Below are 70,382 nucleotides of genomic sequence, written 5' to 3' on the forward strand. Positions count from 1 at the left end.
TTGTCCCGGGAATCGAAACCACTATTCTGGCGTTGCAAGTGCCATGTTCTACTGAGCTACAGAGGACAACGAGACAGATTTCACACCAGACAGATACAGATAGCTTTTGTTGGATCCTGTTTGTTTTCCTGCTCCCCTCAAAGGCAGTGTCATCACACTAGGCAGCGGTCACTGAGCCTCCATCTGTCCCAGGGAGCATAGAGCCAGGACCCCACTGAGTCACACACACCAAACAGAAACATGGTAAACAAAAAGATTTATTGGCCTCTTTCACAGACACCTGGTTTGGATGTCTCCTTGCTACAGATTTGGTTGATTACCTTTGTTACAAAAACCCAAACTAAAACCCTGTCTTGGTGACAATATGGTGAGGTGTTTTGAACAGAAATGAACCATGCAACAGAGTGCCCCAACATCTGAAGAAAGCAAACAACTTTGACAGTAGCTTTTCAATTGTTTTGGTATGAAAACAATCAATCCTTAAATACATTTCTAAACGGGTTGAACAAGACACATTGAAGTGGTTTTCCTTAAGACAAAATCAGAATTGATTATTTAAAACAAATAAGAGATACAAACTACACACATTTATTTCAATAAATATATAAAAATATAGCTTTATATCAATATGATAAGACCTTAAGGACTTCTAAACCCTGTGAGAATACTAGATCTTGACATAGCAAAATCAAATCATGCTGACAGTGGAGGATGATGACCAAGGGGATCAGTGTTTGGGACAATCATTTGAATCATACACAAACATTCAATTCAGTATTACCACAAGCAAAGCTTTGTGGCACACAGGAAACAGCCTTCAATTCAATAGTGATGACTCTAGTTGCAGAGTTCCCTCCAACTTTGACTCTAATCATAGCATATCAAATTGAGGGTTCCAATTATTGTGGATTGCTTATAGCAGCTCTTTGACTGAACTACTAGTGAATAGGCAGTAGATGAGCCTACATTCTGTAAGGGCTCTCCACACACATCTCAAAAAACAGACATTGCATTATCATTCAAGTACTGAACTGTCCACCATACATTACTGAAGTCATAGAGATGCAGCTACTGTACTATACAGTCATAAACGGACAAGTGGCTAGTAGTTATGTATAGTGCTCACGTTCTATTGAGAAACAACATGTAATGTCATTCAGTTTATTAACACACAAGTTATACATTATTGCCCGTGAGACAAAGTAAGGCAAAAACAATTAAGACAATAGAACATTTGTGTTTATCAACTATTGGAATGAGTGCCATTACAGCAGAACAAAACTGTAGCCTACAATTTGCATAATTTAGCTTTTTCTTAAATGATGCACTGCAACCATTCTGTACAACTACCCTACAGACATCTATGTGTACATGGCCTAAATATTGGTTTGTTGTGAAAACATGACAAAAGACGGTTCATCAAGGGTTCTTTGGGAAGGGTGATGGTTCTATGTGGAACCATAATGACTCATAGAACCCTTTGAGCCCTTCAATGGTTCTTTACAGTTCACAAAAGCCTTCATTGTTCTTTTAGTGATAATAAACATTTAGGGCCAGCGGCTCATCTGAATATTTTGGGGCCTGGTGGTCATTGTAGTTTATCTAATCTGTTGTGTTATGCCATTACATGTTATATATGACTATGGCCAGAAACAGTGTCCTGTGAAAGACTCCTGTGTGGCCTTGTGTCAACAGAACCTGTTGTCTAACTCAGTTGTTCTCAGTTCTTTCCTCAGGCACCCCAGCCGTTCCAGAGCTAGTACACCTGATTCAACTGGTCAATTAACACAATAATAACACCTATGGAATTTTAACAATACGGCTAACCAGAATAAAAAACCCTGTATGGTTCTTCAAATAGATCTACAAAGAACGGTTTAGATTGAGAAAGGTTCTTTATAGAACCATTCTACATAAAGGTTATATGAAGAACCATTAAAAGGGTTGTAACCATAGCGGAACCTTTTTCTTTGGTGCTATATAACATGTTTTAATGGTTATTTATAGAACCTTACGAAATTATTCTTTATAGCACCATACAGGTTCCATTTAGAATTTTAAAAAGTTATATATAGCACCACAAAACAGGATCTGCTATGGTAACAAGCCAAATGCCCCTTATTTGGCACTATGTAGAGCCATTTATGACATCAGAAGTCAATCAGATGTCGATGTTTAAGGTCTACCGAGGGTCTAGGTAGGCTATAGGCATACAGACATTGCACGTAGGCTATTGTAATTATAATCAAGTAGTGTTGCGCATGTCGAATGCAAGGGGTTTCCCACTTTAAACATTTAGAGTGGCCCGTCACACAGGGAATATATGAAACTGTCTGGGTGCGTTCATTTGGAAAAACTTGGCTGACACTATTTTGCTGCTTTTTCTTGAATTAAAAAAGCACACAAATGAGGCTTATTCTCCACTCCTACAGTATTAGCTACATATCTCGCATTACCAGGCATATGCGTGCGTTATCGAGTGGGCGATGGCTCACGTTTCGTTGTCCATGGTGCTGAAACGGCTTTGCGGATAACGCTGAGCTACATAGAATTGTCCACTCATTCCAGAATTTCCCCCTCGCAATAAACCATGCGTAAATCACAAATTGGCTCACTTTTACTTGCCCCACTATATGACAGACTGAATGGACAGTTTAAACACATTGAAGGTGTAGAGACGCGGTAAGTCAGTACCACGTATCGGCATCATTCTGATGAACATTCAACAACCTTTGATAAACATTATTCTCAATGAATTGAATCAGTACGGGGACATTAGGAGTAGTTTCCTTAGCCCTATTGTACTGACACAGAACAGGCATTTGCTTATTGAGTTAGGGGCTACTTGGAATGCTTCATGAGCAACACCGAGTCACTGCACATGACATGTACAGATGCATCAACTATAATCACAAGGTTGTAACGTGAGGCCTCGCTCGTACAGTGAAGGCTACTACCTCCATATAAACGCATCAATACTACACCGGTAGCTCTGGGACGATACACTTCCTTTAGAGAAACTCAACGGCTTTATTTTGAGAGCCGACATCCTAATGCTATGCTCAGTGAAATATACAAGAGGACATCAGACGTACAGTAGTTATTCAATACACATGAAATGCAAAACAAAACACCCACAAATCTTTTCGGATTAGTCATTAAGATTGTGATGTGCTTGTAACTACTTGATTAGAGGCTATAGGCTAACATACAACAGTTGCCTAGACAACACTTGGTGTCCTTGGTCGCAGAGCGAAGTTGGAAGATGCACATCCACAACAACAAGCCAGTCTCATAGATTTCTGTATCTCGGGATTTCTGAAAGCATAAATGATGGGGTTTATCATAGAGTGACAAATGGCCGGGAGAGCGGTGACGTAGGTATAGATGGGGGGGTATCTGATGTCCGCCACCAGAGAGTACATGGCGAAGGGGATCCAGCACAATGCAAAGGTGCCAAGGATAATGGAGAGGGTGGAGACCCCTTTAGAGGTGGAGGAGGAGTGGGAGGTAGTCATGAACTGGTGCTGCACGGCGATTTGCTGCGCGTGACGAAAAGCAATCTTGCAAATCTGGAGGTAGAGTTGCAAAATGAGTGCGAATACAAACAGAAGAGTCACCGCCAGTGCTGCGGCGTGATTTTTATCAATGGGAGCGCAGATACTGCAAGTCGTCTCATCCTTAAGGCAGTTCCAACCCATGATCGGTAACGCGCCCAGAGTGATGCTAGTCACCCAAATGAGCACCAGTGTGACGATGGTAAAAATCACTGTTCTTTCCGTGTGGTAAGTCAGTGCGTTGTAGAGGGAGAGGTATCTATCCACAGTGATTGCCAGGATATTGAGAACGGAGGCCGAAAAGGCAGTGATGAGCAGTCCAGCTGATAGCAGCGTCGCGAATCCCGTATCAAATATGTAGGTGATGGTGAAATTCACTATCAAACCCAGCCCTGCCAGCAGGTCCGCAAAAGCCAGGCTCCCTATCAACACGAACATGGGCGCTTTCAGGGTGGGCGTGTAAATAATTAAGGCAATCACGATTGCATTTTCACAGGACATCAGGGTTCCTGTCACACACAATACTATATCCCAGGGATTCACGCTGACAGCCACCGGCTCCAGCTCAAATGTTGGAGGTGGCGTGGAATTCCCTCCTTCTTGAACAATCCATGTCGGGGAAGAGGTGTTTTGGAATTGGTTACTCATAGCTGCGGCAGAGAGTGAATCATCACTGAGAATGACAGAGAAGGGGAGGGGGCGCAGATAGACAATTTCAGAGTGATCACCGTGGGAAATGTATAGTGTAAAGACACTTGTGTTCAAGAGTGTATCTTACATATTTCCAAATAAAACATTTGTCTCATTAGACAGATGCACGCCAAATTGTGGAGTGAATGCATGGCCAAAATGCCGCCTTTTATGCATAAAGGATATTAGCGGAGTATCACCAATTAGTCAAATTATAACCGTTAAACTGTGCTGTTAGTGTACTTGTCATTTCCTCCGTTGACTCCCAATACATACAACAAAGAGTTAAATTCAAATGAGAGCCCCTCTGTCGGGACTACTGACATCAAGGATTGGCTGTTTGAGCAGGAATTTATAGAAAGGGTAAAAATGGAAATGAATGGCTTGTCTTTGATCTAATTTTAGATCCATGTCATTTCGATTAGTATTAGCATGCACAAACATTAGATATGGGTTGTTTCACTCAGGGCAAGTTTATATTATTAATCCACACATGTATTCTTACCCTCTCGCGTGATTATAAAGGACTTCTAAGGTCAAAAACCAAATGATGTCATTTCTGTGAGAAAAGGGTTCTCTCTTGTCTATCAGTTAAACACGGACATAATATATAGATATATAGGCTGATCACTAACCAGTGCATCCGTGCGTGTCACTATGCCTCAGTCAAGTGATGTTGAGATGGCTTGTTGAGGTCTGCCCATACGCATTCCTTGACAGCTGTTCACCGGGAAGATGGAGACATTGGGCGCGCGGGTGAAGACTATAACCGTTAACAGCCGGCACCGATGTATAATATAAACCCTCTGTTTTCTTTTACCGTTATTGTAACAAATCTTTTCTGATTCGATTTCTCACAGGAGGACGTTAAGACTTGGCTGACACACCGCTAATGATGTTGGCAATTCGCTGGCATTGACTCTTGCTTGTTACTATCCTATTGGTCCTGTGGATGATTCTCCAACTGACGTCAAGTGCTCCCACTCCATTCTTCATTCGATGTGTGATTCAGAGCTTGTGGAAGAGGGTGACACAGCACAGAACTTCAGAAGTAAATACTCAATGCTATTAGCTGTTTCGGGTTTATTTATTTGATGTACTTTTTTAAGCTAAGGCCTGGTATTTTTTTCCAACTACATTTTAATATATTCACACAAAGATCCTAAGAGTTAGCTTACATCTTGTTGACCTCCGTTGATGAGAATGGTTCCAGCATCTGATTCAGTTTCCAGCATCTGATCAGCATCTGATTCAGTTTATTTGAAGTTCAAAGCACATTCCTCCCTTGACAAAGTGATACCAGTATGAGTAGTGACCAGTGTTATCCTGGAACCTGCAGGTGGCAGTATATCACTTTAAAGAGAGGGGGGGACATCTGTTGGAAGTTTGACCATGACACTGGTGAGTAGAGTAGCTGGTTAAAAAATACTCAAACTAGCTGATATGCCTGTCAAAAACAAAAGGGAATTTTTACTAACCCTCCCTCCATATATCCCCATGATCACTGGAAGAAGTCTGATCAACTTCAGGAATCACCTTCTAGTACTAGTTACACTACATAGAGGAGGGTGTGTGAGCATGGTCTGCCAATAAGGAAGCAAGGGGTGTGGAAATAGTGGTGTTGTTCTCACCCTTTACTAAACACTTGACCCGGATGGAAGCAGCCCCAGCCCTAATCACTCCCCTCTCATGTTTCCTGTCACAATGCCTGGTACACAGCCACTTCCTTTGTTAAAAGGGAGGGTCTGGTTTAGAAGTTACATTTGAGGAACATTGGGTCATATTGGGACGTGGGTGACAAGAGTGAGGGTTAGAAAGACAACTCACCATCTCATTGAGCAGCTTGGAGGAGGCTGGTTTTTATCAGGTAAATTGGACAATTGCCAAATTATTATTATTATTATTATTAATCCGGTAAATTGTACAATTCATGACCTCCTTCGTTGCAGGTAAAGAGGTATGTGATTTGATTTCTATATGTAGGTCTTTGGCTATCAGGTTTAAAAGGTTCTGTGGATAACATTAGTATGGAATGGTGAATTAATGACCAATGAATAAACTCAGTTTTGAGCTCTTTACGATCGATCGACTAAGGGCCACTAATGTGGCATGAAGATGACATGTAACAAGTTAAGTAACTAGCAGTTTCAAAAGTACAATGATTCCTTTGCTACCTTTACTTTTCGTTACGTAATGCAGTAAATCAATAAATATAAAGATCAAATGTATTAGGTCATGTCTGCATGGTATTAGAAAGAATTTCAATTAGCATGCATCCTCTGAGTTTACTCTGGGGAAAGAAGCCAAGCATGCTTGGATAAACCACAGGCTTTTATTCTGAAGGGTTCACATTGACTCTGAAACAATTGGCACAGCAAAGCCGTCTTGGTACAGTTCAAGTACTGTCTGTTGTATTTAATTCACCTTCATAAGTCATACAGACCAGAAGTCCCACCAAGGTGATGAAGGCCTATGTGTAACAATGCTCTATTCAGATGTGACCACACAGGAGTCTGTCTATGGCAACATACGTTTTGAACTGTTGCAGTTAGCAGAAAAACTCAGGTTACATAAAGGGATGGGGGGGTATCTGATGTCCTCCACCAGAGAGTACATGGCGAAGGGGATCCAGCACAATGCAAAGGTGCCAAGGATAATGGAGAGGGTGGAGACCCCTTCAGAGGTGGAGGAGGAGTGGGAGGTAGTCATGAACTGGTGCTGCACGGCGATTTGCTGCGCGTGATGATAAGCAATCTTGCACACCTGGAGGTAGAGTTGCAATTCTTTTTTGTTTCTATCCCCATCATGTGCCAACGATGTTTCCCAGAAGCTGTGAAACATTGGTCAATAGCTCTGTCTCAACATTAGAAGAAGAGGATGGAGGCAATTTCTCTTTCTCAGCTCTGTCATCTTTCGTCTCAGTTGTTACTGTCAACATCTGCTACACCGTGCATTAGTCATTTTGTTTAGACTGTATGGCTTGATGCTTTTTGATAGTTAAAAATCCTGGAAATAACATAGACATGATATATCTTTCTGAAGCCTCTAAAGGGATGTTCCTGAGCGAGCAGCCGCCCCTGGCATGATCTTGTGAACACACCCATTGAGGTGAACAACATTGAGGTGATTGGAAGACATTTACTCAGTGTCTCAAGCCTTCATGCTTTTATTTACATAAAAGTTGATGAAGTTGAACACGTCCATGTGGAAAAGTCAATGTAGGAAAACAGCTGTGAAGGACTTGGTTGTAAAGTAGAAATGGATATACAGTATCTATGCTCCTCAATGGAAACCATCCAAGGCATGCCAGGAATATCAAGTCAGCTCTTGTCATGATGCAGCTGTTGAGGCAATGGAACTATTTTGATGTTCCAGCCTCTGAAACTATTCAATACCCTCCTTGTCCCTTAGAGGCAAATATGCTCCACACACCATCCAAAAACTATTTTGATGTCCATCCTCTGTTCTCCTCTCTCTGTCTTTTTACTTCTCCCTCTCTCTCTCTCTCTCGCGCTCTCTCTCCCTCCCCTTTCTCTCTCCCCTCTCCCCTTTCTCTCTCTCTCCCCTCTCCCTCCTATCTCTCCCCCTCTCCCTCCTATCTCCACCCTCTCTCCCTCCCTCTCTCAGCATCCAACGAACTCAGAGCAAGTAGCAGCCCACTCCCAATTGTCATGGCAACAGCATGTGAATGTATTGGGCTGTAGGAGCAGGCTGTAGGAGCAGGCTGTAGGAGCAGGCTGTAGGAGCAGGCTGTAGCGTAGATGTAGGAGTGCTGCATTGGAAGCCACAGCTCTATCTCCTGAGCCAGCTGTGAGGTAGGAGGGGGGGACACAGGGCTTTGGAGGGATTTATGGACACATTCATCAGGCTCTGTTTTACAGGAAGGTTGAGATGACATTGATGTCTCTTCATTCTGTCATGTACTCATTTTGACTTCATGTATGTAGACATGCAAACAGTGTTGTGTGGTTTATGTGAAAGATTTGCATTTGTATTGTTCCAATTAGCATCTATTTATTCAAGGAAGTCGAGGGTCTCTGTCGCTCTACGGTGTTTACACGTCTCTCTGGCGTTCCATCTCTGTCTCTCTCTCTCTATATATATATATCTGTCTCTCTCTCTTTCCATCTGTCTCATTCTAGCCATCTATCTGACAAGGTAGACCAAGGACATGATTATGTCAGAAAGCCCTCTATTTTTAAGCATTGTTGTTATTGTCTGTGTGTGTGTCTGTGTTTGTGCGTTGTGAAAGGGTGTGTGCCTGCATGCATATGTGGGTGCGTGCAAGCATGTGTGTGTATAAATGTGTGCATGCATGTGTGTGTGTGTGTGGTCTTTTTGCATGTGTGTGTGGGTGTGTATGTGTGTGGTATTTGTGTGTGTGTGTGTGTGGTCTTTGTGTGTGTATGTATAAAAAATCTGTTTTGTTAAAGGAAAGGGAATAGGAGTGATCATATGTTCATCCAGGGAACCATTCCCAAAGGCTATGGTGTTTGTTATGCCGATGAATGCAGAGAAAACTCTCCTTTGACTGTCAGTGGTGGAGGGTGCAGCAGATCTAAATGCCCTACTTGACCCATGCTAAAACACAGTCTTTGACGACATCATAACCAACACACCATTTAGAGGAAAGAAAGATTTAGAGATCTTCCTCTTTAAGGCAGAATACATTGCTCAGAGAGTTGTCCAGAGAGAAAGCAGGCGATAGAGCGGAAAGGAAGATGAAAAGAATAGATGAACTTCATAACAGCTACAGGTTTAGTCCAGCGATGAAAGAGGGAGGATTTCATGATCAGCTGTATGCAACAGTCTGTTACCTCTAATTATCCCAATAGTACATGCCCTCTCCAACAACGACAGAGGAGCATTTTCCCAAGAAACAGCATTGACCGTCTTCCTTGGCTAATTTAATTCCCACTCTGACTGTGCTGAGACTTAAGCAAGTCTTCCATCGTTGGATGTGTAGATCATTCATCATACTATCCCTGAAACAAACATTTTGCATTTATCATGTTCCTGTTCAATACAAGACTGCATGGTCCTCTTAATTAACCATTTTTTTGTCAATCTAACACAGTCAAAATGTTAATTTTTTTCCCTACACACAATCTTTCCATTTTATTAACAGCCATGGATTTTTTTTAGGTATGATTACTGGAATAGCTTTTCCAATCTGTCAGTTATTCTTCAATAGTTTGCTCATCCCATCCAGTGTAGATGGTGTCGAACCAGGCATCATGCAGTATAGATCTAATCTGGGGTTCAAATGATTGTTTTTGTGATCTGACTATGGATGACCAGGTAGCAGTTGCCATGGTTAACACCCACTCTTCATTTATCAAGCACAAGACCAAGAGATAGGCAGAGATATTTTCTGACTTCCTTCCTTCTCTCCAGCCACATCTCTCTCACCCTCTCCCACTCACACGCTCCTTTTCTCCTTATATACAGTATCCTCATACTCAAAGGACCATGGTTATAGTCAAAAGGGAAATGAATAAAAGACAGAATAGCATATATTGTTTTATTTCTGAAACCAAGATGAACACCCCACTGTGCTGTCACTCACGCAACTTGTTTCTTCGATCTTCTCATCCCCTTAGGTAACATCCAGATGAAGGAATTGTGAAACTCTGTTCTCTAAAGAGGACTCATCTCTGCTCAGCCAAACAGCCTGTGATCTACCTGGTGTCTCAGGCCTGTCTCTGATGTCATGGAGAACAGGGACCTGATGTGTACCAGTCAGGCCTGGAAGGGGCCCAAAGGGTCCACCTTCTCCCCCAACTGGGACAACACATCATACCATCCAAACATCATGATGTCCCCTTGTCCTGACGTGGTGAAGTCCCCATGCCAGCATGCTGCCAAGATATGCCACCCCCCAGAAGCCTCTGTGACCTCCCAGTTCCAGCAGGTTGGCCCCTATGCCTCCACTGGATTGTCTGCCATGGCTAACACTGCCAGTAGAAGGGGTGAAAGGGAGTGTTATATAGTCAACCCCATTCAAAATGAGGAGACAGTCCTGCCAGTACACAACCCTGAGTTTCGCGGACGCTCCTTCTCTGCAGCCACTGCCTCAAACTCAATTACTTCCAGAAGCAGATGTGACAGCTACGTCCACCTATACCCTGACAACCGCTCAGAGGACATTAGTAGAGGCGACAGCTCCCCGTTGAGCCCAGACGTCTCCCCTGATCACGGTGGTCCACGGTCGCGGTCCCACAGCATCATCCTGAGGAAGACGAAGAGGAGGCCGGCGCCGCCAACCCGTAGCGTGTCCCTGAGGAGAGACTCCGCCCACCAGCTCAGAGACAACAGGACCAAGAGCCTCTACATGGACAGAGACACAGCTACCCAAGACTCCTTCTTGCCTGACCTCATCCTCATCTCCACACCCAGGACAGAGGAGGAGCTGGGCCTGGAGCAGTCCCCTGCTCAGCCTGTACAGGCTCTGGTTGGGCCACCAGTCACCAACAATGGGCAGCTACGTGAAGTAAGATCTACTGGCCCCTGCTCTTCCATGTCAAGCTCAGGTCCTGCTATGGGTATTACTGGAAATGAGCACAAAAAAGCCCCCAGCTGGTCAGAATCGGTCAGACCCTCTCCACCCTTGCGACACCCTCCATCTCTAACTTGTAAACAGTCCCCCTTACAACCACCTGCCCCAGTCTCCCCCTCCAATGGCCAGTCCAGCTCTCAGTGTGAGACTTCCCCCACTCCTATCCTCACGTCTGTCATCACTGGACCCTCCCCCCTGGGCTGCAGGATGCGCCCCAAGTCCTCCACCTCACCCACCTCCCCCAGAGCCAGCAACAGCAGGCTGCGGCTGTCCCTGGAGTTGCCAGGGATTGTCCCTCTCCCAGACCCGACGTCGGTCAAATCTAAAGCCACGCGGCGTCACTCTGAGTCCTCTAGCACTACCAAACCCAGACAGAGGCTGAGCTCCAGCATGATGGTGATGCCTGTGGTGACCCAGGAGGATCTCAGCAATGTGCGTTTACGTTCCGTCAGCAGCTCAGATTCTGACAAAGGCCTGGAGGGCTCACCTGAAGTCATCAGGGAAGAGGAGCTGGAACAGGAGCTGGTGAGCTGCCCACTGGTCCACCACAGTCCTAAAGCTAAACCACCTGTTGCTACTAAGCCACCTGCACACAAATGGCCACCGATACATATGGCAAAGTCCTCCTCAGGCTCTACACAGTTCTCAGAGACCCTTACAGCCTCACCAAGAGAGAGCCAAGGGGACATGTTTATGGTGGAAAGAAGAGTGAAGCCTAAGAGGTCGCACCAGCCTCCTCATGTTGCCAGTGATGGGGTTATGGTTGAGAGGCAGCAAGCTGTAGACAGGCAACAGTATGATGTGACTGACTCACACCCACCACCCGCCTCCTGCCATTCAGAGACCAGGAACGTGAGAAGGACCTCTCCCACCAGCACCACATCTCTTCAAGCTGAACTAGATAGGAAGAAGAAGATGGTTCCCCCTCCAGTCGCAAAGAAACCTGATGTCCTCTTCATGCCCTCCATCAGCTCACTGGGACAGGAGAGCACCAGGAGCCATGTCTGGTCTGGGCTCAGTGGCGCTTACCAGGCTCCTGCCAGTGCATACCAGCCTCCTACCACTGGTTACCAGTCTCCTGCCAGTGCATACCAGCCTCCTACCACTGGTTACCAGGTTACTGCCAGTGCATACCAGCCTCCTACCACTGGTTACCAGGTTACTGCCAGTGCATACCAGCCTCCTACCACTGGTTACCAGTCTCCTGCCAGTGCATACCAGCCTCCTACCACTGGTTACCAGGCTCCTGCCAGTGCATACCAGCCTCCTACCACTGGTTACCAGGCTCCTGCCAGTGGTTATCAGTTTCCTGCCAGTGTTTACAGAGACAGAGACTTTACTGGACAAGATTGCAACCATAACAGGATAAGAGATGGTATTCTTCAATTTTATATGAAGAACTCACTCACACTGTTTTGAACACTATCGTCTGTAACATCTGTAACATTCTTTACTGTATGTTGTTATTATTGAATGAATATGTACGCATAATATGTAGATGGCACGAGTTAGCTCTTGAACTAAAGTATTTTCATCCCAAATGGAAATTATAGTGTTATATATTTTTCCAACAGGATTTTTCCTAGATGAAAACAGTGAAGAGAGGAGGGCAATGCCCCAGATGAGAACACTGTGCTTCGGGGAGCAGGAGGAGGAAGAGTTAGACCACAACTCCTCACAGCCAACTACTGAGGATCTATTCACCATCATACACAGGTAATGGGACTTACTTTCCCACAAAATAGAATAGTAAGCAACACGCAAAACAACTACCAGTGCTACATAGGTAAACTAGATATAAGGAGACGGGCCCTGTCACTTTCATGCACACTAAATTGGTTAAATAATTCCATCCAACAAATAAACAAGCATTAACACACGTTCCAAAAAAAGTATACTGTCAGAATTATTTCATCTTTTAGTTGTTTCTCAAAGGTTTTTTCTTCATAACAAGTGTATTATAACAAGTGTATTATATTGGTCTACTTTCTGGACTGTTTCTTTTAAAGGTCAAAGAAGAAACTCCTGGGTCGTAAAGAGACAGCTGACAGCATGGGGAGCAGGCAGGGTTATGGATCCCCCGTTAAAGGCACCCAGAGGGTTGTCCAGAAGTCAAGCTCCAAAAATGACAACTTCATGGCTTTTCTGCAGAGGAGGAGGAGCAATAAACCCAGCTCTGGGGAGAGACTGTCAGCCTCTGAACTACTGAAGAATACTAAACCATTGCCCGGCCAACCGTAGAGCATCAAACAACTCCAATGTTTATGTTTCTCAATGTGTAACAAACACTTTTCACTCAATATGGAGCATGCGAGTATCGTGGACAATCAGGGACAGATGGAAAAGGCTACTGTTTATATTGCTTTACGTGCTACAGCACACCGACAACTTGTTTCTGTGACGGCAATACAGTGTATAGAGGTCATGTCTAACTGGAAATATGACAGTGTTGGCCAGCTGTGTTTTGCTTATGAGCTGAGACAATCTATCATGTCAATACATCTTTCTTGCCTTGACTTGTGATGCCTACAACATTTGTTTTTGAGCTGCCAACATTTGTGCTTTTGGTCATGTATCGCTCAGAAATTAAACAGAGCTGCTTGTGTGTCTGTGACAGATCATTAGTATGCGTCTGCTCTAACCCACTGCTGCCCAAACCTTATTCACTCTGACAAAGTAACGGGGAAGCATGATTGCTGTTTTATTGACTGGTTGTTCGTCTTATGCAAGTTCCTCCAGTGTCATGATAGTTGAATTGATATAAATCCAAGATACTGTATGTTCAAAAAACTATGTTTTCCCCTGAAACAATTCCCTATCACAACTACATTGCATTCAAAATTGGTACCTTACTTACCTTACCCAGGTTTGTGAAAGATCAGTTCTTATACACTTAAGTGGGGGGTCGTTAAACATTTAAGCCAAACATGGGGACTCTGAGCAATAGGGGTGTTACTGAGAGTGTTGGAGATGGATAGAAGGGATTTATTATAATCCACAGGTAATCTGCCCTAGGTCTGTAATGCATCACTCCTTCTGATACTATGCCTGAGTGGATTACTAGTGTTCACTACTTCACTCTCACTACTAAGGTCCACTCTGAATTTCACTTTCAACGTGGTTTTCCAGTTCAGTGTTACGGAATGTCTCATAGGGGGAACATCACTGGATTTAAGAGACCTTAGTGTTGTACTAAAATGGTAAGGATGATGATGCACCTGCCAAATGCAAGTTTGTATAACAATATCGGCTAGCTGCTATCATTAAATTGTGGGATAGAAGGGCTACTTTCTTTATGGAATTAATGTTCAAATGCGTTTATCTTAAAAATCAATGAATGATATTTAAATGTATTGGGAAAGTAATAGTATTACTATTAGTAGTAGTAGTAGTATTAGCAGTAGCAACAGTAGTAGCATTGGTAATAGTAGTAGTAGTAGTAATCGTAGTATCAGTAGTAATAGCAGTAGTAGTATTAGTAGTATTAGCAGTAGTAGTATTAGTAGTAATAGCAGTAGCAGTATTAGTAATAATAGCAGTAGTAGTATTAGTAGTATTAGCAGTAGTAGTATTAGTGAAGGTATATATATATATATATATATATACACACACACATATACACACACACACATACACACACACATATATACACATACATACACACACATATACACATATATACACATACATATACACAAACACATATATACACACTCATATACACACACATATAAACACACATTTACACACACACACATATACACGCACATATATACACACACATATACACACACACACACACACATACACACGAGTATATACACACATACGTATACACACATATACACACACACACATATATACACACACATATATAAACACACACACCTATGCACACACACATATACACACACATATATACACACACACACACAAATATACACACACGCGTATATACACACACACACGTATGCACACACATATACACACACACATATACACACACATATACACACACACATATACTGTACACACACACACACACATACACTACCGTTCAAAAGTTTGGGGTCACTTAGAAATGTCCTTGTTTTTGAAAGAAAAGCACATTTTATGTCCATTAAAATAACATCAAATTGATCAGAAATACAGTGTAGACATTGTTAATGTTGTAAATGACTATTGTAACTGGAAACGGCAGATTTTTTATGGAATATCTACATAGGCGTACAGAGGCCCATTATCAGCAACCATCACTACTGTGTTCCAATTTTTTATTTTTTTTATTTCACCTTTATTTATTTATTTCACCAGGTAGGCCAGTTGAGAACAAGTTCTCATTTACAACTGCGACCTGGCCAAGATAAAGCAAAGCAGTGCGACACAAACAACAACACAGAGTTACACATGGAATAAACAAATGTACAGTCAATAACACAATAGAAAAAAGTCTATATACAGTGTGTGCAAATGGTGTGAGGAGGTAAGGCAATAAATAGGCCATAGTAGTGAAGTAAATGGCATGTTGTGTTAGCTAATCCAAGTTTATCATTTTAAAGGCAAATTGATAATTAGAAAACCCTTTTGAAATTATGTTAGCACAGCTGAAAACTGTTGTTGTGATTATTAAAGAAGCAATAAAACTCGCCTTGTTTAGACTAGTTGAGTATCAGGAGCATCAACATTTGTGGGTTCGATTACAGGCTCAAAATGGCAAGAAACAAAGAACTTTCTTCTGAAACTCGTCAGTCTATTCTTATTCTGAGAAATTAAGGCTATTCCATGCGATAAATTGCCAAGAAACTGATCTCATACAACGCTGTGTACTACTCCCTTCACAGAACAGAGCAAACTTTCTCTAACAGAATAGAAAGAGGAGTGGGAGGCCCCGGTGCACAACTGAGCAAGTTTGAGAAACAGACACCTCACAAGTCCTGAACTGGCAGCTTCATTAAATAGTTCCCGCAAAACCCCAGTCTCAACGTCAGCAGTGAAGAGGCGACTCCGGGATGCTGGCCTTCTAGGCAGAGTTGCAAAGAAAAAGCCATATCTCAGGCTGGCCAATAAAAAGAAAAGATGGGCAAAAGAACACAGACACTGGACAGAGGAACAGACACTGAACAGCGTCCCGGAGTCGCCTCTTCACTGTTGACGTTGAGATTGGTGATTTGCGGGATACATACTGTATGTACACACATATATATACACACACACACATATATACACACACATATATACACACACAAACACACACACACAAATACACACACACATATACACACATATATATACACGCATATACACACAAACATATACAGTACAAACAGACATATATACATACATATACACAAACACACATTTGGTTGGAGGGGCTGGAGCAGATATTACCGAGATGAATCTACTTTCTGTTCCTCCAATGTCTCTCCTAAAGAATTAGAACTTTGTTGAAAAGATAATTATAGGGTCATTTCATCCACAAATAATACGTGTGAATGTGTTGGATTTAATAACTTACAAAGGCTTTCAGTAGGATAGCTATGTAATAAGGGGTCATTTTCATTTTTATGTCAAATAAAATATGATATGTTTAATTATATGATTGAACGAGCAAGGTTTAAAATGTGAATTTAGTTTGTCTCTCTCTCTAATCACAATTCTTACATTAAACTTAAACAACATGTATGGTTCTATAGAGGATTAGACAGGTGATTGTTGTGTGACAGTGTTTTTAGGCAGGTGCCGATGGGGACAGACAGAGGGCTATTTTTATCTCCACTCCATGTCTGCCATGATTGGATTATCACCACACATGATGAATGATCATCCCATTGGAGAAAATAAACCCATACATACAGTATTTGTCATCATACCTTTATATTTCACAGCACATTGGGCCTTTTGGGGAATGGACAGCGTTTGAGGGATAGTGGATTGTGGGATCTGCTGGAGAAGGCATCTTGCAATGCTCCGGCAGCTTTACCAGCTTCACAGTTCACTGCATGAGTGGGCATCAACCTATCTGACAACCCCAGTCCTCACAGAAGCCAAGTTCCCCTCCCCTCCGCATGGAGCCTGGCTGCTGTGGTTCCTGCTGGCATCCCTAAGTGTGCCCTGTGCGGCTAGATCTACTTCTACTGTGTTTAAGGTAGGGGTGGTAGGACCGTGGAAATGTGACCCTCTGTTTGCTAAGGCACTGCCCCAGACGGCAGCGCAGCTAGCTGTGGACAGGATCAACAATGACCCCTCACTGTCCCTGGGCACCACCTTCGAGTACGTCATCATTGACGAGGACTGCCAGACATCCATGGCACTCAAGGGTTTCTTAGGTCACTACTCACGGGCTAATGCCTTCCTGGGCCCTGTCAACCCTGGCTACTGTGATGCAGCGTCTTTACTGGCCAACAACTGGAACAAGGCCCTGTTCTCTTGGACCTGTGTGAACTACGAGCTGGACGACCGAAGTAGGCACCTTACTTTCGCCCGCACGGTGCCCTCGCCCACCTGGGTGCTGCTCAGCCTGGTGAGACACTTCCGCTGGGCACACATAGGGATCATCTCCTCGGCTGAGGATGTGTGGGTGGACACAGGCAGCAAGGTCGCTGACGCTCTGCGGAGCTACGGCCTCCCTGTCACCACCGTGGTCTCCACAGACAAGGACCCTGCCAGCATACGACTGGCTCTGACTAGGGTCAAGAGGGCAGAAAACATCCGCAGTGAGTCCTGTTTATCATGCAGGTTTTTCTTTCTATACAACTACTATGTGTCTACCACTAACTGCTATTACTACAGTGCTGTCAGTACCAGAGCCAGTTTCATTAATTAGACAACTACTAACGTATCACAACTACTTCTACTACTACTACTGCTACTACTGCTACTGCTACTACTAGTAATACTACTGCTACTGCTGCTACTACTACTAGTATTACTACTGCTACTGCTACTGCAATTACTATTACTAGTATTACTACTGCTACTACTACTAATACTACTGCTACTACTACTACTACTGCTACTGCTACTACTACCAATACTACTGCACACACTACTACTAGTATTACTACTAATACTACTAGTAGTAGTATTACTACTGCTACTACTACTAATAGCACTGCTACTACTACTACTACTACTAGTATTACTACTGCTACTAGTATTACTACTGCTACTACTACTAATACTAACACTACTACTACTACTACTAATACTAATGCTACTACTAATACTACTACTAATACTACTACTACTGCTACTGCTATTTTTATAATGTAACCTTTATTTAACTAGGAAAGTCAAATTCTTATTTACAATGACGGCCTACACCGGCCAAACCCGGGCCAATTGTGCACCGTCCTATGGGACTCCCAATCACGGCCGGTTGTGATACAGCATGGAATCGAAGCAGGGTCTGTAGTGACGCCGCAAGCACTGAGATGCAGTGCCTTAGACCGCTGCGCCACTCAGGAGCCCGAGAGATACTATTAATACTACTGGTACTACTACTACTATTACTTCTACTGCTATTACTACTAATACAACTACACCGGCCGCCGCCGCCGCTACCGCTACTGCAACAGTGTAGGTTCCGTCCCTCTCTTCGCCCCAACCCGGGCTCGAACCAGGGACCCTTGCACACATCAACAACTGACACCCACGAAGCATCGTTACCCATCGCGCCACAAAAGCCGCGGCCCTTGCAACGCAAGGGAAAACCCTACTTCAAGTCTCAGAGCGAGTGACGTCACTGATTGAAATGCTATTAGCGCGCACCACCGCTAACTAACTAGCCATTTCACATCGGTTACACTACTACTGCTAATACTGCTACTACTACTGCTCTGCTGCTACTACTACTACTACTACTACTACTACTGCTGCTACTACTGCTACTGCTGCTACTGCTGCTACTGCTACTGCTGCTACTACTGCTACTGCTGCTACTGCTACTACTATTGCTGCTACTACTGCTAATACTGCTACTACTGCTGCTACTGCCACTGCTACTGCTGCTACTACTGCTACAACTGCTACTGCTACTGATGCTGCTGCTGCTGCTACTACTACTACTACTACTACTACTACTACTACTACTACTACTACTACTACTACTACTATTATTATGACTAGTGCTACTGGTACTACTACTACTACTACTACTAGGGAGTTTTTCCTAGCCACCGTGCTTCTTTCACCTGCATTGCTTGCTGTTTGGGGTTTTAGGCTGGGTTTCTGTACAGCACTTTGAGATATCAGCTGATGTACGAAGGGCTATATAAATAAATTTGATTTGATTTGATACTATTACTACTACTGCTATTACTATTACAACTACTACTACTACCACTACTGCTGCTACTACTACTACTACTATTACTGCTACTACTATTACTACTTTTACTATTACTACTATTACCACTACTGCTACTACTATTACTACTTTTACTATTACTATTACTGCTACTACTACTACTGCTATTACTACTATCAGTATTACTACTACTACTACTATTAATACTATTATTATTACTGCTACTACTACTACTGCTATTACTACTATCAGTATTACTACTACTACTACTATTAATACTATTACTATTACAACTACTACTACTATTACTACTATTACTACTATTACTACTATCAGTATTACTACTACTACTACTATTACTACTATTGCCATTACTGCTACTACTACTATTACCCCTACTACTATTACTACTACTATTACGATTACTACTATTACTACTATTACTATTACTACTACTACTATTACTACTATTACTACTACTACTATTACTACTATTGCTACTATTACTACTATTACTACAATTACCATTACTGCTACTATTAGTACTATTACTACTATTACTACTACTACTACTACTACTACTACTACTACTACTACTACTACTACTACTACTACTACTACTACTACTACTACTACTACTACTACTAACCTCATGTCTCATTGTCATTTGTGTTTACCATAATCAGTGGTGATCCTCTGCATGCACTCTGTGCTGATTGGAGGACACATCCAGAGGTTGCTGTTGGAGACTGCTCTGGACATGCACCTGACGGACGGTTCCCTGGTGTTCATCCCCTACGACACACTGCTCTACAGCCTGCCCTACAGGGATGTCCGCTACCCAGCCCTCATCAACAACGGCAAGCTGCGGAGAGCATACGATGCTGTCCTGAGCGTCACCATGGACTCAGAGGAGAACTCATTCTACAAGGCCTACCAGAAGACTGTGAATGTTGGGGGGGTTCCCAGACACATTAAGCTCCACCAGGTACAGTTGAATGAGCTGAGGACAACTGGGGCTTTCATGCATAGGCATAGTTTTGGGCTAAATCCTATCAGGCCATTATAGTGTCCATGGTTTTGGGCTAAATCCCATCAGGCCATTATAGTGTCCATGGTTTTGGGCTAAAATCCTATCAGGCCTTTATAGTGTCCATGGTTTTGGGCTAAATCCCATCAGGCCATTATAGTGTCCATGGTTTTGGGCTAAATCCTATCAGGCCATTATAGTCTCCATGGTTTTGGGCTAAATCCTATCAGGCCTTTATAGTGTCCATGGTTTTGGGCTAAATCCCATCAGGCCATTATAGTGTCCATGGTTTTGGGCTAAATCCTATCAGGCCATTATAGTCTGCATGGTTTTGGGCTAAATCCTATCAGGCCATTATAGTGTCCATGGTTTTGGGCTAAATCCCATCAGGCCATTATAGTGTCCATGGTTTTGGGCTAAATCCTATCAGGCCATTATAGTCTCCATGGTTTTGCGCTAAATCCTATCAGGCCATTATAGTGTCCATAGTTTTGGGCTAAATCCTATCAGGCCATTATAGTGTCCATGGTTTTGGGCTAAATCCTATCAGGCCATTATAGTGTCCATGGTTTTGGGCTAAATACTATCAGGCCATTATAGTGTCCATGGTTTTGGGCTAAATCCCATCAGGCCATTATAGTCTCCATGGTTGTGGGCTAAATCCCATCAGGCCATTATAGTGTCCATGGTTTTGGGCTAAATCCTATCAGGCCATTATAGTGTCCATAGTTTTGGGCTAAATCCTATCAGGCCATTATAGTGTCCATGGTTTTGGGCTAAATCCTATCAGGCCATTATAGTGTCCATGGTTTTGGGCTAAATCCTATCAGGCCATTATAGTGTCCATGGTTTTGGGCTAAATCCCATCAGGCCATTATAGTGTCCATGGTTTCGTATATTTGCATTTGTGTAACACGAATATCTCGTGGACAGACTACGTAAACATATCTGACTAAATATCGATATGTTCTTATTTCATTTTCTTCCAGATTTCTCCTCTGTTTGGTACCATCTACAGCTCGATCCTCTTCATGGCTAACGCTCTGCAGAATGTTCGTGATGCTGGGGAGTGGAGGTCTGGAGCCAACCTGGTGCGCCACTCCAGGAACATGGCTTTCTATGGTTTCAGCCAGCGTGTCCGCACCAATGGCTCCGGGGCCAGCTTGTTGAAGTATGTGGTGCTGGACACAGATGGGCAGTCCTGGCCTCTGCTGCCCACCCACTGTGTGGACCTGGAGGCTGGGATGGTGATGTCTCTAGGCCGCAGCATCCACTTCCCAGGGGGGGTCCAGCCCAGCCCAGACTCTAGCTGCTGGTTCATTCCAGGCACCTTATGCACAGGAGGTGAGAACACAGCAAATTATACTAAATGACAAATGAGGGTAGGGGGGCTAAATGCAGACAGATGAAAACACACACTCACACACTGCACTTAAGCACGCTCACACGCAGGCAGAGACGCATGTGCACACACACCAGCAAACAGGAGGGGAACAGTTACCATCTGTTCATAAAGAGGACATCTTTCTCTAGAGGAAAGTGGAACAGAGAATTAGATCAGGGTGTGGTGTTATGTTGACATAGTGTGAGGTAAGCTAGGGATCTTTTTAAATCAGGTGTGATTCATTATATGATGTTGTACTATGATATGCTTTGTTTTAGGAGGAGTGGATCCATTCCATCTAATCATAGTCTTCCTGTGTATCCTTCTGACCAGTATCTTCTCAAGTGGACTCTACTACTGTATAAGGTATTCTATTTAAACAATGAGGCCTGAGGGGGTGTGCACAGCTAAGGGACTGTTCTTATGCATGACGCAATGCGGCGTGCCTGGATACAGCCCTTAGCCGTGGTATATTGGCCATATACCACAAACCCCTGAGGTGCCTTATTGCTAATATAAACTGGTTACCAACATAACTAGAAGAGTAAAAAAAAAAAATGTTTTGTCATACCAGTGGTATACCACAGATTTCAGCCAATCAGCATTCAGGGCTCAAACCACCCAGTTTATAATACTGTACAGTACTTTCCACATATTCTTGTTTGCTATTTTCTACATTTGTATGACTCAACAGCTGGTAATAGCAGCAACATTTCTCAATATGTCTTCACAGACCTTTAGGTACCTTCTGAACTACTGCTGATGTCCCTCCTCCCTCACCCTTCCTCAATCCTCCCTCATCCCTCCCTCTCCCCTCTTCACCCCTCCTCCCCCTCCCTCTACACCCCTCCTTCCACCTTTCACTTTTAGGAGGCGTATCAACCAGATCAGTTTAGTCAGAGGTCCTGACAAGATCATGCTAACCCTGGCAGATGTGATCTTCATCAACCCCTCTCTCAGTAATAAGGTCAGATCCCCTAACTGACAGTGTCTGGAAGATCCAATGGGGTCATATTTAAGTTCCCACAATAATGATTGATATACAGCATATTGCCTTAAGTATGTGGACACACCTTCAAATTAGTGGATTTGGCTATTTCAGCCACTGCCGCCGCCATTGGACTCTGGAGCAGTGGAAACGTGTTCTCTGGAGTGATGAATCACGCATCACCATCTGGCAGTATGACGGACAAATCTGGGTTTGGCGGATGCCAGGAGAACGCTACCTGCCCTAATGAATATTGCCAACTGTAAAGTTTGGTGGAGGAGGAATAATGGTCTGAAGGGAAATCTTAACGCTACAGCATACAATAACATTCTAGACGATTCTGTGCCTCCAACTTTGTGGCAAAAGCTTGGGGAAGGCCCTTTCCTATTTCAGCATGACAATGCACCTATGCACAAAGTGAGGTCCATACAGAAATCAAGATCAGTGTGGAAGAACTTGAGTGCCCTGCACAGGGCCCTGATCTCAACTCCATAGAACACCTTTGGGATGAATTAGAACACCGACTGCGTGCCAGGCCTAATTGCCCAACATCAGTGCCCGACCTCTCTAACGCTCTTGTGAATGGAAGCAAGTTCAGCAATGTTCCAACATCTAGTGGAAAGGCTTCCCAGAAGAGTGTTGGCTGTTATAGAGGAAAAGGGGGGAACAACTCCATATTAATGCCCATGATTTTGGAATGAGATGTTCAACGAGCAGGTGTCCACATACTTTTGGTTGGACAACACATGCAATTGAAAATATCTATATTTTTTATTGGATGTCTTTGCAGCATGACGAGTGCTTTTGTCAATAACCTATGTTTTTCTCTCCATGTTTCAGAAGCTAAGTTTAGATGAGAGCAAAGTGGGTGATATGAGTAGGAAACCCTCAGATACGGATCGTCAGAGCCTCTCTACTCCCTTCTCTGACTCCACCGTCACCCCGGCAACCTATGCAAACTCCAACATAGCCATCTTTGAGGTAACGGGGGCAGGAGGCTCTCTTCTAAGAACGGTTCAGGGAGTTCTGAGGCTTGTCTGAAAGTTGATTCAGAACTATCAAACACATACCTTTTTACAGGGAGACTGGGCTTGGATGAAAAGACTCCCGTCTGGAAACTTTAAAGCCATAACTCCCCAGACCAGTGACGTCTTTGAGTTGGTGAGGTTCTACTGTCAAATATACTACCAGTTACGATGTAAGAAGATTTGATGATGAGAAATCCGTTTGACTATAACTAATGTATCTCCGTTGTCCATTAAAATGAGCCCATTGTCACGGCTCTGTTCTTTCAGATGAAGGACATACGACACGAGAACGTCAACCTCTTCTTGGGGTTTTTCCTTGACTGTGGTGTTTTCGGCATCATGACAGAGTATTGCTCACGTAGCAGCTTGCAGGACTTGCTAAGCAATACTGACGTTAAGCTGGACTGGATGTTTAAGACCTCCCTGTTAATGGACCTTATCAAGGTAACCACTAGTAGTGGGGTGTGGCCAAAATCCTCTCAGAGACATACAGTTACACTATTCCTATAGGAAGACCTGCAGCTGCCACAATGTGCTTTAAATCATTTTACATTACAGATTTGTTAGAGCTTAGGTCCCAAAGTTCATTTAATGCCCAATTCACTGTATACCTACAGCAGGCTACCTTTCTCTCTGACATGACACCAACACAACTTTTAACTGTCTTCCATAGGGCATGAAGTACCTCCACCACCGAGGTGTTTGTCATGGACGACTCAAGTCTCGGAACTGCGTAGTGGATGGCCGCTTTGTGCTCAAGCTCACAGACTACGGCTACAACAAGATTTTGATGGCACAAAGGTTCCCATACGAAGATCCCTCCGCAGAAGGTAGGTGTTAAGACCACTCAAATCAAATCAAATTTTATTTGTCACAGGCGCCGAATACAACAGTGCTTACTTACAAGCCCTTAACCAACAATGCAGTTTTAAGAAAATACCCCCAAAAAATCAAACATAAAAAATAAGAGATAAGAATAACAAATAATTGAAGAGCAGCAGTAAATAACAATAGTGTGGCTGTATACAGGGGGTACCGGTACAGAGTCAATGTGTCAATGTGCGGGGGCACCGGTGTCGAGGTATTGAAGATAATTATGTACATGTACAGAGCCTTGCAAAAGTATTCACCCCCTTGGCGTTTTTCCTATATTGTTTCATTACATCCTGTAATTTAAATTGATTTTTATGTGGATTTCATGTAATGGACATACACAAAATAGTCCAAATTGGTGAAGTGAAATTAAAAAAATTACTTTTCAAAAAATTCTAAACAATTTCAAACGGAAAAGTGGTGCATGCATACATATGTATTCACCCCCTTTGCTATGAAGCCCCTAAATAAGATCTGGTGCAACCAATTACCTTCAGAAGTCACAGAATTAGTTAAATAAAGTCAATTTGTGCGCAATCTAAGTGGCACATCATCTGTCACATGATCTCAGTATATGTACACCTATTCTGAAAGGCCCCAGTGTCTGCAACACCACCAAGCAATGGGCACCACCAATAAAGCGGCACCACGAAGAGCAAGGAGCTCTCCAAACAGGTCAGGGACAAAGTTGTGGAGAAGTACAGATCAGGTATGGGTTATAAAAAAATATAAAAAATGTTGAACATCCCACGGAGCACCATTAAATCCATTATTAAAAAATGGAAAGAATATGGCACCACAACAAACCTGCCAAGAGAGGGCTGCCCACCAAAACTCACAGACCAGGCAAGGAGGGCATTAATCAGAGAGGCAACAAAGGGACCAAAGATAACCCTGAAGGAGCTGCAAAGCTCCACAGCGGAGATTGGAGTATCTGTCCATAGGACCACTTTAAGCCGTACACTCCACAGAGCTGGGCTTTATGGAAGAGTGGCCAGAAAAAAGCCAGAAAATAAATTGCAAACACGTTTGGTGTTTGCCAAAAGGCATGTGGGAGAGCTTTTTGGCCATCAAGGAAAACGCTATGTCTGGCGCAAACCCAACACCTCTCATCACTCCGAGAACACCATCCCCACAGTGAAGCATGGTGGTGGCAGCATCATGCTGTGGGGATGTTTTTCATCGGCAGGGACTGGGAAACTGGTCAGAATTGAAGGAATGATGGATGGCGCTAAATACAGGGAAATTTTTGAGGGAAACCTGTTTTAGTCTTCCAAAGATTTGAGACTGGGATAGAGGCTCACCTTCCAGCAGGACAATGACCCTAAGCATACTGCTAAAGCAACACTCGAGTGGTTCAAGGGGAAACATTTAAATGTCTTGGAACGGCCTAGTCAATGCCCAGGCCTCAATCCAATTGAGAATCTGTGGTATGACTTAAAGATTGCTGTACACCAGCGGAACCCATCCAACTTGAAGGAGCTGGAGCAGTTTTGCCTTGAAGAATGAGTAAAAATCCCAGTAGCTAGATGTGCCAAGCTTATAGAGACAGGAGGCAACAAAATAGGAAAAATGCCAAGGGGGTGAATACTTTTGTAAGCCACTGTAGGTAGAGTTATTAAAGTGGTTATGCATAGATAATAACAGAGGGTAGCAGCAGCGTGTGTGGCGGGGGCAATGAAAATAGTCTGGGTATCCATTTAATTAGCTGTTCAGGAGTCTTATGGCTTGGGGGTAGAAGCTGTTTAGAAGCCTCTTGGACCTAGACTTGGTGCTCCTGTACTGCTTACCGTGCGGTAGCAGAGAGAACAGTCTATGAATAGGGTGGCTGGAGTCTTTGACAATTTTTGGGGCCTTCCTCTGACATCGCCTGGTATAGAGGTCCTGGGTGGCAAGAAGCTTGGCCCCGGTGATGTAGTGGGCCGTACGCACTACCCTCTGTAGTGCCTTGCGGTCTGAGGCCGAGCAGTTGCCATACCAGCCAGTGATGCAACCCTTCAGGATGCTCTCGATGGTGCAGCTGTAAAACCTTTTGAGGATCTGAGGACCCATGCCAAATCTTTTCATCCTCCTGAGGGGGAATAGGTTTTGTCGTGCCCTCTTCCCGACTGTCTTGGTGTGCTTGGACCATGTTTGTTTGTTGATTATGTGGATGCCAAGGAACTTGAAGCTCTCAACCTACTCCACTACAGCCCCGTCGATGAGAATGGAGGCATGGTAGGTCTTCCTTTTCCTGTAGTCCACAATCATCTCCTTTGTCTTGATCACATTGAAGGAGAGGTTGTTGTCATTGCACCACACGGTCAGGTCTCTGACCTCCTCCCTATAGGCTGTCTCATCGTTGTCGGTGATCATGCCTACCACTGTTGTGTCATCAGCACTTAATGATGGTGTTGGAGTTGTGCCTGGCCGTGCAGTCATGAGTGAACAGGGAGTACAGGAGAGGTCTGAGCACGCACTCCTGAGGGGCCCCCGTGTGGAGGATCAGCGTGGCGGATGTGTTGTTACCTACCCTTAACACCTGGAGGCGGCCCGTCAGGAAGTCCAGGATCCAGTTTCAGAGGGAGGTGTGTAGTCCCAGGGTCCTTAGCTTATTGATGGGCTTTGAGGGCATTATGGTGTTGAACGCTGAGCTGTAGTCAATGAATAGCATTCTCACATAGGTGTTCCTTTTGTCCAGGTGGGAAAGGGCAGTGTGGAGTGCAATAGAGATTGCATCATCTGTGGATCTGTTTGTGCGGTATGCAAATTGGAGTGGGTCTAGGGTTTCTGAGATAATGGTGTTGATGTGAGCCATGACCAGCCTTTCAAAGCACTTTATGGCTAACGACTTGAGTGCTACGGGTCGGTAGTCATTTAGGCAGACTACCTTAGTGTTCATGGGCACAGGCACTATGGTGGTCTGCTTGAAACATGTTGGTATTACAGACTCAGACAGGGAGAGGTTGAAAATATCAGTGAAGACACTTGCCAGTTGGTCAGCACATTTTCGGATTACACGTCCTGGTAATCCGTCTGGCCCAGCGGCCTTGTGAATGCTGACCTGTTTAAAGGTCTTACTCACATCGGCTGCGGAGAGCGTGATCACACAGTCGTATGGAACAGCTGATGCTCTCATGCATGTTTCAGTGTTACTTGCCTCGAGGCGAGCATAGAAGTTATTTAGCTCGTCTGGTATATTCGTGTCACTGGGCAGCTCTCGGCTGTGCATCCCTTTGTAGTCTGTAATAGTTTGCAAGTTCTGCCACATCTGACGATTGTCAGAGCTGGTGTAGTACGATTCGATCTTATTCCTGTATTGACACTTTACCTGTTTGATGGTTCGTCGGAGGGCATAGCAGGATTTCTTATACACTTCCGTGTTAGAGTACTGCTCCTTGAAAGCGGCAGGTCTACCCTTTACCTCAGTGTGAATGTTGACTGTAATCCATGGCTTGTGGTATGTACGTACAGTCACTGTAGGGATGACGTCTTCGATGCACTTATTGATATAGCCAGTGACTGATGTGGTGTACTCCTCAATGTCATAGCAAGAATCCCGGAAAACATTCCAGTCTGTGCTAGCAAAACAGTCCTATAGTTTAGCATCTGATTCATCTGACCACTTTTTTATAGACCGTGTCACTGGTGCTTCCTGCTTTAATTTTTGCTTGTAAGCAGGAATCAGGAGGATAGAGTTATGGTCAGATTTGCCAAATGGAGGGTGAGGGAGAGCTTTGTACGCGTCTCTGTGTGTGGAGTAAATGTGGTATAGAATTTTTTTCCCTCTGGTTGCGCATTAAACATGCTGATAGAAATGAGGGAAAACTGATTTAAGTTTCCCCGCATTAAAGTCCCCGGCCACTAGGAGCGCCGCCTCTGGATGAGCATTTTCCTGTTTGCTTATGGCAGAATACAGCTCATTGAGCGCGGTTTTAGTGCCAGCCTCGGTCTGTGGTGGTAGGTAGACAGCTACGAAAAATACAGATGATAACTCTCTAGGTAGATAGTGTGGTCTACAGCTTATCATGAGATACTCTACCTCAGGCGAGCAAAACCTTGAGACTTCCTTAGATATCGTGCACTGTTGTTCACATAAATGCATAGGACCCCGCCCCGTGTCTTTCCAGAGGCTACTGTTCTGTCCTGCCGATAGAGTGTATAACCCGCAAGCTGTATGTTGGGATGGTGTTCTTCGGCTTTCAAGCCTTCCCCTTTTTCCTCCAAACATAACGATGGTCATTATGGCCAAACAGTTCTATTTTTGTTTCATCAGACCAGAGCACATTTCTCCAAAAAGTACAATCTTTGTCCCCATGTGCAGTTGCAAACCGTAGTCTGGCTTTTTTATGGCGGTTTTGGAACAGTGGCTTCTTCCTTGCTGAGGGCCTTTCAGGTTATGTCGATATAGGACTCGTTTTACTGCGGATATAGATTATTTTGTACCTGTTTCCTCCAGCATCTTCACAAGGTTCTTTGCTGTTGTTCTGGGATTGATTTGCACTTTTCGCACCAAAGTACGTTCATCTCTAGGAGACAGAACGTGTCTCCTTCCTGAGCGGTATGACGGTTGGGTGGTCCTATGGTGTTTATACTTGCATACTATTGTTTGTACAGGTGAACGTGGTACCTTCAGGTGTTTGGAAATTGCTCCCAAGGATGAGCCAGACTTGTGGAGGTCTACAATTTTTTTCTGAGGTCTTGGCTGATTTCTTTAGATTTTCCTATGATGTCAAGCAAAGAGGCACAGAGTTTGAAATACATCCACAGGTGCACCTCCAATTTACTCAAATTATGTTCAGAAGCTTCTATATCAGAAGCTTCTAATGCCATGACATAATTTCTGGAATTTTCCAAGCTGTTTAAAGGCACAGTCAACTTAGTGTATGTAAATCTGACCCACTGGAATTTTGATACAGTTAATTATAAGTTAAATAATCTGTCTGTAAACAATTGTTGGAAAAATTACTTGTGACATGCACAAAGTACATGTCCTAACCGACTTGCCAAAACTATAGTTTGCTAGCAAGAAATCTGTGGAGTGGCTGAAAAACAAGTTTTAATGACTGCAACTTAAGTGTATGTAAACTTCCGACTTCAACTGCATATGTCTGTGTGTGTGTATGCGTGTGTGTGTGCGTGCCTACTTGCCTGTGTGGTTGTGCAGAGCTGCTGTGGACGGCACCTGAGATCCTACGGGGCCCTCACCCAGGGCTGTGCGGCACCCAGCTAGGGGACGTCTACAGCTTCGCCATCATCATGCAGGAGGTGGTGCTGCGGGGACCTCCCTTCTGTATGCTGGACCTGTCTGCTGAAGGTGTAGATCACTCATCCAATCACAACCCCAAACACAATTTAAAACAACAAAGTAGAAGAGACAGTTTCAACGGTGTGGTTTAATAGGGGTGTGGTTTAATAGGGGTGTGGTTTAATAGGGGTGTGGTTTAATACGGGTGTGGTTTAATAGGGTGTGTGGTTTAACAGGGGTGGTTTAACAGGGGATGGGTGGGTGATTCAGGCTTCATTTGAATGCGTATACATAAATAACGTCTGTTGCATGCATGGTCCCAGTGCTGTCTGTTGGTCCTCCCTGTGGTTCAGGTGGTAGAGCATGGTGCTTGCAACACCAAGGTTGTGGGTTTGATTCCCCATGGGGAAAAAGTACAAAAATGCATGCACTAACTACTGCAAGTTGCTCAACGACTAAAATGTGCAAAAGAAAATGTCAGTAGTAGATAATGTAGCTTGGTCTTGGTGGGGTAACTCAGAGTGTCTGCTCCTGTCTGTCAGATGTCATCCAGAAGGTGAGGAATCCTCCACCACTGTGCCGCCCTGTGGTGTCACCAGACCACGCCCCCCTGGAGTGTATCCAGCTGATGAAACAGTGCTGGAACGAACAGGCAGATAGGCGGCCGCACTTCAATGACATCTTTGACCAGGTACCTTAGCCTGAGACATCAAACAGACCACTCACAATCAGTGTATTTTTTTAAATAAAAAAGACTACTATAAGGGAACCTTTTGTCTGTAAAAGTTTGACTGGGGGATATAAAAGCATCATTCAAGTTCACCTTTACCCCCCCCCCCCCATATCCCCATTCAATCCCAGTTTAAGAACATCAACAAAGGGAGGAAGACCAACATCATAGACTCCATGCTGCGGATGCTGGAGCAGTACTCCTCTAACCTGGAGGAGCTGATCAGAGAGAGGACTGAGGAGTTGGAGATAGAGAAACAGAAGACTGAGAAACTACTCACTCAGATGCTGCCTCCGTGAATAACAGACAATGACACATACACTCAAAGATACTGACTAGGATGTATACAGTTTCCTACGACGAGGGCCCTAAATGGTATTTCTTCTCTGTGTGCAGATCTGTTGCAGACGTCCTGAAGGTTGGCGGTACCGTGGAACCGGAGCATTTTGAAAATGTAACACTTTACTTCAGCGACATAGTAGGTTTTACCACAATCTCTGCCAACAGCGAGCCTATCGAAGTGGTGGACCTCCTCAATGACCTATATACTCTATTTGACGCCATCATTGGCAATCATGATGTATACAAGGTAAGCCTTTTGCTTAGTCTTGAATTAATGACTTAGTGTGTCTTCTTGTGCCCCTTAGTAACCTACTGAAGATATTTCTTCTTTGATGGTAGGTGGAGACAATAGGAGATGCATACATGGTGGCGTCCGGCCTACCTGTTCCCAATGGAAACCGTCATGCTGCAGAGATATCCAGCATGGCCCTGGACATCCTGAGTGCTGTTGGCACCTTCAAGATGAGACACATGCCGGATGTACCCGTTCGCATACGCATTGGACTGCACTCAGGTCAGGGCTCCATTTTAAAGACCCCCATATGAACAAAATGGAAGTACAAATCATTTTGAAATTAACGCCACATACCATACTGATGTCAAACATCATAAACAGTCAAACTGCCATGAACTTTCCAGTGCGTTTATATTTTTCTGACAGTGTTGATATGATATGTCTCCTAGGAACAGGCATGCCACCAGTGCTGTGTTTGTGAAGTGATGTAACTACTTAAGTAAAAATACTTTAAAGTACTAATTAAGTCATTTTTGGGGGGTATCTGTACTTTATTACTTATCTTTTTGACAACTTTTACTTTTACTTCACTATATTCATAAAGAAAATGTACTTTTTACTCAATACATTTTCCCTGACACCCAAATGTACTCGTAACATTTTGAATGCTTAGCAGGACAGGAAAATGGTCCAATTCATGTACTTATCAAGAGAACACGTGATCATCCCTACTGCCTCTGATCTGGTGGACTCACTAAACACAAATGCATAATTTGTAAATGATGTCTGAGTGTTGGAGTTTGCCCCAGCTATCCATAAAATTTAAAAACAAGAAAATGGTACCGTCTGCTTTGCTTAATGTAAGGAATTTGAAATGATTTATAATCTTACTTTTGATACTTAAGTATATTTTAGAAATTACATTTACTTTTGATATGTAAGTATATTTAAAACCAAATACTTTCACTCAAGTAGTATTTTCTTGTGTGACTTTCACTTTTACATGAGTAAATTTCTATTAAGGTATCTATACTTTTGTTCAAGTATCACAATTGGATACTTTTTCCACCACTGTGTGTGTGTGTGTGTGTGTGTGTGTGTGTGTGTGTGTGTGTGTGTGTGTGTGTGTGTGTGTGTGTGTGTGTAGGCCCGTGTGTTGCTGGGGTGGTAGGCCTCACCATGCCCAGGTATTGTCTGTTTGGTGACACAGTCAACACTGCCTCCAGGATGGAATCCACAGGAATGCGTAAGACCTGCCACCAAAGAGACAAATATGGCTAAAAGATAAAGCAATTCTAGGCTGCGTTTTAGTAAGCGCTTTATACCAGAGTCCCAAAATAAGATTTTTCCTACCATATTGTTTGCAGCATACCGAATCCATTTGAGCCATAGCACAGCAAAGATCCTGGTGGATCTGAGAGAAGGCTACCAGGTTCAACTTCGTGGAAAGACAGAGCTCAAGGTCAGCTTTGTGCTCTCACTCTCTGGCATTTATATTACCCTCAAAGTAAATCATAAAATGAACAACTGAATACTGTTTTAGTGACTTATCTGTGATAATAATGACCTTGGATGTCTCATGTCTCCACAGGGGAAAGGAATGGAGGAGACCTACTGGCTGGTTGGAAGGGACAGTTTCACCAAACCGCTGCCTGTGCCACCTGAGCTTAAGTCAGGGTAAGGAAAGTCAAAGCTAAGTCCTGTAAAGGGATGATCATCTTTGTTCCAAGTGACCATGATCCTGCAGGTATCAAACTACACTAAATTACCAAAATGTGTGGACACCTGCTCGCATTTATATGGAGTTGGTCCCCCCTTTGCTATAATAGCCTTGACTCTTCTGGGAAGGCTTTCCACTAGATGTTGGGGACTTGCTTCCATTCAGCCACAACAGCATTAGTGAAGTTGGGCATTGATGTTGGGCGATTAGGCCTGCATTCGGCGTTCCAATTCATCCCAAAGGTGTTCGATGGGGTTGAGGTCAGGGCTCTGTGCAGGCCAGTCAAGTTCTTCCACACCGATCTCAACAAACCATTTCTGTAAAGACCTCGCTTTGTGCATGAGGGCATTGTCATGCTGAAACAGGAAAGGGCCTTCCTCAAACTGCTGCCACAAAGTTGGAAGCACAGAATCGTCTAGAATGTCATTGTATGCTGTAGCATTAAGATTCCCCTTCACTGGTACTAAAGGGCATAGCCTGAACCATGAAAAACAACCCCAGACCATTATTCCTCCTCCACCAAACTTTACAGTTGGCACTATGCATCCTGGCATCCTCCTAACCCAGATTCGTCCGTCGGACTGCCAGATGGTGAAGCATGATTCATCACTCCAGAGAATGCTTTTCCACTGCGTCCAATAACAGCGAGCTTTACACCACTCCAGCCGACACTTGGCATTGCGCATGGTGATCTGAGGCTTGTATGCGGCTGCTCGGCCATGGAAACCAATTTCATGAAGCTTCCGATTAACAGTTATTGTGCTGACGTTGCTTCCAGAAGCAGTTTGGAACTTGGTATTGAGTGTTGCAACCAAGGACAGACGATTTTTACGAGCTGCGCGCTTCAGCACTTGGTGGTCCTATTTTGTGAGCTTGTTTGTCTGACTACTTCACGGCTGAGCTGTTGTTGCTCCTAGACGTTTCCACTTCACAATAACAGCATTTACAGTTGCCCGGGACAGCTCAAGCAGGGAATAAATGTGATGAACTGACTTTTTGGAAAGGTGGCATCCTATGATGGTGTCACGTTGAAAGTCCCTGAGCTCTTCAGTAAGGCCATTCTACTGCCAATGTTTGTCTATGGAGATTGCATGGCTGTGTGCTTGATTTTATACAGCTGTCAGTAACGGGTGTGGCTGAAACAGCCTAATCTACTAATTTAAAGGGTATGTCCACATACTTTTGTATATATAGTGTATGTATCATGAACTGATTTGTATACAAACTGCACTTTACCAGCAGATCAAAAATAGTTACAAAGGCTGTGTTAAAACAGGCAGCCCAATTATGATATTTTGTTTCACTAATTGGTCTTTTGACCAATCAGATCAGTTCTGAAAAAGAGCTGACGTTAAAAGATCTGATGTGATTGGTCAAAAGTCCAATAAGTGGAAAAAAGATCAGAATTGGGCCGCCTGTGTAAATGCAGCCTCTGACAATGTAAAGTGGATACATGCAGCGCATTATGAGCAGGGTTGGCCAGCTCTGGTCTTGAGTTCCCATGTGTGGCATTTGCTTTACCTCTCCAATGTATGTTTCAGGCAAATGGCTCATGGCTTGCAGATGGAAGAGATCAACCGACACAAGCGGAAGAAAGCGGAACAACAACAACTTGCCAAGAAGAATAAATGATGTAGAGTTCTGCATGAAAAATGTATAGCATTACAAGGTGTTCATGACTAGAGTAGTATCTCAGTGGGATACTCAGTACTTACACTGATTGCCTTTTTACTCTTCCTGGATTTTTTCTGCTGAAGATCTTGCTAACAGCTGACTAACATTGTGTTCTTTCAAACTTAAACGGAGCGCAAGTGGGACTCTCTCTTCAGCAATGACAGTTCAATGGGAAAAAGGCCACAGGCTTTATGAACTGATGTCCCACATCCTTCTTGCTGTTTTTCAGAACGAAGACAGCGAAGGAGTTAAAGCATCTCCTGCAGAAAGCGGTGAGGAGGCTCTTTACTGTGCGGACAGTGACTCTGACTCTGGCAGCAGGTTTGGACGAGGACAATGTGATGATGCATCATCACTGAAATGGTTCTTTGCAAGAAACACCTCTAGTGAAACCTGGATACTCTCTCTCCACTTGTGTTTGCCATTTTGACAATCAAGGACTTTTTTTCCCAGCCATGGCTCGATACTCTTCCTATAGAAATGAGAGTTTGAAAAGTCATTGCCACAGACCATAGCATGTTGTGCATGAGCAGGAAAGGGACAAAGGTATATGTAAAGCTATGAGCCGCTACTAAGCAATGGAAGTTTTTAGAAATAGACAATGCCTCATTAGGACATGGTGAGTTGGCATTACCTTACACCATACAGTTGGCATCAGTGGACATAATACTACATCACAATATACTGTAGAGATTATTCTACAATCTTCATAAGAAGCCCTTCAAAGAGGAAGTTGTCTCTGGAGAAGGAGCTATAAATAGCACATGGGATTTCGTCACTGAGCCGTAAAGGTATCACATTTTCTCACCTGCCCCTCACCCCAGTTGTCCGTTTCTTCAAGCAGACAGCAAGTAGAAGATGAGTCACTGGTACAGGAGGAAGAAAACACTCTCTACAGTGATTCTCAGTGAAAAGAAAAACAATGTTTTGACCCAGTTGCATGATTTAGCCTACAATCTCTTATTCATCTCGAGAGCATGTGTTCTTCTCCTGTGCTCAAATAAACAAACAAACAAACAAACGTGGGGCAAATATCTAATAACATACAAGAGTTATATAAGGGTTGTACATGTCTATAGTATTTATTTACCTGTTCATCTGTAAATATGATAGAGTATTGCAACGAGAAACTGAATCTATGTTTCATGAACCTACTATGCAGTTGTAGCCATCCCTAGCCGATCCTACTGAGCCGTCTGAAATGCTTCTCTATAGGTTGTTCATTTGAGATGAGAAAACAGTGGTTTTACCTATCATCACCATCTGCATCTCAATAAATGGAATTTGAATTGCCAATGGTTGGTTTTGTCACACAGTGCTTGAGATGGTGGGCCCTGCAAGTACAATATCTGGTGATGCAACAATGCAATAAAAGGCTGTGTAGAGGAATAAATAAAACATGCATCAAACGTACGTCTTTGTTTTGCATCAATTGGCCAGTGGGCAAAGTGACATTCTACAGTATCAGAAACTGATCCCAGTGTTTTTCATCTGAAGTCCAGCATGCTCTACGTTACCCCTCCAAGGCTGAAAGTATAGGTACACCATATGGAGAACGGAATGAGGCCATGAGGCATATAGATAATCCTACACATAGGCTATCCACATTAAGAAGGGCATAATGGATTAACATTTGCATTAAATCCTTTCATCAGTGAGTGAGACAGAATATAGTGTCAACTAGCACTGTCCCTTGACATTATAAAGCAGATTTGTTGCAAAATATAAACTGGGTGGTTAAAACCCTGAATGCTGATTGGCTGACAGCCGTGGTATATCAGACCGTATACCATGGGTATGACAAAACATTTATTTTTACTTCTCTAATAACATTGGTAACCAGTTTATAATAGCAATAAGGCACCTCAGGGGTTTGTGGTACATGCAGTGGTGGTTCTAGACCATTTCAACTGGGGGGGCCAAGCTGGGGCCAGTTGTACTGTTAGAGGGGCCAGTTACATTAGATGTTATTGTTGTCATATCGTTTTCTTCACTGCATTGCAGGCATTAGCAGGCAAAAGACCATGTCCATAATCATCATCATTGCCACTGTCTAATAATGGATGTAAAAAAAGAACGATAGCAAAAATTAGTTATGTAAAAATGATTTCATACTCCACATTTAGGGGGGCCACAAATTGTTGTCACAGGGGCACTGGTCCCCCCTGACCCCCCCTAAATGTGGAGAGAGAGATGATGTATAACAATAGGTATATAGCCAATCACGTCCACGAGTCAATTATAATATGAAACGCAAAATACACATCCTAGAGCCTTTAGAGATGTCACGCTGGCAACTTTTGTTAAAAAAAATATTTTACGTTGCATATATTTTTATAGAGTGTTCAAAGATACCCCAACTATAGTCGAGGCCACAGGCCAAATAAATTGATCAATTAACTGTTTTAAATGTTCGGAATAACTCGATCTGTGACTGTTCTGGTAAACCGTACAGCCTGACCAATCAATATGGGATCCTCGGGACGTCCATATCCATAATCCTAACCTTAACTCAATAATCTTTACTTTAACCCCTACCTAAATACCATTTTAAATGTCAACTTCAATTTGGGGGGTACGGACTTCCCAAGGATACCGAATAGCACGGACCCAATCGAAACGCAGACAGAGTTGTTTTCGTTTTACCGAAGTGCAGCCTTCCTTCAGGAGAAATTAGAGATTTATTCGTTTTTACTGCAATTGCACAGCAAGTGTTGTTTTTATTCGCGAAGTACTTGCTGCTTACCCGAACAGGTAAGGACACGTATTAAAAAATCTAAACATGAAACGTGTATGAAGCGTGCACAAACTAAGTTATTGAGCACCAATCGTTTTTCGTTTTCCCAGTAATGGCGCATTTGACGATGCCGAAAACACCAGAGAGCAGCGGTATGGATTTAGGAGATGTTTCCCATAGCTGCGATTCACGAGCTCTGAAAGTTACAACACCACCACCACCATCATCTTCCCTCAGCAGCAGTACTCACCTTCAGCTAGAGGCAGCATCACAACCGCCCCTCCAAATTCTCCAGTTGAAGAGGCATCATAAACAGTACTATAGCCATGGCCATAATCTGTTACCCAAGAAGAATCCTCTAGATAATACAGTGAGAGAGTTGTCATCATCCTGTGTTTATAAGGTACCTGACTCTGGTGGTGTTTCCCATGACCCGACTGCCTCTGCATCTGCCATGGCCTCAGCTGTCACTACCACAGTTTGCTCTGGTGTTGAGGCTAGAGATGTATGGAAGTCTGGATACCTGAGGAAGATGAAACACAGCCACAAGAGATTTTTTGTCTTGAGAGGGCCAAGTGACACAGGCCCCAGCCGCTTGGAGTACTATGATAGGGAGAAGAAATTTAGAAATGGAATGAAATCTGTTTGTAAATCTCCCAGTGCTGTGTGTTCTCCTAAGAAGGTGATTTATCTGTATCAATGTTTCTCTGTTAGTAAAAGGGTAGATTCTAAACACAAGCACCTGATAGCCCTGTACACTAAGGATGAGCACTTTGTCATGATAGCGGAGAATGAGGAGGAGCAAGAGGATTGGTACCTGGCTTTGAGTGATCTGGTGATCCAGGAGAAAAAGGAGTACCAGGACGCTGAGGAGTTGGATGATGGATACTGGACCATCTCTCCTGGAGCCATCTTCAAGGAGGTGTGGCAGGTGATTGTAAAGCCCAAAGGTTTAGGACAAACCAAGAACCTGATAGGAGTGTGCCGGCTGTGTCTCTCTGCCAAGACCATTCACCTGGTGAAGATGTGCTCTGAGATGACGTCTGTGAACCTGCCTCTGATGAATGTCCGTCGCTGTGGTCACTCCGAGAGCTTCTTCTTTATGGAGGTGGGCCGCTCGTCCTCCACAGGGCCTGGGGAGATCTGGATGCAGGTAGAATCAGGTGACCCTGTGGTGGCTCAGAACATGCATGAGACAATCCTGGAGGCCATGAGAGCCCTGAGGCCCATCCCTGATTTCAGGCCTCGGAGCAAGAGTCAGTCATTCCCATCAAACCCCTGTGCTGTAGTTACCACACGACGTCAACACCATGGCAACCTCCCACCCAGCCTGACTGGGTTACAGCGCTCTATAAGGGTGGAAACTGTTGTGAGCAAACCGTCCCCACAGAAAAATAAAGGAGATGGAGGCCACAGCCCCAATCAAACTTCTAGCCATGGAGAGGGGACAATGAACCAACCGATCAGCCCAGGGACTGGCACCTTGGCTCTCCGTAATGTCTGCATCAGTAAAAGCCTTGAAGAGAGCCTCAGTCACTTTGCATGCATCTCCACCACCATCAGTGTATCCAGCAATAGTGGCAATGACTCGGATACACACCCCTGGCCCTCTGATACACACCCCTGGCCCTCTGATCCTTCAGTCTTTGGTTCTTCCAGCGACAGAGGCTCTGTCTACGCTGAGGATTTGTGCTCCAACCCATGTGTCTTTCAGTTGTCCAGGAGTAACACCCCTGACTCACTGTTTAACACCACACTCATTGACGAGAACAGCTTGACTGACTACGTGGCCATAGATTTGCAGGTAACGGCTGTGGCCAGGACTAATCAAGGAGATAGCTGTGATGTGGAAACGTCTACCCCTGAACTTTCCAGACAATACCACCAAACCACCTCATGCACTCCAAAATGCGAAAAATACCTCTCATCCAAGCCCCCCTTCCACCATATCTATAATCAGAGTAAACTCCCAGTGGAGGAAAGTTATATGCCAATGACTCTTGGACCAGGTCCTCATTATACAGATGACATCCCTTCAGATTACAATGTGACCCCCACTCCTCTTCAAACACCTAGTGGTACCATGTTCCCCTCAGACCAGCTGGGGCCCCAGGGCTACATGATGATGCTTCCACGTAGCTGTTCACCAGCAAAGGACAGCCTCAGTGATGTTGATCATTCAGTGTGTGATGAATACATGAACATGTCTCTCGGGAGCCACATGGAGGGTCATAAACATGGCTCACCGGAGGCTCTTAAGTCCTACAGCTCCTATTCCTCTCTACCAAGCTCTAACCAGCCTCCTTCACAGAGGAGCTGTGAACATGATGACTATGTCTCCATGTGTCATCCTGCAGCTCATCACTGCTCTGCAGTTGAATGGAACAGTAGAAACCCTCTCTGTAGCTCGCCTCGTCACTCTTCTCATCCAAGCAGTGATGTGCTGCTGAACCTATCAGATGTGCCTGTGTTGAATGTCACTGGTTTGTCCTTGGACCAGCATGGGGTTGAAGATAGTGACCTGCCCACTCAAACTGAGTCTATCCAGATTTCAACAGATCGTCTCAACTCCATTGCTTTCTACCTGATGGATGATCAGTGTGCCACCTGTGATGTCCCTTTGCATACTGATGAGGTCACTTCTCCACTTCCTGCACGTACCAGTCCCAGAGAGAGTGGGTCTGGACCCGGGCTCTACACTGGCATAGACCTCCCCACATCAGTAGGACAGGCTGCTGCCATCAGACGTTGGCTGTGTTCGTGTCTCCCCTTGTGTATCAATACTGATGACAGTGAGTAAGAGGACAGTTTAAAAAGTGTCAGTGCTGCTTTTGAATCAATTCATTATTGAATCAACCAGATTGTGAATACTCAGCCTTGTTGTTTATAGGATGCTAATGATAAAATAAACAAGTTATTTGTACTCAGTGGAATTGTTCATATAAAAAATGTCTGTCATGTTTCTTTACTTTTGGTGGTTGTTCCTAGTCTGGGTACCAGTTCCACGCCTTGTACTCCCTGGCATATGGCACAGAGTACAACAAGTGGGATGTTAAATAAATGACTGGTACCCAGACTAGGCTGTTTTTTACACTTGGAGAACCTGTTCTTATAGCCCCTTGCAAAGGAGTTTGTTTTCGGCAATTCCAGGGAAACGGAATGATGCTGAGACTCAGATCTTTCACTTTTAAATGTATTCCAAACAAAATCAATTGATTTCAAAGTTGAACAAACCATACAACTCAATGCACAATGACTACTTTTAACAATTTACACAGAAAGTTATACAAATGTACTTGAAGAACAAACAGTTAAGTGTGAAGGTCGGTAACAGAATAACAGCACCAATGGCACAAACTGTCATTTTCTTAGAAAATGTTTCATCTGCACTGTTCAAGTAAATGTTGTCGTTTGTTAAAACTATTTCTTGTTCATAATTGTATGGTTTGTTCAAGTTTGAAATCAGTATATTTTTTTTGTGAAGTAAAGTGAAAGTTGTGAGTCTTCAGGCAATGTGTTGGTTGTCAACTGGAAGAAAATACTTTTTGTTGTGTAGGCCTGAATTATTTGTATTTTTCATGAATCAAGAGAGGATGTTTGCATTTTCTTTTCACATTTTTTACAGGGCATTTACTGGATCGTTTGCTCTGTACCTGGATGGCAGTCAGCACCTTTTGGTTATGAAAATAAAAAAAATTGTGCCTTATTTTGTATTTAATTACCATGCCCTGGGCCCGTATTCACAAAACATTTATTACGCAAAAACGTAAGCCTCTTAAGAAGAAAAAGTTTAAGTGCAATTCCAGAACAATATTTAAAGATTTTTTTCCAATAACCTTTTTGAGGAATAGCAACTTTTCTTAAATCTATAGTTAAGGAAAGAATGGCAGTTAAGAAATGTCTTAGATTTTGTGAATCTGGGCCCTGTTGATTGCACCCTTTAATGCTTTTACACCATTAATGGATGTAATTATACCATGAAAATAAAGCTAATGCCGTTATCCACAGCTTGTCTTCATTTACTGGGCTGGTTGTACAACAGGTGATACTATAACCATCATAATGCCATTTCCACCACACAGAGATAATAGTTAATGTTCCTTCCTCAGGCTACCATCATCAGTACTTATACAGTGGGGTTGCAGGGACAATAACTATCGTAGTACAATTCATCATTAAGGACTTTTGGAAGATTAGTCTGTAAAAAGATATCTCTAAACAGAGATCCTAATCAAATCGATGTAGAAGGGTTAGCTGGAAGAGGCTGGAGGGTTCGGTTAATCACAGGAGGTAGTTTTACTAATGATCACTCCAGGCTCTAGTCTACACATTCCATTTCTACATGACACATGAGGAAGATGGCGCTAAGAGGCAATATCAACCCTGAGTCTAAGCAAAGTCTTTAAATAGCTTTATTGTCAGGCATATTTACATGAGTGTTCCACATCCCACACCTTGGGAAAAGCCTTACCCTCCCCAACCATTGAACACAAATATATTTCAGAGGCACTTTTCTTAATAAACAAGTTATTGGTTGTATGTTTTGTATTTTAACACTGTGTGCATATTTCTGTCTCCTGGTGTCAGGAGGAAGTGCGTGTTGAGGAAATAGCTTCTTCAGACATATCCTCGTGCCTGTCTTCACCTAGGTCCTCTCCCTGCTGCAGCAGAGAGTAGGCTCACTGTACATCTTACAGTACAATGCATTTCATGCATCTGAACGGTCTTCGTCTCTCTTGTTCATTAAACAAGTCTTTAACACAGACAAAGAAAGCCTGTTTCATGTAGAGACAACCATGGTCCCTGGCTTTGTTTCCTGGTTACAACATAAAAACGAGACAGTCCAAGCTTGTATTTACTGTATACATGTTCCTGCCTTCAAATCAAATTTTACTTGTCACATGCGCCAAATACAACAGGTGTAGACCTTACAGTGAAATGCTTACAAGCCCTTAAACAATGCAGTTAAAAAAAGTAAAAAAATTATTACCCCCCCCAAAAATTAAGAAATATAAATAATTTAAAAAATAACAAATTCTGTCTTAAGTTGTCTAGGATCTTTCCTAGTTTTTAATTGTTTCTTGCTGGGTTGTTAGTGTTTTTTTGCAAAGTGGTAAGCAGTTTGTGCTTGGTGTTGTTCTGAGGCACTTCTACAGCACAGTATGGAACATGGGAGCCAAGGGAATCCACCCAATCACCATCATCCACTGGAATGAGCGGAGGGGAGCGAAAGGGAGGCTGGTCACACGTTGAGGATCTCAAACTCCTCTTCAGACTCAAACAGCTTGTCGGTCGATTCGATGAACTCTGTTCGAAAAAAAGAGAACAACAGTAATCAGTTTGACAACACACTTCATTTTGGTTAGTATGTTTCAGTTGAGTTTAAACACTACATAGGAGTTTCAATGAGGTTCAAGAAATAAATGCACTTCATATATATACCTATACTGTCACTTCAAAACAATATAGGGAAATACCAGAGAGTGGATGCTTGCTATTTGCGGCCAGGATTGCTTGTTATTGGATCTGTCGGGTGGGTAAGCTCATACCTGCCCCTGTGGTCTGGACCTCTGGTTTGGTGGGAGGAACAAAGGGGGGCCAGTGGGGCGGGTGATTCTCCACCAGCTCAAACATCCTCAGGTTCCTCTTCATCTGAATCTCCTTAAAAAGGACAACGACATGGGTCTCAACCACCGGACAATATCCATGGACATCCCATTGTGACTTGAGTAGATGACTCTTACCTGCTGGACTAGGTTACACCAACTGTCAAAGTCATCTTCACTCTTACAAAAAAATCCCTTGGGGAAAAAAGACAACATTTTGATTAATAATTATGTGGCAAAATCCTCACCACAGTATACAAAATACCCATTAGAGCAACTTTTTAGAACACACCACTACGCACTTAAAATTCAACTAGGAAAACAAGGCCAATGAGATAGAAGGCTCAGTGGTATAACAGGTTGTTGTGGTCGGTGTGTGGGTACAGCTCTCACCAGGGCCACAGAGGGGTCCAGGTTGGTGATCTTCATGCGGCGTGGGCTCCTCAGACAGTGGTAGCTCTGGTCATCCACTCCACTGCCAGCCTCAGCCTCCCCGGCTGACTGGGTGGTGTGGGGGTCCAGGTAGATCAGCTCCTCTCCTGGAGGACACAAGAAGGCCTGCTGAACACAGTGGCTAGACAACTCACAGGTTTAGCTTCTTTTGTTACTACCTATTTGGGAACCTTCAGTTCCGGTTTCCTCTTAGACTCACCTACAAATCCGATGAAGTAATAGGCCAGATTGGGCTTTCCTCCCAGCACACCACAGGACTGTGGCATTTTAAAACACTCCTGAATGGGACAACACATGAAGTCAGTACAGTATAACTATTAAAGGCAACAGTAAATACAGGAATATTGCATAGTAGTTTAGAATCAATTGAATAAGAACAGAGAAATTCCCAATCCCACCACAGAAAGCATTGATGGCCCAGTACCTTGAGGGCCTGGATGTAGACAGGGTTGATGCGGTTGATTCCCATGCGGAGAGGTATGACCAGCAGTAGGGGTCTCCAGTCAGAATGGGAATGTGGACACGTCGTGGCTCGGTTCCCATCCGTGTGAGAACAGGCTTGTTCTGGCGTTTCCCTAGAGGTGAAGGGTTCCTGCCAGCCACAGGGTCTCGGCCGAAATCTGCTCTCCCTGCTTGCCTGGCGACACTGCTTCTCTGGAGAGGACATGGAAAGTAAACCTTTGTGTCTTTGGAATCACAGCTTCACCACTGTCCTCATATACAGAAGGTTCAGAAGGTACGAATACAAAAATATACATACAGTGCCTTCGGATAGTATTCAGACCCCTTGACTTTTTCTACATTTTGTTAGGCTCCAGCCTTGTTTTAAAATTGATAAAATAGTTTTTTCCACCTCAATCTACACACAATAACCCCTAATGACAAAGCAAAAAAAGGTTTCTTAAAAATAAAAAATATGACAATTACATTAGGTATTCAAACCCTTTACTCAATACTTTGTTGAAACATCTTTGGCAGCGATTACAGCCTCAAGCTTGGCACACCTGTATTTGGGGAGTTTCTCCCATTCTTCTCTGCAGATTCTCTCAAGCTCTGTCAGGTTGGATGGGGAGCGTCGCTGCACAGCTATTTTCAGGTCTCTCAAGAGATGTTCGATCAGGTTCAATTCCGGGCTCTGGCAGGGCCACTCAAGGACATTCAGAGACTTGTACCTAAGCCACTCCTGCGTTGTCTTGTTTGTGTTCTTATGGTCGTTGTTCTGTTGGAAGGTGAACCTTCGCCCCAGTCTGAGGTCCTGAGTTCATCAAGGATCTCGTTATACTTTTCCTTTTTTGGTTTTTCTACTTGCAGCTCAGATGGGAGTTGGTGGTTCCAAACTTCTTCCATTTAAAAATGATGGAGGCCACTGTGTTCTTGGGGAAGATAATTTTTTTGGTACCTTTCCCCAGATCTGTGCCTCGACACAATCTTGTCTCTGAGCTCTACAGACAATTCCTTCGACCTCATGACATTTACATTTTAGTCATTTAGCAGACGCTCTTATCCAGAGCGACTTACAGTAGTGAATGCATACATTTCATACATTTTTTTTCTGTGCTGGCCCCCCATGGGAATCGAACCCACAACCCTGGCGTTGCAAACACCATGCTCTACCAACTGAGCTACAGGGAAGGCTGACTTGGTTTTTGCTCTGACATGCACAGTCAACTGTGGGACCTCATATAGACAGGTCTGTGCCTTTCCAAATCATGTCCAATCAATTGAATCTACCACAGGTGGACTCCAATCAAGTTGTAGAAACATTTCAAGGATGATCAATGGAAAAAGGATGTACCTGAGCTCAATTTTGAGTCTCATACAAAGGGTCTGAATACTTAGGTGATAAGGTATCTGTTTTTTATTTTTAATACATTTGCAAAGATTTTGCTTTGTCATTATAGGGTACTGTATATAGAATTTAAATAGGATTTAAAATTTTTTTTTTAAATCAATTTTAGAATAAGGCTGTAACTAAACAAAATGTGGAAAAGTCAAGGGGTTAGAATACTTTCGGAATGCACTGTATATATTTAGCAAGTGAGGGGAAAAAACTTACTGATGTCCTCGATCACCACGGTGTTGTCCATTGACACATACACAGCAAGAGAATTCCAGTCATCAAATAGCGCAAGTTTCCTGACGAGAGATAATAGGTTTATTTATGCCACAAACTTATTTGTGCTAGAGGTCACGCTACTATCATCTGACAATCAAATATTCTGAAATTAATTAATCTCGGTTACCCAGAAGTACAATTCTCGAAAGTTGTCACTTCCCGTTTACACATGAATCTGTCCACGAGAGATTACATATGAATAGATCAGTCTTAAAACATGCATATAAAATACTTACTTGAGCACTTGTGCAACTGTGTTTGGGCCATACCACTCTCCTACAGACTTTCCTTCACCAACTCCCATCTGAGCTGCAAGTAGAAAAACCAAAAAATGAAAACCAAGCTCACTTCAAAAGGTCTAAGTCAGGGATGGGCAACTTTGATGGGGGTGGGGGCCATAACAAAATCTGAACTCATCATGGGTGGGCCACAGTGGCTCGCGGGTCTGCGTACCCATATCATCACCTTGTGAGCAAAACATTTTAGCGGCCCTCTTGACAGCAGAGAGAAAAAGTTTGAGTTAATTTCCTGAATCTACACTAAATGTGTCGTTCAAGTTACACATTTTTACTTTGAGGCCAGTCATCGAGAAAATGATAGGAACGTGATAGAAAACACTCTTTCATCCGCTGATTCAGGGTACTGTACGTGTGGTCAGACCAAGGTAAAAGCAGGGTTAGGCTAGGACTCTCTCTTACCCATTTGGTGTATGGAGTAACAGCTGTCTTTCCTATCCAGGAAACAGTGGAGGATACGATGGTACTCCTCCGGCTGTCCTCCCTCTGCCCTCCAACGCCAGGCTACAGCAGGAAGACAGGCCACGATCACTGTGTCATTCCCATAGCCTGTCTAATAAAAGCCTTTTCTCTTTCTCACTGTTGAATTGATTACATCGTAGAAGACATATCATGACCAAATGAATCCTTTACATATAGTGCATTCGGAAAGTATTCATACACCATGACCTTTTCCAAATTGTATTTTTGTTTAATTTTCTAAAATGGATTAAATAGTTTTTTCCCCTCATCTACACACGGTACTCCATAATGACAAAGAAAAAAAAAAGGTTTAGATTTTTTTTTTACATACAGTACCAGTCAAAAGTTTGGGCACACCTACCATTCAAGGGTTTTTCTTTATTTCTACTATTTTCTACACTGTAGAATAGTTGTGAAGACATCAAAACTATGAAATAACACATATGAAATCATGTAGTAACCAAAAAAGTGTTAACAAACCAAAATACATTTGATATTTGAGATTCTTCAAAGTAGCCACCCTTTGCCTTGATGACAGCTTTACACTCTTGGCATTCCCTCAACCACCTTCACCTGGAATGCTTTTCCAGCCGTCTTGAAGGAGTTCCCACAAATGCTGAGGACTTGTTGGCTGCTTTTCCTTCACTCTGCGGTCCAACTCATCCCAAACTATCTCAACTGAGTTGAGGTTGGGTGATTGTGGAGGCAAGGTCATCTGATGCAGCACTCCATCACTCTCCTTCTTGGTCAAATAGCCCTTACACAGCCTGGAGGTGTGTTGGTTGGGTCATTGTCCTGTTGAAAAACAAATGATAGTCCCCACCAAGCGCAAACCAGATGGGATGGCATATCGCTGCAGAATGCTATGGTAGCCATGCTGGTTAAGTGTGCCTTGAATTCTAAATAAATCACAGACAGTGTCACCAGCAAAGCACCCCCACACCATCACACCTCCTCCTCCATGCTTCACGGTGGGAACCACACATGCGGAGATCTGTTCACCTACTCTACGTCTCACAAAGACACGGTGGTTGGAACCAAAATTCTCAAATTTGGACTCATCAGACCAAAGGACAGATTTCCACCAGTCTAATGTCCATTGCTTGTGTTTCTTGGCACAAGCAAGTCTCTTCTTCTTATTGGTGTCCTTTAGTAGTGGTTTCTTTGCAGCAATTCGACCATGAAGGTCTGATTCACGCAGTCTCCTCTGAACAGTTGATGTTGAGATGTGTCTGTTACTTGAACTCTGTGAAGCATTAATTTGGGCTGCAATTTCTGAGGCTGGTAACTCTAATGAACTTATCCTCTATAGCAGAGGTAACTCTGGGTCTTCCTTTCCTGTGGCGGTCCTCATGAGAGACAGTTTCATCATAGTGCTTGATGGTTTTTGTGACTACACTTGAAGAAACTTTCAAAGTTCTTGAAATTTTCCGGATTGACTAACCTTCATGTCTTAGTCATAATGGACTGACGTTTCTCTTTGCTTATTTGAACTGTTCTTGCCATAATATGGACTTGGTCTTTTACCAAATAGGGCTATATTCTACCCCCCCTACACAACTGATTGGCTCAAACGCATTAAGAAGGAAAGAAATTCCACAATATAACTTTTAACAAGGCACACCTGTCAATTGCAGCCAACAAGTGCTCAGCATATATGGGAACTCCTTCAAGACTGTTGGAAAAGCTTTTTAGGTGAAGCTGGTTGAGAGAATGCCAAGAGTGTGTAAAGCTGTCATCACGGCAAAGGGTGGCTACTTTGAAGAATTTGTTTAACACTTTTTTGGTTACTACATGATTCCATATGTGTTATTTCATAGTTTTGATGTCTTCACTATTATTCTACAATGTAGAAAATAGTATTCAGACCCTTTACTCAGTACTTTCTTAAAGCACTTTTGGCAGCGATTACAGCCTTGATACTTCTTGGGTATGACGCAACAAGCTTGGCAAACCTGTATTTGGGGAGTTTCTCCCATTCCTCTCTGCAGATCCTCTCAATCTCTGTCAGGTTGGATGGGGAGCGTCACCGCACCGCATTTCAAGGTCTCTCCAGAGATGTTTGATCGGGTTCAAGTCCGGGCACTGGCTGGGCCACTCAAGGACATTCAGAGACTGCATTGTGTTGGCTGTGTGCTTAGGGTTGATGTCCTGTTGGAAGGTGTACCTTCGCCCCAGGTCCTGAGCAGGTTTTCATCAAGGATCTCTCTGTACTTTGCTCCATTTATCTTTCCCTCAATTCTGACTAGTCTCCCAGTCCCCGCCGCTGAAAAACATCTCCACAGCATGATGCTGCCACCACCATGCTTCACCGTAGGGATGGTGCCAGGTTCCCTCCAGATGTGACGCTTGGCATTCAGGACAAAGAGTTCAATCTTGGTTTCATCAGACCAGAGAATCTTGTTTCTCATGGTCTGAGAGTCTTTTAGGTGCCTTTTGGCAAAGTCCAAGCGGGCTGTCATGTGCCTTTTACTGAAGAGTGGCTTCCGTCTGGCCACTCTACCATAGAACCCTGATTAATGGAATGCTACAGAGATGGGTGTCCTTCTGGGAGATTCTCCCATCTCCACAGAGGAACTCTGGAGCTCTGTCAGAGTGACCATCAGGTTCTTGGTCACCTGCCTGACCAAGGCCCTTCTCCCCCGATTGCTAAGTTTGACCTGGGGGCAGCTCTGGGAAGAGTCTTAGTGGTTCCAAACTTCTTCCATTTAAGAATGATGGAGGCCTCTCTGCTGTTGGGGACCTTCAATGCTGCAGATATTTTTTGGTACCCTTCCCCAGATCTGTGCCTCGACACATTCCTGTCTATGGACAATTCCTTCGACCTCATGGCATGGTTTTTGCTCTGACATGCACTGTCAACTGTGGGACCTTATATAGACAGGTGTGTGCCTTTCCAAATCATGTCCAATCAATTGAATTTACCACAGGTGGACTCCAATCAAGTTGTAGAAACATCTCAAGGATGATCAATGGAAACAGGATGTACCTGAGCTCAATTTTGAGTCTCATAGCAAAGGGTCTGAATACTTATGTAAATAAGGCATCTGTTTTTTACTTTTAATACATTTGCAAACATTTCTAAAACATAGTTTTCACTTTGTCATGATGGGGTATTGTGTATAGATTGATAAGGAAAAAATTACAATTTTGTCCATTTTAGAATAAAGCTGTAACGCAACAAAATGTGGAAAAAGTCAAGGAGTCTAAATACTTCCCGAATGCACTGTATAAACACCCTTTGCTAATGCAGTTCCATACATCCCCACCCCATGCATGACCCTGTCCCCTCCTCACCTCGTCCCAGCTGTGAGCATACCAGGGCCTGTGCAAGGATCATCTGCCCACAGCGTAGCATACATCCCCAGCCTGCATCTGAAGAGGGGCCTGTTCCCCCTGGATCAAACCAAGATAGACACTTAAGATTAAGAGCACTTTGTTGGTCAATTGCACACAAGGTCCAACCCAAATCTGACTTCCGCTATTAACCCAACTCCTCAAAAAGAGACATGTACATATAGAGGTTTTGGAAAGGTGTGGGTGGTTGCGGGTGACCACGCTTGGCAACCAGGGAGCTGTTGTGTGGGGGGTTAAGTGCCTAGCTCAAGGGCACAATGGCAGGCAATAGCATCTAGGATTTGATACCAGCAACCCGCTGGATGCCAGCTCACTTCCTGACATATTTTTCCTGTCAATCCCGGGATTCTAACTGGCAATCCTCCGGTTGCTGGCTCACCTCTAACCGCTAGGCTACCTGCCGCCCTTAAATGGATACTTTGGGATTTTGGCAATGAGGCCCTTCATCATCTTCTCCAGAGTCAGATGAACTCGTGAATACCTTTTTTTATCTCTCTGTGCCCAGTATAAATTAAGTAAGAGGTAGTTTCCCGAGCCAATGCTAACTAGCATTAGCGCAATGACTGGAAGTCTATGGATATCTGCTAGTATTGAAAAGCATGGTAGCAGACAGCGCAATGACTGGAAGTCTATGGGTAACGCTGTTGGCAAGGTTATGGATACTCACACAGTGCTTTTAACATAGTGTTTTCAATGTACATATGACATACATGATTACATTTTGCATGTTCATTTATACAATAATTATTATTCAACATGTCCTCAACTGGGATTTGAACTCACAACCTGCCAGGCCACCATATGTCTGTGTCATGTCCTCAACTGGGATTTGAACTCACAACCTGCCAGGCCACCATATGTCTGTGTCATGTCCTCAACTGGGATTTGAACTCACAACCTGCCAGGCCACCATATGTCTGTGTTATGTCCTCAACTGGGATTTGAACTCACAACCTGCCAGGCCACCATATGTCTGTGTCATGTCCTCAACTGGGATTTGAACTCACAACCTGCCAGGCCACCATATGTCTGTGTTATGTCCTCAACTGGGATCTTAACTCACAACCTGCCAGGCCACCATATGTCTGTGTTATGTCCTCAACTGGGATCTTAACTCACAACCTGCCAGGCCACCATATGTCTGTGTTATGTCCTCAACTGGGATCTTAACTCACAACCTGCCAGGCCACCATATGTCTGTGTCAGGTGTCAGTTCATCTGACTATTCTCATCATTGACTTTACTTACTTATTTCAGCAATTAAATTACATTCTGTATAGTGGTCTAACGTTGGTGGGGCATATTAACCTGTTTTAATGATACTCCTGAATCACTATGATTAATAAAATATTTGTATAATTATTATTGTATATATGAACATACACAACGTAATCATGTTTGGCAAAGTGTGTAAAATATGCAAGTTGAAAACACTATGTTAAAAGCACTGTGTGTGTGTGAATATCCCTAACCTTGCCAACAGACAAAAATATTTTTGAATGGATCAGTGGTTCACCAATCAGGGGCTTGATGGGCTTGGCAACACTAACAAGGCATGATGTGTAATGAAACAAACATTTTTGGAGAAAGTTTCTTTGGGACCATCAGGCGATGTCCTGATACCAGATACACAGAAATGTTCTTGCAACGTTCCCATGAAACGTGTCTAGAACATTAATATCTTACATTCTAAGAACATGAAACCATGTTCTGTGTCTGTTTTGTGGGACGTTGATGGAATATTCTCCTAACCCTCAGAAAACTGGACACAGGAATGTTCTTTCAAAGTCCCATAAAATACATCTAGAACAGTGATGTTGCATATTCTGAGAACATTGTAACCATGTTCTAGATAAGTTCTGCTTGATATTAAGGGAACGTTCTCCTAACTTTTAAAACCAAAACATTATAAAAAGGTTCTCAGAAGGATGTTGCCAACATAGATAGAATGTACCCCTAACTCAAGGAAAACTGGACACTCAAACATTAGGGCAACATTACAAAAACATTCTCTCTCTCCCTAGAATTGTTAGCTGGGTAGCCAACAATCAGATTTACATAACATCTGCCTGTTTCACTCACCTATGGGAGAGAATTTTTTCCTGTAGGTAAACCATAACCGCGAGTGGACGTCTGATAGTAGCTCCGTCTTTTCTGTGAACACAACATGAAAGACTGTCATGCCTTCATTCAGTTTTCCCCCCACATATAAATCACAATATGACTGCTAGAAGATGCCAGTCTACCTGTTTTAGCATTGTAACACTCTCCTAAAACCCACACAGGTTCATCTGTGTCAGGCAAGTCTTCAAGGAACTCCGAAAACACGTTTATCTGGTTTTCATACTTGGCTAATACTTAAACGAGACATGGAAAAGGGGAGACATGAAAAACACTTGTCAAGAAACATACATGATGTGAGATACACCAGCTAAAGTTTTACACAATTTTTTCATATGCGGTGACAGCTGCAATTTGACATTATAATTTAGGTTCACTGAATTATTTGTAATTGCCAGATCTCACACACACACAATAATGTAGGTTGTACATAGCCAGCAGATCCAACCCACTTTTTACAGCGGCACTAGGCTCGAAACAGGCTTCCTGTGTACATTAAGACCCGCGAATGCGGTGCGATAAATGTCTCAGGAAACGTACCGTTGTATTCAGAATTGTCCCATTATCTAAGTTAAACCAAGAAGATTAAACGACTGCTAGTTTAAATAGTAGTCATTCAATCTTCTCAGTGTAACAGTTGGGTTAATGGGACAATCCGAAGTGCAACGCATTTCTCATTCCTGGATTGAGGTATGTTTTCCGAGACATTTCTGGCACCGGCGTCTTAATCTACACAGGAAGCCAGTCTGACCCTAGTGCATTTCTAAGCAAGCAGGTCGGATCTACTGGCTAGGTTGAACTACTACAGTACAATACTGTATGTGACCAAATTACCTATAACATTCTTACTCACTCTGGGAAAACAAATCGCATCCCACTTCAGAAAAGCATGAAGTACTTTCCACTGACAATGCCCTGCTTTCAAAATGTTATGAAAGCCGCCGGGTAGACAATTAAGCGAAACAGGCCACCAAAGAAACAATGCAATGGCTAAACTTGAACATCAACCATGGTCGGTTATAACGACCAACATCTTTAGAAAATACATTTTGGGCCCAATGGCAGCACGATTTGTCAATGCATGTAAGGGACTAAGTGAAAGGCGCACAATATGTGAATAAAGTATTATTTTTAGTGGCTATTACCTGCCTCCATCCTACGGCTGTCATCGGTGAAAATACCTATCTAAAGCTAGCCACAATAAGAATTAGCCACAATAGTGGAATTTGCGGTTAGCCTTCAAAATAACAGTCCCTAATTTAAAGCGATGCAAATGGATACAAATATTAGAACCATGCCATATTTGGACTAGATCATGCTAAACAAGGTTGGAATGTTGTTATATAAATTCAGCAAAATACAATAATTAGTTAATTTGACGAACAAAAGTCAAAATCAGCTGAAATCGCACTGTGGATGTATTCGATCTCAGAATTGCATTGGGGACATGAATATACGTCACTGGATTGTGGATCAATCAAATTGAGTGTCAGTCTACTCAGTGACACCCACAGAGCACAATTGTGAAGAGATTACACAAATATTAGCGTCGTAATTGCGACTCTGAAACCACTGTGAAATGAGCCACATTAAGCTTACCAGTTAACCTACATTTTTACATTTTAGTCATTTAGCAGACGCTCTTATCTAGAGCGACTTACAGTAGTGAATGCATACATTTCATACATTTTTCCCCCATACTGGTCCCCCGTGGGAATTGAACCCACAACCCTGGCATTGCAAACACCATGCTCTACCAACTGAGCCACACGGGACCATCCTACTATGTGTATTGGACATTCATATAGCAAAAAAAGTACTGTATTGAGACCAGGTTGCAAACCTGATAAAGCAATGAGGCCTCTATCCAATAGTTAAGATCAAGTTGAAAGCAGTTGTCAACCATTAATCCTGAATGAATTGTGAACAATGATAAGTGAGAAAGTTACAAAGGTAAACATTTCATACCCCTCCAAAAAAGGCTAACCTTCCATTACTGTAATGGTGAGAGATTAGCATGTCTTGGGGGCACGGGACGCTGCTGAGGGGAGGACAGCTCATAATAATGGCTGGAATAGTGGAAATTGAATTTTTTAATTGTATCTTTATTTAAGTTGGCAAGTCAGTTAAGAACAAATTCTTATTTTCAATGACAGCCTAGGAAAAGTGGGTTCAGCCTTGTTCAGGGGCAGAACGACAGATTTTTCCTTGTCGGCTCGGGGATTCAATCTTGCAACCTTTCGGTTACCAGTACAATACTCTAACCACTAGGCTACCTGCCTCCCCAGAATACCTGGAAACCATGTATTTAAAGTATTTGATTCCACCTATGCTAAAATGCTAAAACAGCCATTATCACGAGCCCGTACTCCCCAATGAAGGTGCCACCAACCTCCTGTGCTTGGGGGTATGATATTTTTATGTCTGTAACTTTGTGACTCATCATTATTCACAATTCATTCATTAATCATGGTAGTGTCCACATTAATGTAGAAGTGTTTAGAAACATGTTCTATTTTTATTTACAATAAAAGTGACTAAAATGGCACAATACATTATTTACCATTCACTTCTATTGTAAATAATCTGAAACACAACCAAAACAAACAGCAAATGCATCCAAGTTTGTAGTCACACGCTTGATGTAATCATTGTGTGCTATGAAAATGGGAACAAATAACATTTGTTTTACTACTTTAATACACATCTAAGTGAATTTGTACCAATACTTTTGGGGACTATGTACAAAAAGTTCTGTAATTTCTAAACTTTTCACCCAATATGGAAGAAAATACCCTCAAATTAAAGCTGACAGTCTGCACTTTAACCTGATAGTCCTTTTATCATTTCAAAGTCATCCAAAGTGTTGGTGCACAGAGCCTAAACAACAACAACATTGTCACTGTCCCAATACTTTTGGAGCTCACTGTAAGTACGCCCCAAACGCAATTCTGAAGTCTAATATATCCACAGTGCGACTTCAACTGATTTGTAAACGTTTTGTTAAATGAACTAATTATTGTTTTTTGTTTAATTTATATAACAACATTTCAACTTTGTTTAGCATTATGTAGTCCCAATATGGCATGATTCTAATATTTGTATCCATTTGCGTCACTTTCAATGAGGGACTTTATTTTGAAGCGGAACCGCAAATTCCACCGTTGTGGCTGGTTAATCGTTATAGTGGCTAGCTTCACATAAGTGGTAAATGGCAGGACACAAACATACAGGATTCCCTCTTGGGTAATGTAGTTCAAATGTGTTTGGCATCCATGACAAATAACATTAACCATTATAAACTACATCAACCAAAAACATAACGAAACCAAGCTAGTGTTTCCAGAAATCAAAACATTACATGGTACTCTGGTTTTTGTATTTTTTTTCACCAATTGATAAATTATTCTTATGGGATAATTTGCTAGAAATATCTCTTCCCCATTCATAAAATATACATGTGCATTGTCTTGATCCTGTAAAACATCCGCCTATTATATTTCTGCGTTTACACTGTCTATGGCTACAATGTATTATTCAGCAAACTGTAACGTTTTTGTGTCAGTCATAATCTCTCATGGACAGATTATCATGGACATGAAACGGCGAAATGACACACTTTCACGAAATAATTGTACTTCAGGATAACCAAGATTATGTCAATCAGAAGAAAAAATAAATAATTATGTCAATCAGAATATACCATTGTGGGTTTGTTCGACATTGCAGCAGACAGTGCAGGAGACGGCCGACTGACTGATCTACAAACCACCTTGCATCATAAATAACAAGTCATTATTATTTGTAGATCAGTCAATTACAATTTACCCATGATACATCACGGTTTTTATGCTTTCGTTCTTATTATACCTTCAGTGTCTCGAACACGGCTACTAGCGGGCTGTAATGCTCATTGAGCTACAAAGCTAGCTACATTTGTTGCCAGTGGTAGTAGCACAGACCGTTTCTAAACCTGTACTGTCTTTGGCAGTTAGCCTACTACTTTTGTACACGATACTGACCCCCTAGTGCCAGGCACTTAACACTACCATGGACATTCCGTTTGGGTCTACGTGAACCGCGATAGAGGGCTAGTAAGCAAGCAAGCTAACTTTTTGCCTGATAAAAACAACATCCTCTTGATGCGTGATTGCATTATTAATACAAATAATGGTTTAGACGATTATAAGCTTAGTCATGAATCTTCGGGGATTCTTCCAAGATTTCAACCCCAGGTAACGTAAAGAGAAATATAACGTCTCTACGGTTATGCTAACTAACGACGTTAGAGCTAGCCAGCATATCTGTGTTGGAAAGCGCCTAGCCAGATAACGTTAGCTAGTTAGCAAAGACTGCCTACTACTATTCAGTCAATCTGAACCGGTGAATCATGACAGAACGAACTAGCTAGCTAACGTTTAAATAAACGTCGTTGGCTAGCAGCTTCGGTAACTGGTAAGGTCAGCTAGCTAGCTATTATATTGGGGAAGAACAGCATAAGCTAGCCAGTTAACGTTAGCTATTTTAGCAAATGTTATTGGCTTGCTATCCAGCCCTGTTGTGTGTTGCTGTCAGTCGTTTAGTATTAGTTAGTTAGTTATTGCATGCCAGCTAACTAGATAACTAAGCAACTGAATGGCCTAAATGGCCAACTCCACATAGTTCAGTTTCCTTGATCTGGAATCGCATTGGGGGACGCATTTTTGTACCAATGATGATGAGTAGCAAGCTAAATTGATTGCTGAATAGATTCATGGGGATAATTGTTTTTCTGCTCACTTAGTAAGTTCCTCATCTATGCCTGCCTGCTGCTGTTTTCGGTTCTGCTGTCGCTGCGTCTGGATGGCATCATCCAATGGAGTTATTGGGCTGTCTTTGCCCCCATATGGCTATGGAAGCTCACGGTCATCATCGGTGCCTCAGTGGGCACAGGCGTCTGGGCCCACAACCCACAGTACAGGTGTGCTTTTTGAACAAAAATGCTTTACTCTTTTGTAGGTCTTTTTTTGTCAATGTGGCTGTCTTATCAATATCATATTGTCCTAACGAGAAAGCTGTCCGGTTGCAATAGCTATCACTGCTGGCTAGTATGTCTCATCTTACTGTGCCTGTTATGCAGGGCTGAGGGTGAAACCTGTGTGGAGTTCAAGGCCATGCTGATTGCTGTTGGGATCCACCTGCTCCTACTCACCTTTGAGGTTCTGGTGTGTGACCGCGTGGAGAGGGGCACTCACTTCTGGCTGCTGGTCTTCATGCCCCTCTTCTTCGTCTCGCCTGTCTCTGTTGCAGCCTGTGTGTGGGGCTTCCGCCATGATCGCTCTCTAGAGGTCAGTCTGGCATTATATCAGTCATAAGGATGTTATTTTTCACAAATAGTCTATTTAGGCTAGATATCGGTGAATATAGTATACTTGTCTACATCCCTCTTCACCTGTTTACTCTGTTCTTCCTATCTCTCTTTGTGTCAGTTGGAGATCTTGTGCTCGGTCAATATACTTCAGTTTATCTTCATTGCCCTGCGACTAGATAAAATCATCAGTTGGCCTTGGCTGGTAAGAGAACAACCTGCCTAATATCTAGGTCTGGGGATGAAAAACTAATGGGAATTTAGTACAACTTACAGCGAGTTGTAAAATATGTTGATATTATTTATTTCATGTTATTTTGTTCAGGTTGTCTGTGTGCCACTGTGGATCGTCATGTCCTTCCTGTGCCTTGTGGTACTCTACTACATTGTGTGGTCAGTGCTCTTCCTGCGGTCTATGGACCTCATTGCAGAGCAACGGCGTACTCACATCACCATGGCGATCAGCTGGATGACAATCGTTGTACCCTTGCTAACTTTTGAGGTATGTGGTCATGTCGTCCATCCTTCAGCTACTATTGTGGTCAGAGAGCAGAAGAAGGTCGGAAGTTGAGAAAGTAATATTAAATTTTTTCTACCCTGTTTGCCTTGTTTTTATTGTTGTCTCTGGCTCTTCAGATCCTGTTGGTCCATAAATTGGATGGCCACTACGGCTCCAGCTATGTGTCAGTATTCGTGCCTCTCTGGCTATCCCTGGTGACTCTGATGGCCACGACCTTCGGCCAGAAAGGAGGCAACCACTGTGAGTTACTCCTCGACGGTGATAGCGGTGCAACAGAAATAATTGTCATATTGAGGCAGTGTTCTTTTTATTTTTCTGAGAATGCAGTCAGTGTAACTCCTCAAATATTTCTCCAAACTATTTGTTTTAACTGGTATTTTTATTTTCTAACAGGGTGGTTTGGCATCCGAAAAGACTTCTGCCAGTTTCTTCTTGAGCTCTTTCCCTTCCTGCGGGAGTATGGGAACGTTTCCTACGACCTGCACCACGAGGATGCTGAGGTGTCCGTAGAGATGCCTGCACACGACCCGCCAAAAATAGCCCCCATGTTTCGCAAAAAGACTGGTGTGGTGATCACACAGAGCCCAGGGAAGTACTTTGTGCCTCCTCCAAAACTGTGCATTGACATGCCTGACTAAATTAAAGCTTTGCAACTACTGCTCTAGAGTTTTGATGGACTTCACATGCACCAGACAGCTGTGGTGCTCTGACCACCCATTTTAAGAAGAGGCAGAAGAGCATAGTTTCCATGTGGCTCACTCCTAGTGAGCAGTGGGACTGGAATTCGGACCTGACTTTCTAGCAAAAACGAAAAACCATGGCAGAGTTTGTGGAACAAAAGGTACGGTAACACTTTATTTGGATAGTGTGTACAGCATCTACAGATGGACTATCAGTAACATTTCAACTATGTACTAACCCTAACCTTAACCCTAGCCCTTATTCTAACCTTAACAAGCAGTTGCTTATCAACAGATAGTTTGTTAATAGTAGGGATTAACTGTCCCGGGAACATACTTCACATTTCCCGAAAAGATTTAATGACAAGACCTGGGAAATAACAAATAAAATCCCCAATGTTTGCTCTAATGCAATTCCACAAAATACACATGTGCAGCAGCTGATTAGCAAAAAATTAAATAGGTTGTTGCATGGAAGCCTTTAGCCTAGCATATTTACTAAACACAAAGACGCCATAAATTCAAAGCACATGCATAATTGACACTGCCGGACTGCACACTCGACCTGAATGCAGTTAAACCCTACAGTATAGCCTATAAAGTAACGTGTGCCTCTTTGAGCTGTCATTGTGACTCTTAAGACAGTCTCAAATTTGATAGGCCTATGCACAATTCACTACATAGGCATCTCTGTCACAATTCAAAGGCACAAGGGAAAATTGTATCTTCTCCTGTCTTAGAGCTGGGGCAATTTTTCTATCCAGTCCCAATCCCACTGAAACTCAAAATTCTGACCTTATTCTGTAATCCATAGGTTGCATTATCAAAGGACGTCTCTCGCCTATGCATGTCAAAATAATGCAATAATATTACCCCTACTTCTCTGCGGGGTCTCGTCCTTGCTGCCCATATGAGAGTTTCGGTAGAGAATGTGTGATCAACAAACGGCATGAGAGTAGATATGAATATTTTTTAAACAGAGTTGGTCCCCGTTAAGATACTTTATGTTAAATGATTTCCATTCTTCATCTCCCTGTTAATCATCAGCTTTTCTGCTATATAATCATCAACTCGATTTTGCCAAACATAGGACATATTCTCTCATTCTTTGGAGTTTATCTAGCAAGTTTAGCAACTTTGACTTTGGTTTGACTGACGTTACAAATGTTGCGTGATTCGACAATGCTGTACTCTCTGTGCGCCCTGAATGTACTCTGTCGAGACTAGCCTACTTCTGAAATGCGCTGAATTAATTGAGGAACATGACAACACTATGAATTTATGAATGGCCTGTTTCGCAGTTACACTGTCAGTACTACATATCAGTTTAATTTGCTCTGAAATCTTTAAATAGTGACGCAGCCAAGCCGACAAGGTGGCACAGTAACCATGTCTTGGTTTAAACCCCTTTAAATGGTTTTTGCTGTATTCCCCGGGACTCTAGGGATAAATATGAAGTATTCTCGGTATTTAAACTTGGTAGATTTTCGGGAAAATATGAAGTTGGTAGTATGAACATCTTTAGAGCATCTACAGATGGACTATCTTGACTATCCAGATAAAGTGACCAAAGGCACTCTTATATCATTGTGAGTTTTTCTATTGTTTTGACAGTGGAACAAGACGAAGATCCTTTTTATTTATGTGATATGATATACTGTACAGTACTTTTATTTCCCTTGTGATGTTTTGGCCAACAAAATCTCCAAAGAGATTTTAATATTCAGATGTCTTTCACATGATTCCAGTTGAAGGTGCATTATATGCGTGTCAGAAGTTGTGCTAGCAAATTTCCCAAACCCTGTGCATCAATGCTTGGATGATACTGTACCAAGATCATGCTTATTAGGCTAACTGTTTTAAATCTAAGATTAGCTTGCTACTTGGGGATATTTTCTTATGTTTTATTAAATAATTTAACAGTTTGAGTAACATTTGTTGTAATATAGTAGTGTACGATATAGGATTATACCCTAATACCCATGTGTATTTGGATAGTTTTGCGTTCTTGAGGTCTTGTCCTGTGTATTTAAGTTACTCAACAACCTTGTCCCTCTAGCAACCCTTTTTATATGGCAGGATGACATCATTGTTGCTCCTAGTAGTTGACCTTTTCTGTTACCATAATTGATCTGATTCAGGGTGCACAACTTCACCTCAGTTCCTTCTGGTGTGTGCTGTTTTTTTAGTTAAACCACCAGCCTGCCTCTTCAACCTTGCCAGGACTGCATTGGGTGATGAGTAAAGGAGAACCTGCAGTGCTGCTTCGATATCATTTTACCTGTGTAAAATGCTTTCTTGGTGAAATTCTCACCTTAACACAAATGGTACCCCCCATTCCCCTTTGAACTTCTGACATATCCCATTGTTTGTTTTGTCTATGTTCTGTGACCACTCTCTCTCTGCTGGCCTGAGAGTTAAGCATTACTTATTTGAAAACACATTTTTGACTGGGGATGGACCAATGGTATACTTTCCCCTCTATTGTACCTTGTTTCTTGCCCTCCACAATACACATTATGTTGCAATATAGCTTTTTGTTCTTCTTCTTCTGGCAAGCACTTTAATACAAATGTTAAATATATACTTGCTCCAAGTGGCTGATAACTAACCAATAACAAACAATAAAGTTATTTAAAATGGTATCTGGTCATCATTTCCTTGTCTTGTAAAATGCATTAACCTTTATTTCAAATTGAAAGAATACTTTTTGGGAATCATTTTCTGTTTTAACATTGTATACTTGATTGCTGATCGGTTGCAATTTACAACGAAAGGGATACTTCTGGATTTTGGTAATGAGGCTCTTAATCTACTTCCGAGTGTGATGAACTCGTGGATACCATTTTTACGTGTGTCCAGTATGAAGGAAGTTATTTTCGCGAGCCAATGCTAACTAGCGTTAGCGCAATGACTGGACGTCTACGGACGTAGAACGCTAGCTATTATGGAATGAATGGATGCCTTGGACTTGTGAGTCACTAGATGGCGCTATGCTCCCATTCTAAACATTTTGGAACTCATTACCTTCTTGAGACGTTTTTGTTGGATTTAAACAGGAAGTGTCTATAGTTAGTCTTGTAGCTCAAAATTACGTTTACGGTGCCTCGAGGATTTGCAGAGTTAATTGCATTTGTTATACCAAAGTCTCTAGACAAAAGTCAACCATTGTTAATTACAATTACAGTCGGATACATGTAGCCAGCCAGAGATTAGTGCGATACAAGCATAGAACCTACAAAAGGGGTCGATTGACTGCGTGATTATGATGAGTGCAACAGCCATTTGTACTTACTAGCGCAGTATCTTACGAGTGGTTTAGAGTGATAAAATACCCAGCATCTGGTTGTAACATATTCACATTGAGTGAAGATGACATTACAAGTGGGTTGCCTATCATTCAGGCAGCCGTACGCGGGGTTAGTACTTAATGGTGTAAAAAGTATTGAGACACGTTGGCGCCCCTTGTTGTCCACAATGGAAAACTGCACTCTAGCTATTCATATTGCGCAGAAGGACTGGGAGGGCGACCAGTGGAGAGACATGCTCACCAATACACTTGGAATGAGCCATATGCAAGTAGAGGAGCTTCTGGCTTCAGGTGACAGATTCGGCCGTGGAGTCGTGGCAGGTAAAACAGCACTTTTGAATGACTTAGCAAGTGGGGAAGGAGGACATACACAGCACATCTCATGCTTGATTTAAACTATAGTTGATGAATATCCCCAACCCCCTGTCATTTCCTTGTTTCAGGCTTGGTGGAGGTGGGGGAGACTTGGTGCTGCTCTGACAGTGTGCCAGAGGAGGATCTGAGGGAGATGGAGAAGGCAGCAGTGCTCACTGGGCTCACAGAGAAACACCTCACACAGCTGTCAAACCCACGCTGGCTCAAGGAACCCCTTTATGCCAGAGGTCACAAAGACATTTGGACAGTGGACATCCCGGTACAATTACTGCCATCTGCGTAGAGTAGTTATAAAATAATGTATACTAACACGTTTCTAGATATGACTCACAAGCTTTAAGGTGGAATAAATTACCAATGGACTGCATTGTGAATGTGATTGTATATCCTGCATGTCTAAAACTCTTATATTGACACCATAACTTTGTTGCAATAGGCATTTATTATTAATTTAAATCTGTCTGCAGGGAGAATGGGAGGTAGGGCAATCATTAGAGCTCTGTGAGGTGAAGCCTTGGGGGTAAAAGAGGGTGGGGATGCCATTCCTGCCATCACTAGTTGTAGACCGAAGGTGGTCATGTGGGTCTGGTGCTGGGCTTGACAAGATGCTTGGGAATTCCTCTGAATCTGCAACTGCCCAGACATCTCTTTGAGGACAGAGATCAGCTTGGGAAGTAAGCCAGTGCTGCGGCTGCTGGAGCTGCTGCTGTCATCACTCCTCTCAGCCTCCTGGGCTGGAGTGCAGACGTCTGAGGCCAACGACATGGCTGAAGTGCTTAGGAGGGGAGCTCTGCAGTTCAGCCTAGTCGGAGTTGCGTTGCCTGTGTCTGCCAAGCTTGGGCTATGCTGGTGGCCAGCGCTGTTCTTGTTGCTGTTACCCAACTTCTCCCTCCTGTGCCAAGTCTCGTGCATTTGAGCAGCACACATCTCTTCATTTGGGGTAGGAGATGTTTGAGTCCTTGGCAGAAATTGGGATTGCAGTAGTATTGCAACAGCAAGGTAACAAATCAGTGTCATTCAATTAAGTCACATGTCAAAATGTAGGCCTTGGAAACCACCACAACACCATTTGATATTCATAACAAAGGTGCCTTTGACGTGCATGCTTTGTATTCCTCAGCAATAAAGGTGCTTAGTGAAGTTGATCTCTCGATACCAGGGAAAGTTATTTTAAAGCCATAGATGTTGAGTTGGTGCACAAAACTCTTCAAGACAGTTGTTTGAAAGATTTTGGGTGGTTCAGTGCGTTTCAGCATCTACGACTGGAACAGCTTCTCATCTATCACTATGTACATTCCGGTCTGGTCCCATTTGATAAGATTCTATAATATCGCTCTCTACGATGGTCCACAGTCTTTTGGGTAATGAAATGTAGTACAAGTTGGCATCCACCGGTGCATTTTGAGTCTGAGCAGTGTCTTTCCGTGGTTTCTTGGAAATGGTTTTCTGAGTAAGAATCTGGAATGCGACTTTTTGTCCTCGACTCCAGAGCGCATACCAATACAGAGTGAGCCGAGGACGCGGTCTTTGGTAACCAAAATGTCACACATACTTTTATTGGATTTTTTATATGCAACGTAGACATCTAATGATAAGATGCTAATTCTACTCCGATTTCAGAGCACTCGTCTGATTGTGTCAGAGTGCAGAGTAACAGATGCATTCAACACCCATTGAATATGGCCGGTGTCAGTAAACGTCCGCAAAAAAAACGTAATTAAATTGTTGCCAGCAGCACAGTTAGTCACCAACGCTCTGGATAACATAAACACAGCCTAACCAGCTCTGCTAGGGTAAGAAAAATGGTCAGTGAGGAATTCTCTAATTTCTGCCTGGAAATAGCTAGCAAGCTAGTTTGGGTGCTTGACTGCCGTTGTGAGTTCAGAACGCTCGGATCAACCCTACTCCTCAACCAGAGCGTCCACTGAATTTACGAACGCCCAGAGCACACTGTGAGCGCCCTCTGGCACTCCAGAGGGAATTTTCGAACGCACCCAGTGTCACAGTTCAGATTGTTACATTCCAAATAAAACGGATCAAACATTCTAGGTCTGTATATTTGGGGGAAAGATAGGCACACGATAATTATTCATTTATTTCACTATATTGTAAGAAAGGAAATGTCAAAAACAAGCCATCCACAGAATGTTAATGTCTCATCCTTTCTCCTCTTCCTACTCATCCCTTCATGATATACGTGTGTGGTACTTTACAACCAACACAATGTGTAGCCTATATAGGCCTACATTTGTGAACATTGTGTTCATAAAACCCATTTCTAAGCCTATACAGAATTCGATTACTGAAGGAAAGATGTTGCATATTGTAAGTTTACATAAACGTTTAGCTTTGACAAGAGGCTTTGCTGTTGGTCCAATTGAAGTTGGGATGTCATGAATATATATTATGTGCTCTCCAAGGTGCTAACCAATACATACTAGTGGAGGTTCTTTCAAATATGTGAAACGACTATCCAATCAGACCGGTCTCGTAGTCAGCTAGCGCGAGGCTGTGTATGGTACTCAGCTGTTAAAGGGAAGGACGTCGGATCGTGTGACTGACTGCGCTCAAACAAACACAGGTAGGCAGACGACAGGGCCTATTGAAAACAATTGTTTGGAATATATTGGCATCCTATAAGAAATGTATATTTTGGCGTACTTTTTCCTCATTCTTAACAATGTGTTCATATTTCTATTCATAAACAGTTTAATTAATTATTGGCCTTTTTATATAAAATGATTCTGGTTCTTTGGGTAGATTATCGAAACGTAACATTTGTATATTGAAAAGCATTGGAATTTGTTCGATTCAAAGTTGTGATTTATTTTTATTTTTTTACATCTTTTTATATATATATTTATTATATATATCATTTTTTAGACTTTTCATTATCGAGCATATAAGTGCATTAAAATGGCTGAACGACTACAATCAGCCATCAAATGTTATTTCAAGACTGACAATCTAATGAAACGACACCAATTTGTTTTAATCTCCGATATATTTTCGTTCCCTCGATGTCGAAAATGCTATTTAGTTTCTTTTGCGTTTCCTTCTGGTTTGAGTTTGCTGTGTTTGACTCGGTGCTGCCATCGCTATACCAGTCATGGCTGGCTTGTACAGCCTTTGTTACTGACAGCTCAGCTGTGCGCCGGGCGGTGCTTGGACAACTCTGACAAGCTGATGTAATGTCCACGTTTGGAAATTAAATGTATAGGCCTATAGAAATCGAAAGAAGCCTTTTCAGTTGCTCAAACGATTAAGATCAGAACGCATGTATTGCGTTGACATTGTTCCCGTGCCATTTGTAATCCGTGGCTGTGTCTGAATGGCTTTGTTGTTAAGCCTTCCCCTAGCAGGGAAGCCGAAGCCATTTTAGTCAATGCACTCCTATAGGCGATCTACCCTTCATTCGGCACCAAATACAGTCCCCATACAAGCGCCTTTAGAATTGTGTTAAAATGTGGTTAATGGGTCTATTTGTGAAGGAGAGCAATACAAAACACGAAATGTTGATAAAATTAAAGGACAGTTTCTGTCATGAGAATTTATTGCACAAAATGGAAGATGAGGAATTCGCTTCTAACCGCACGTAGTCCTAACATGCACTAAAAATCATTTCAATTAGCCTAATATCGGATGTGCGGTTTGCCGGTGGATGACTTGAGTAGCCTAAATGTCTCTTCAATCAACTGGCACATTTTCTACTTTGAATTTAAAGTACAATTCATTTTTTAACAATCCAGGCAGCATTGCTATCTAAAAATCTGCTGTAACAGGCCTACTTTAAGTACTATTTTAATCTACTTCTTAAGCCACAGTGTGCGTCGGCGTGGGCTAACCAACAAAATACGATTAAATCAATTAACTGTACAATAGCTTGATTTAAAAATATTTCAAGGTGCAGTCGTTGACATCTTCATACATACCACTAAACTTGTATTATGGGAATAGCTGGGCATCTTGTCTTGAACTACTTAAGTATAAACTGTCAGAAAATTTGTCCGTCATAGAAGGATCATTGTGATGTGCTTTTGAGTTCCAGACTCCGGAGAGGGAGCGTTTTAATTTAGCTTTAATGTCTTTGTCTTGTAGGAGCTGGTGGACGATATTCTGGTGGTGCAAGAGAACATCCACCATTTTTCAGAATGGCCAAAGGTGACGCTCGTAAACCGAAGGGCAAGATGTCTGCCTATGCCTACTTTGTTCAAACCTGTCGAGAAGAACACAAAAATAAGAATCCAGAGATCCCAGTGAACTTTTCAGAGTTTTCCAAGAAGTGCTCTGGAAGATGGAAGGTAGAGGAGTAACATGAAACGTTTAAGTATTTCAGTGTGAAACAATTTTGTCATGCTCATTATTTTCCAACATAATGGTACTAGGCTAGCATAGTTCAGTCATATCCATTGCTATGCCATCTTAACATTTTACTTGCCACTTGTTTTTCAGACAATGTCTCCAAAGGAGAAGTCAAAGTTTGAGGACCAGGCCAAGCAGGACAAAGCTCGCTATGATTCGGAAATGACGAGCTATGGTCCTCCTGGGAAGAGGGGCAAGAAGGCACTGAAGGATCCTAATGCGCCAAAGAGACCTCCGTATGTCTCTTCCTAAAACTCTGTAATCATCTATAGAATTATGTTAATTCATTTAACTACCATCTTGCACTGTTTCACGTAGGTGTCTTCAGATTCATTTTAATCAGTTGTGCTTTTGAAGCAATTTGAAGTGATATTGATTGCATATTGATATATGCTGCTTATTGTAGACAATTCACAACAATATGGTTCCTTTTCAAGGCCTGCAACAATCTGTAATGACTACGTTTCTTCTCTTACAGATCGGGATTCTTTGTTTTCTGTGCTGAGCAGCGCCCCAAGATCAAAGCCCAACACCCAAACTTTGGCATTGGGGATGTGGCCAAGAAGCTTGGTGAGATGTGGAACAACTTGACAGACTCCAATAAGCAGCCATATCTTGCCAAAGCCAACAAACTCAAGGAAAAATACCAAAAGGTAATGCCATTGAGAACTCTGTATTTGTCTTAAATGTGCAATTTAATGGGATTTTACCACTGTGCTCTGACTGGTGTCACATGGCAAGCAATCGCTAGCTAAATATTGCAAAAATGGTGGATTAAGACTTGTTTATGGTTTCTAGGATGTGGCAGATTACAAAGGAGGAAAAGTGGGTGGGGCAGGAGCCTCTAAATCAAAGAAGGCTGAAGATGACGATGATGATGACGACGACGATGATGATGACGAGGATGAGGATGAGGAAGAGGAGGATGATTAATCATCTTTGACAAATTCGAAAATGGTATTGTGTTTGGATAAGACACTGGCTGGTGAGCAGACTCATCTGTAGGGTTCAATTGTCCTAGACCAAAACATCAAATTGGTTTTGAAACTATTTTCTCCCTGTAGTTACTTTGTTTGTCCTTTGGGTCTTTAACACTGCTCTATCAGTGTTCTCCTGATCCCTTTTTGTTTTTCTCAGTTGAACAAGCCTATTTAAAGCAATAGCATAAGAGTTCATACCCTTTAACTCCTAAAAGATGTGTAAGGTGGCGTGTGTGTGCTACCATATGGCTATTGAAATAGATTTTATTTAATTGTTCTATTTTATTGGGATGTTCATTTCGTGGAATTGTAAGTTTGTGTTTGAGGGATTTGAACCAGTGTTTATCTGTATCTAGACACACAATCCATAGACTTCAGGCAGATGTCCAGTCTGACAACCAGGTATTTAACATTGCCCTGACCTATTATAACAAAAACCTGTGCTTGAAGCAGGGCTGATCCATTTCACTTTATGGCTGAAAGGAATGATGAATTAGTTTTTTTTGGGGGGGGGGGGGGGGGGGGGGGTCTATTTGGTTAAGTGGAATTACTTTTTAGGTGTGAGGATGTCTCCCTCTTGACTGACATTGACACTACATCTGGACGAGTTTGGAGTTTCTTTGCGCCTGCAATTTTGTTTTGTATGTTTAGGATACCTCTGGTTTAAAATAAATAATTACATTTTTACGTTCTGTGTGGCTCCAAATTGATTTCTTCCCTGCATTGACAGGACAGCACTTTTTATTTTTAAGTTAAGCCTTTCTTTAGCTGTAAATGTATTAACTTTATGCAACGTACTATTTTGATATTACACTACTGTTCTTCAGTAGTGACTGAGACTCATTTGCCTCCTATTATGAGGAAGAATATGTGAACTGCAGCCCATCTCTCCCCACATGCAACAGACAAAACACTCAGCTGAGTGGAGTGGTTCACATGTTGGATAATAACCTGCAAAAGAGCAACAAAAGGTTGAATGAAATGTCAATGAGAAATGTACATCCATGACCGACGCAATCCTAAACCTCCCTGCTGGGGAAGCAGACAAGTAATGTTTTTAAATTAACATCAAACTTATCAATAGATTTAACCCTTGACAAGTCTCCTGACTTACGACGTGAGGTTGTTAAATGGAAACATCTAGTGAATGATGCCGCTTGACAGGATGACTATCAAAATGTCACCTTTTTAACCATGACCATGGAAAAGGTTGAGGTTGCTGTGTGGTCCTTCAATGTGATCCTGGAAATCTCTTACAGCCAAGATCCTTTTGGATTGCTACCAGGGTTGCCCGGTCTCGCAAACATTTTAGCCCAATGACATCTTAACCTGCCCACAAGGCATGTTATTACGAAATTAAGAATGTTACTAGAGAAATCACCCTTATTAAACTCCAGATCATTTTCCTTTCAATTGATGTCAATTTTGACTGGTATGATTAAGCAATAAGGCCCAAGGAGGTGTGGTATATGGCCAATATACTATAAAAAACAGCCCTTAGCCATGGTATATTGGCCATATATCATAAACCTCTGAAGTACCTTATCAAATTTTATTGGTCACATACACATGTTTAGCATATGTTATTGTGGGTGTAGTGAAATGCTTGTGCTTCTAGCTCCGACAGTGCAGTAATATCTAACCATTACACAACATATACACACAAATCTAGTAAAGGAATGGAATTAAGAATACAAAAAATATATGGACGAGCAATGTCAGAGGGGCATAGAATAAGATACAGTAGAATAGTATAGGATACAGTATATACATATGAGCTAGGTAATGCAAGATGTGTAGACAGTGACTAGTGTTCCATTTATTAAAGTAGCCAGTGATTTCAAGTCTGTATATAGGCAGCAGCCTCTGTTAGTGATGGCTATTTAACAGTCGGATGGCCTTGAGATAGAAGCTGTTTTTCAGTCCCTCGTTCCCAGCTTTGATGCCTATCGAAGGTCTTGCTCAGCCTCAACATCACAGGAAAATGTGGTTGGTTTATTAAATGCTGCACAATTTAGAATATTAGTAGTAGGCTATGCCTACCGCAAAATACCAAAAGGATAGAATCGTTATGGGTCTACGCATAGGCCAAACAGATCAACAGAAACACTTATTTATTCAGGAGAATCCTATTAATTTCAGTGCAGTTACATTCTTACGTATAACCTTAGCCTAAACGTAACCAAAAACACCCCAACCTGTTTTGATCACAGATCATGATCAAGCCTGAACATTTCAGCTGTTTGTCATTGATTTAGCCCACAATCACCTACATTCTTAATCTGGATTTTCACAAAAAATATCCTGACTAGGATCCTGACTTTTCTCCATGTTATATTTGTTACCAATTAGGCAAAAAAAAATATCACACACAACACCTTCATGTTATTCACCTTAGATCACAAAGTCAGCTAATTTCCACTGAATTCATACGCAAATACATTTGATTCATACACTGGCTTGTCTGGCTGGAATGTTTTCATTTTAAACAGGCCTTTCCTTATCTACACTGAAATAATATTATTTCAGTAGTCCTGGAGCTATGATTATGACATTTAAAAAAAATCATAATTAGTACACCCTTGTGGTTGAATATATATATAGTATGTCCTACTGTAGGATACAACAAATAAGGTTGAACTAACAAATACCATCAAGGGATACGTTACAATGTACTATAATGAACACCTTGTGAAACAGTCTGGCAATATTTAAGATTTAATCTGTCAATATTTAAGATTTAAATATAGCAAAGTTGATGTTTTTTTGTTACATGTCAATTTACTTTCAGATTTTTTTGTACACTCATATGGCAATCAGACTGAAATACTGAATTCTGGTGTGTGGAATAGAGAGGAAGTGGGTGCTGTATGGATGGTAGGTTCTGCCTGTCACTTGTTCTCAACAGGCAGTCAGTATCGGAAGGGGGACTCAGAGACTGCAAAGTCCAGGCACTGCTGCTCTCTTTGTTCTGAGTGTTTGCTGTGCTACTGTTTTTAGTTCATCTGTGTATCTCACATTATGTGCCGAGTATGATAGTTTTCTTGCTCTTTCTTAGCAGAGAATGACATTACATCATCGACAGCTACTGTTATTGTCATGAAAAGTTGGAGGGTGGTTGGTAATGGAGGACATCAGGTGGATCCATGTCTGGGTGTTAGGCAGAACCCCTGGGTCCTGGAGAACAGGAGCTGAATAAAGGGAACAGGGTAGGAGACAGATGTAAACAAGCAAACACACATGTTACAGGTTGATCAGGTATGTAAAAATAGTTATTGAATGATTTAATTAAAATGTTTGATTTGACATGCAATA

General features: G+C 42.6%; 8 protein-coding genes and 1 pseudogene across 14 annotated transcripts; 6 read left to right on the forward strand and 3 right to left on the reverse strand.

The window, feature by feature from the left end:
- Positions 1–239: 239 nt before the first annotated feature.
- LOC115204483 (G-protein coupled receptor 12) lies at positions 240–5,155 on the reverse strand. Its single transcript, XM_029770105.1, has 2 exons — positions 4,883–5,155; positions 240–4,230 (listed from the first exon to the last, which is right to left on the reverse strand). Exons 1-2 carry the CDS (start codon positions 4,888–4,890, stop codon positions 3,222–3,224), a joined length of 1,017 nt encoding a protein of 338 aa, XP_029625965.1. The 5' UTR covers positions 4,891–5,155; the 3' UTR covers positions 240–3,221.
- On the forward strand, positions 3,703–14,091 carry LOC115204482 (NHS-like protein 2). Of its 7 annotated transcripts, none has more exons than XM_029770098.1 (5): positions 3,703–3,785; positions 5,108–5,298; positions 9,851–12,181; positions 12,381–12,522; positions 12,816–14,091. In XM_029770098.1, the coding sequence occupies exons 3-5, from the start codon at positions 9,961–9,963 to the stop codon at positions 13,045–13,047; spliced, it is 2,595 nt and encodes an 864-aa protein (XP_029625958.1). In that variant the 5' UTR covers positions 3,703–3,785; positions 5,108–5,298; positions 9,851–9,960; the 3' UTR covers positions 13,048–14,091. The 7 variants fall into 7 exon arrangements, with proteins under 7 accessions (XP_029625958.1, XP_029625962.1, XP_029625964.1 ...); XM_029770102.1 differs by lacking the exon at positions 3,703–3,785 and adding an exon at positions 4,814–5,003; XM_029770104.1 differs by lacking the exons at positions 3,703–3,785; positions 5,108–5,298 and adding an exon at positions 6,012–6,114 and having other exon boundaries at positions 9,851–11,872; positions 11,999–12,181.
- Positions 13,944–34,671, forward strand: LOC115204484 (retinal guanylyl cyclase 2-like). The gene is made up of 19 exons (XM_029770106.1): positions 13,944–14,006; positions 16,692–17,519; positions 19,801–20,102; positions 21,134–21,488; positions 21,810–21,894; positions 22,399–22,495; positions 23,357–23,497; positions 23,597–23,677; positions 23,812–23,988; positions 24,218–24,374; positions 29,564–29,713; positions 30,187–30,335; positions 30,506–30,669; positions 30,771–30,963; positions 31,056–31,230; positions 32,099–32,197; positions 32,319–32,413; positions 32,543–32,628; positions 34,213–34,671. The coding sequence occupies exons 2-19, from the start codon at positions 16,769–16,771 to the stop codon at positions 34,301–34,303; spliced, it is 3,348 nt and encodes a 1,115-aa protein (XP_029625966.1). The 5' UTR covers positions 13,944–14,006; positions 16,692–16,768; the 3' UTR covers positions 34,304–34,671.
- A 2,262-nt stretch (positions 34,672–36,933) lies between these two features.
- Positions 36,934–39,882, forward strand: LOC115202642 (insulin receptor substrate 2-B). Its single transcript, XM_029766725.1, has 2 exons — positions 36,934–37,099; positions 37,193–39,882. Exon 2 carries the CDS (start codon positions 37,195–37,197, stop codon positions 39,880–39,882), a length of 2,688 nt encoding a protein of 895 aa, XP_029622585.1. The 5' UTR covers positions 36,934–37,099; positions 37,193–37,194.
- Positions 39,883–41,476: 1,594 nt separating this feature from the next.
- LOC115204485 (cysteine protease ATG4A-like) lies at positions 41,477–52,702 on the reverse strand. Its single transcript, XM_029770107.1, has 13 exons — positions 52,639–52,702; positions 51,619–51,729; positions 51,455–51,526; positions 49,313–49,411; positions 45,956–46,057; positions 45,494–45,566; positions 45,198–45,277; positions 43,566–43,795; positions 43,341–43,419; positions 43,082–43,227; positions 42,827–42,883; positions 42,632–42,743; positions 41,477–42,389 (listed from the first exon to the last, which is right to left on the reverse strand). Exons 1-13 carry the CDS (start codon positions 52,646–52,648, stop codon positions 42,325–42,327), a joined length of 1,236 nt encoding a protein of 411 aa, XP_029625967.1. The 5' UTR covers positions 52,649–52,702; the 3' UTR covers positions 41,477–42,324.
- Positions 52,703–55,328: 2,626 nt separating this feature from the next.
- On the forward strand, positions 55,329–60,685 carry LOC115204486 (transmembrane protein 185-like). Its single transcript, XM_029770108.1, has 7 exons — positions 55,329–55,728; positions 56,277–56,453; positions 56,613–56,820; positions 56,962–57,045; positions 57,166–57,342; positions 57,477–57,600; positions 57,754–60,685. The coding sequence occupies exons 1-7, from the start codon at positions 55,691–55,693 to the stop codon at positions 57,996–57,998; spliced, it is 1,053 nt and encodes a 350-aa protein (XP_029625968.1). The 5' UTR covers positions 55,329–55,690; the 3' UTR covers positions 57,999–60,685.
- A 397-nt stretch (positions 60,686–61,082) lies between these two features.
- LOC115204488 (protein CXorf40A-like) lies at positions 61,083–62,107 on the forward strand. The gene is made up of 2 exons (XM_029770110.1): positions 61,083–61,671; positions 61,794–62,107. Exons 1-2 carry the CDS (start codon positions 61,413–61,415, stop codon positions 62,006–62,008), a joined length of 474 nt encoding a protein of 157 aa, XP_029625970.1. The 5' UTR covers positions 61,083–61,412; the 3' UTR covers positions 62,009–62,107.
- Positions 62,108–62,171: 64 nt separating this feature from the next.
- LOC115202644 (heat shock transcription factor, Y-linked-like) lies at positions 62,172–63,264 on the reverse strand (annotated as a pseudogene).
- Positions 63,265–64,185: 921 nt separating this feature from the next.
- Positions 64,186–67,759, forward strand: LOC115204487 (high mobility group protein B3). Its single transcript, XM_029770109.1, has 5 exons — positions 64,186–64,306; positions 65,824–66,026; positions 66,178–66,323; positions 66,566–66,740; positions 66,886–67,759. Exons 2-5 carry the CDS (start codon positions 65,877–65,879, stop codon positions 67,018–67,020), a joined length of 606 nt encoding a protein of 201 aa, XP_029625969.1. The 5' UTR covers positions 64,186–64,306; positions 65,824–65,876; the 3' UTR covers positions 67,021–67,759.
- Positions 67,760–70,382: the final 2,623 nt, after the last annotated feature.

Source organism: Salmo trutta, chromosome 12, assembly GCF_901001165.1.
Source record: "Salmo trutta chromosome 12, fSalTru1.1, whole genome shotgun sequence".
In the NCBI taxonomy this organism is placed as follows: Eukaryota; Metazoa; Chordata; class Actinopteri; order Salmoniformes; family Salmonidae; genus Salmo; species Salmo trutta.

Coding starts and splice junctions, on each gene's coding strand:
- LOC115204482 (XM_029770098.1), top strand. CDS start 9,961: ATGGAGAACAGGGACCTGATGTGTACCAGTCAGGCCTGGAAGGGGCCC. Junction 12,182..12,380: donor CCATAACAGGATAAGAGATG/GTATTCTTCAAT, acceptor TTTTTCCAACAG/GATTTTTCCTAGATGAAAAC. Junction 12,523..12,815: donor CTATTCACCATCATACACAG/GTAATGGGACTT, acceptor TTTCTTTTAAAG/GTCAAAGAAGAAACTCCTGG.
- LOC115204484 (XM_029770106.1), top strand. CDS start 16,769: ATGCTCCGGCAGCTTTACCAGCTTCACAGTTCACTGCATGAGTGGGCA. Junction 23,989..24,217: donor TGTTAATGGACCTTATCAAG/GTAACCACTAGT, acceptor TGTCTTCCATAG/GGCATGAAGTACCTCCACCA. Junction 30,670..30,770: donor CTCACTCAGATGCTGCCTCC/GTGAATAACAGA, acceptor CTCTGTGTGCAG/ATCTGTTGCAGACGTCCTGA.
- LOC115202642 (XM_029766725.1), top strand. CDS start 37,195: ATGGCGCATTTGACGATGCCGAAAACACCAGAGAGCAGCGGTATGGAT.
- LOC115204485 (XM_029770107.1), bottom strand. Junction 45,567..45,955: donor TTACTCCATACACCAAATGG/GTAAGAGAGAGT, acceptor TTCTACTTGCAG/CTCAGATGGGAGTTGGTGAA. Junction 43,420..43,565: donor TCTACATCCAGGCCCTCAAG/GTACTGGGCCAT, acceptor TGTCCCATTCAG/GAGTGTTTTAAAATGCCACA.
- LOC115204486 (XM_029770108.1), top strand. CDS start 55,691: ATGAATCTTCGGGGATTCTTCCAAGATTTCAACCCCAG. Junction 55,729..56,276: donor TTCCAAGATTTCAACCCCAG/GTAACGTAAAGA, acceptor CTGCTCACTTAG/TAAGTTCCTCATCTATGCCT. Junction 57,343..57,476: donor TACCCTTGCTAACTTTTGAG/GTATGTGGTCAT, acceptor CTGGCTCTTCAG/ATCCTGTTGGTCCATAAATT.
- LOC115204488 (XM_029770110.1), top strand. CDS start 61,413: ATGACATTACAAGTGGGTTGCCTATCATTCAGGCAGCCGTACGCGGGG. Junction 61,672..61,793: donor CGGCCGTGGAGTCGTGGCAG/GTAAAACAGCAC, acceptor TCCTTGTTTCAG/GCTTGGTGGAGGTGGGGGAG.
- LOC115204487 (XM_029770109.1), top strand. CDS start 65,877: ATGGCCAAAGGTGACGCTCGTAAACCGAAGGGCAAGATGTCTGCCTAT. Junction 66,324..66,565: donor AATGCGCCAAAGAGACCTCC/GTATGTCTCTTC, acceptor CTTCTCTTACAG/ATCGGGATTCTTTGTTTTCT. Junction 66,741..66,885: donor TCAAGGAAAAATACCAAAAG/GTAATGCCATTG, acceptor TATGGTTTCTAG/GATGTGGCAGATTACAAAGG.